The 60,948-nt window shown below is 35.2% G+C and overlaps 1 protein-coding gene across 1 annotated transcript; it reads right to left on the bottom strand.

The window, feature by feature from the left end:
* Nucleotides 1-1,246: 1,246 nt before the first annotated feature.
* Nucleotides 1,247-13,211, bottom strand: LOC149770755 (uncharacterized). The gene is made up of 2 exons (XM_089949165.1): nt 12,992-13,211; nt 1,247-5,208 (listed from the first exon to the last, which is right to left on the bottom strand). The coding sequence occupies exons 1-2, from the start codon at nt 13,174-13,176 to the stop codon at nt 5,070-5,072; spliced, it is 324 nt and encodes a 107-aa protein (XP_089805291.1). The 5' UTR covers nt 13,177-13,211; the 3' UTR covers nt 1,247-5,069.
* Nucleotides 13,212-60,948: the final 47,737 nt, after the last annotated feature.

The raw sequence follows: 60,948 nt of genomic DNA, 5'->3' as shown, positions 1-60,948 counted from the left end.
CGGTAATGTCTCCTCCGGTTCTTCTATTTTTTTTTTTACAAATTTGAACTTGCGTGTCTTACAAACTTCACATTCTCCTGCAATTGCGTTCCTGTTATTGCGTGTGACGATTTCGGTTGGATTTATCGTAGCTGTTCGCGTGCGACACTTAACACAATATAGATCCATAATATTCTAGTAACATGAATGTAATTGATTTTTCAGCCACGAAGCGACGCGAGCAGGTGAAACACAACGCGGTATTACCGAATTCGATAAGGATGATAATTATTGGCCTGTCTGGTTCTGGAAAGACGCAGTTGTTGCTAAATTTGATAATGCGATGGCTAAAATGGGATAAGTTGTATTTGGTTGCGCCGTCCGTTGATGATCAGCGTTGTTATCAAGTGCTAAAGGAATTTAGCGACAATACTGACGAAGGCACAATCGAATTCATCACAGACATCAATGAAGCTCCATCAGTGGAAAATTTAGATGGCGATGTTAATAATCTTGTTGTTTTCGATGATGTTATGCTGGATAAGCAAACTAATCCGGCTAGGATATTCTCGCGTGGCCGACACAAGAACACCGATGTTATTTACGTGACGCAGCGATATACGCAAATTCCAAAGGTAATTAGGGACAATTGCAATATCTTATCTGTTTTCAATGGCGTCGATACTCACACGTTGAGAAATATTCATCAGACTTGGTGCAATGGCGACATGGACATAAACAAATTCAAAAATTTCTTCAGCCGCGCCCAGGCAACACCGCATGGTTTCATCACGATTAATCTTCATGATCCGCGTAGTAGATATCGAATCGGTCTCGATCAAATTTATTCATGAGATTTGCAGCCAAATCCTTTGTACAAAAAAGACACCAGAATAAATTTTCCACCCCCCCCCCCCTTAAATCTTTCGTTTTTTCTATGCCCGAATACACATGAAAATTGCAATCGGTAACGAATTTACGCAAATTAATTTTCGTAGGAAGGCTTATTTTTGAAATCTGAGGCTTCTACGGAGAAAGTTCTCGTAGGAGGCTTTATTTGGTCTGAAACGTCTGGTCTGTAGAACTTCCCTGCTGCTCCTCATTCATATGCAGGGATCTTAGCTCATAATCAAAGTAAATTATAAATTTTGATGATACAAGCTGTTACAACCCACTGGTCTTAAATTAAGTAACAAAAATAAGCGAAACTTACAAGCTTAATACAATTCAACAAATAATTTATTTCTGTAGAATACAACGTGAAAATTCAAAAGACACGGTATTTTAAATTAAAAAAATCCTAAATAATCATAATATGTTCTATCACAAATCCAAAAGTCTACAATGTTTTGAATAAATCTGAATAGTCTTGAATGTTCTAATATCACCAATTAAATTGGTGTTGGAATAAATATTTGTATTAATTTATATTTAATGTTGTTTAATTATATATTTCCAACATGTTATCATTTAATCATACTCTGAATAAAATATCAGCAGATTAGTCCCCTGTGTACAAAAGGGTTGTCAACTTGCTTTCTTATCTTGATTCTTTCTTTTTACAAAAGCTTGTCAACATTGTTACATTTAAGTTGTTTCATCTTCTGTTCAAATTCAATTGGTCTGATTACAATTTATGAAGAAAACATCAGTGTAAATTTTAGTCTAAATTTATAGATTTTATTATGATTTTACAAATCTTGACAGAAGCCTCTTCTCATAAAAAGTACTTTTGCCACCCACCTGCACTAGGAAATTTCTGATCAAAACACTGGCAATCCATGGGTGACATTGCAGTATGTATCCTAATACAGGCTTATAATAATGTGTGGACATGTTTGATTGGACCTAATTCCAATTTAAAAAATGAAATGCCAATATCAGTGGGAGTGTTATTCTTTATCATACAAACATAGAATACTTACAGTCCTTAAAGGTCACCAGCCATACTCCAACATTTTCCTATTTATACCAGATTTGCGTTACATGATTAAAAATAGTTATACTCGCACAAAAAGAACAAAAAAATTATCAAGTGTAAAGAAGAAATAATAATTTAATTACTCGAAATAGAAGTATACAATGCTGTTACTTCCCCTTAATTACGATTTTCCACCTATAGAGGACGCAACCGGAAATGACGTACATTTATCCCTACAAGACAAAGTACATGCTTCTTGTTGTTAAAAAATTAAACACTATAAACTATGGATAGGGAATATTTAGATGAAACTAATGCAAACTAATTTACTTTCAGCCTTATATCGGTACACGTGCACGAAGCACTATATTTTGTCGCTTTCAAAACTGTTCCATTGTTTCAATTTATTTTCAAAATTCCCGTTAATACAGGTTTAAAAGAAATCAATGCTGGTTTCCCCGCGGGCAGACTTTATATAAAAAAAAGATGAAAGAAATCGGCACAATTAAAGAATCCAAAGGAACCAAACTCGACTTCCTTTTGTCTGCTGACTTCAAAAGAAAAAATTGGCACACTAAAAAGATACTCAAGTCAAGATTAGGGGGTTGATTTGCATTGTAATAAAATAACCTATGTATTTAATATCTTGTCAGTAAGTTTAAACAATAAGTTTATTGCTCCCTGCTAGTTATGGTTATCACCCGGGCTTCTATTTGTTTGCCACATGTAATCATAATTGATGTTTGCAGGGCAAATAGTAAACACAATAATAACTTCCTTTAATAATAATTTTGTAACACATGCTAGCAAAAAGATTATCATTTGCACTCACACTGAATGTATTTTAAAATAATGATTTTTTTTTATTTGCGAGATACCGACTTATATTTAACCTGGATAAAATACAATCTGGGTCAGTTTGCAATAAGTAACTTATAATGCGTAAACGGCAGGTGCCTTCAAGCAATACTTTCATGTCATTTGCGATTTTATTGTTTGACATAAGCGACACACTAAGGATGCATATGCAAGTCAGCATCCACTACATATACGAAGTTCCTAGATATATATATATTTTTAAAAATAATTTTCGCTTGATAAAAAAGAAGGAATATATGATAACAGTGCAAGTATAATTTCTTTCATTTTATTTTCAAACAAGTGTATGTTTATCAATTTATTTTGTACCGTGAGTGTGGGGGTGGGGGAGGGGCACATATTAAACACAAACTTATTTCCTTTCTAATTTGTACTGAATAATGGAGCAAATGTGATTGACGATATTGACCAGTAATGACAAGCTTTCAATTACCGAGCGCAAACACTAAGACAACTTGAAAAAAAAAAAACAAACAATAAAATTAACTGGTAAGAGCTTCATATTGCAGCAACTAAATACTGACATACTGCTCAACATTATTCTTTCTCTCTCTCTCTCTCTCTCTCTCTCTCTCTCTCTCATGTGTAACCTAGTATGTATTGTATGCAGCTGTGTTACAACGTGATGCCTAAAATTAAGTATATTTGTTATAATATCTCATGTACACTACCCTTAGCAAAATTTATATGCTTTATGTAAAATATTATCTGTTACGTATATTTGTTTTATTAATTATTATTGATAATTTGACCGGAAGACTTAAACTGAGAATGTCGTTGTGCAGATGCATATATTTTTTAGCAATTAAAATGTATGTAAATATTTTAATTAGAACAGGCAAGATATGTCAGTTTGTGTTTCATCTCATAAATATGTACGTTACGAAGTATGTTTAGTTTCTTTCAAAGAAAATCAAAATAGCTTGTTTAAATTTATTTTGTTCCCCCTAAAACCTATCTTACATAGCATCTAATTTTTTGTTAGAGAAAAAGAACGTACAAACTATTGTTAAGTTTGGCCGAATTGTATTTCGAGTTGGGCCGAATTGTCTTTGGGCCAAATTCACTATAATCCGGCATAAATGATACAACTTTCCCATCTCTCCCTTATTCGTTCCCACAGATTAAATACACTTTTTTTCTGGTAAACATGGTTTTTCGGAAAAAGAAAGAACGCTTTTTTCCATCATCACTCTTTTGGTTACATCCGAATGCAACACAGTGCACCATATTTTCTGTAAAAAAGCAAGATCGTACGCTATATCACATAGATGTTTACGTGGGGAAATCAAGCACATGAATGGCAAGGTTGAATAGAAGGGGTAAATGTACGTCATATCTGGTTTTGGCACGTGGAAACTAACGATTGTTTATGGAGATTGCCGAATATTTTTTTCATTTTATAAAGCGGAGTTTTAAGTCTTATTAAACATTTTTATGGTGTGCATACATAACCAGTGCGTTTTGTTTATAACTATAATAATATCGCACGTTTGTACAATATAGGTGGCAGGTGACCTTTAAGCAAATGGTCCATTATTAGAATTGTCTGCCAATTTAGTCTTGGCAAAGCAATACAAGATCAGAAGTAACATTTTTTCTCAGAAAAGTAAACAAATTATTGGTTATGCACAAACTGAACAGGACTCCTGTATAATTTCACATAACAAATTAAAACATACTGGTATTGGGCAACCTCAAATAAATATAGCATCTTCCAAATCTTTATTACATTTCCATCATTATGGCAAACTGAGTATCTCTAATAATCCAAGCATTTAATGAATGTTTATCTGCCAAGGCTCTCTTTGCTGATCCTCCAACAACAAAGCTGACAGATCATCTCAATCAGATCCAGGACTTGCAGGTGCTTTTTCCAGATCTTTCAGACTCTTTATAAAACACAGAAAGCATATGATCCAGACTCTATTCTAGAACTGGTATTTGACAAAATAGTTTGAATGTTGCTCTGTATTTCATATCCATGTGGTGAGGATGCAGTGATCTGTGTCCTTCACATATTAATTTGTTTTCATTTCATCCCCTTCTGAAGTCTTCTAGTCTTGAGTTTTTGACCGGCCTCAGTGCCATTCCTTGTTTTAGGCCATCTGGGTCAAAATCATTTATCCCTCAACATTGTAAAACACAGAGTCAATTCAATGTTATTTGATGGTGAATATAGCACCATAGTTGTTCAATTCTAAGAATGTAAACAGATCTTCACTTGAATATGGCTCCTCATTTCTCTTATAAGATTTAAGATTTTTTTCTATACTCTCCAACACTGAAATCATCCAGGATGACACAACATAGGATGCACCCCCTTACACAGATTCAGGACTGTACAGTCTGTGTTAGCTGTCCCACACCTTAGATAAGTAATCAAGTCACTGGAGCCATCAATACAGCCATGAGTGATGAACCCCCATCTGTAAAAATAACAAAATAACAAAGTTTTATTATACATCTTAAACAGGAAACTGATGTAGTCGTCTCAGATAATCTGTGTTGTCTGCAGCTGAATTATGTTTAACTGTATTCCTTATACATTATTGAGCTATTGTAATTATGGTGTGGATTAAGGGTGATAGGACTGTTGTTACGAATTATGTTATGGTTTTGGTGTCAGAGTGCTGTTGTGATTATGGCATGGTTTGGCTTAGAGAGGGCTATTGTAATATGGTGTGGATTAGGTGTGAGGGGGCTATTGTAATTATGGTGTGGATTAGGTGTGAGGGAGCTATTGTAATTATGGTGTGGATTAGGTGTGAGGGAGCTATTGTAATTATGGCGTGGATAAGGTTTGACAATGCCACTGCAATTACGGTGTGGATTATGTGTAATAGGGCTACCGCAATTATTATGTGGATTAGGTGTGAGAGGGCTATTGTAATTATGGTGTGGATTAGGTGTGAGAGGGCTATTGTAATTATGGTGTGGATTAGGTGTTAGAGGGCTATTGTAATTATGGTGTGAATTAGGTGTTAGAGGGATACACAATTTCTAAATTCCACAGCATTTTACCTCATGAACAATTACTAATGCAAAATCTGCACATTAAGCAATGAACTTACTGAATCACATGTTTGATGCATGTAAATCAAGATATTGCTTTTTCGTTACACAATGGCAGATCTGGGTTTATTGGATCTACAATTGTTGGACAATGACTGCATGTCCTCATTTATAACTCAAGCCTAAATCTGCTGTCGCATTAAACAATGGCAGATCTGGATCTATTGGATCTACGATTGCATATGGACTCAACTTACATGTGAGTATATAATTATGCATGCATGTAATCCTCCTAGCTCAGAGTGTTTTCCTCCCACGATAAGGGGTATATCCAGTCCCTCCCAAGATAAAGGGTGTATCCCGTCCCTCCCAAGATAAGGGGTGTATCCAGTCCCTCACTGATTTAGGGGTGTATCCAGTCCCTCACTGATAAGGGGTGTATCCAGTCCCTCACTGATAAGGGGTGTATCCAGTCCCTCCCAAGATAAAGGGTGTATCCCATCCCTCCCAAGATAAGGGGTGTATCCAGTCCCTCACTGATTTAGGGGTGTATCCAGTCCCTCACTGATAAAGGGTGAATCCAGTCCCTCCCAAGATAAGGGGTGTATCCAGTCTCTCACTGATAAGGGGTGTATCCAGTCCCTCACTGATAAGGGGTGTATCCCGTCCCTCCCAAGATAAGGGGTGTATCCAGTCCCTCACTGATTTAGGGGGGTATCCAGTCCCTCACTGATAAGGGGTGTATCCAGTCCCTCACTGATAAGGGGTGTATCCAGTCCCTCCCAAGATAAAGGGTGTATCCTGTCCCTCCCAAGATAAGGGGTGTATCCAGTCCCTCACTGATTTAGGGGTGTATCCAGTCCCTCACTGATAAGGGGTGTATCCAGTCCTTAACTGATAAGGGGTTTATCCAGTCCCTCACTGAAAAGGGGTGTATCCAGTCCCTCACTGATAAGGGGTGTATCCAGTCCTTAACTGATAAGGGGTTTATCCAGTCCCTCACCGGTAAGGGGTGTATCCAGTCCCTCACTGGTAAGGGGTGTATCCAGTCCCTCCCAAGATAAGAGGTGTATCCAGTCTCTCTCTGATAAGGGGTGTATCCAGTCCCTCCCAAGATAAGGGGTGTATCCAGTCCCTCACTGATAAGGGGTGTAACCAGTCCCTCACTGATAAGGGGTGTATCCAGTCCCTCACTGATAAGGGGTGTATCCAGTTCCCAACTGATAAGGGGTTTATCCAGTCCCTCACTGATAAGGGGTTTATCCCAGCTTGATCCCAGTGTCATATATTTATGTTAATACTGCCTGTGATCACATGACTGTGATCTGGTTTAAACAAGATCCTGACTTAATAATTTGACAAGATATGGTGTATTCTTCAAGAACAAAAAATAAAATTGTTTTCTTTAGTTTTGAAACATGTTAGGTCATTACAGAGCTGACAGTTGTTAATTTAATTACTACTGAACAACAAAACCATAAAGTCTTCCTTGAGTTTTGTTTTTATTGTACCCTGTTAAGACACATGTAGCTTAATGCTGGGTATACTGGTGTCTCAAGGTCTATAACTACCATTAATGTACTAAATTCATTTGTATTTTCAATTGAGTCCACATTATATCCCACCTTTATTCCTTATGCCAAACTTTCAAGGTAATTCATGTTGTTTACTAATTTATGTATTTATTTTGATTTAGTTTTCCTTATTTTTTTAACATGTTCTACTTGGAATATGTTTTCAATCTTTATTTCATTTAATGATGCTAATTCATGTGACTATTTACAGTATAGCATAATGCCAGGTGTTTTACTCATATAGTTTTCTTACTCATATAAGTTTCCTAACCAGTGATGCCTTTTCACATGCTGACATGAGTGTCATATCTTTGAATTTAACATAATAACAATGATTATCTAGAGAAAAGATCAGAGCAAATGCCAACTTATTATAGAAGTGCACATGTACTTATTAATAAAGTGTAATCTCTGGAGATTACCTACAATGACAACAACGTAGCAAACTAAATAATAGTTTTTTAATTTGAAGCTAAACTGAGTTTATATGGATTTTATATTGTAAATATTTAAATACAGAATATACACTTCAGAAACTTAAAGAGTATGGTATCAAATTACTATTATGAATACAGCCAGATCAGATGGTGACTGGAGCTCATACTCAAACTATTAGATGCAAATTGACGATTTTAGTGTACATGTATAATATACAATGAATCGTTCCTCTGCCAAAAAATCAATATTAAATACTGAAAAAGTTTTAAGTAATTCTTGTTTAATATGGAACAAGTTGATAACTGCATCAACAGAGTCACTAGGACCATATACTTATATATCCCAAGGATTGGCAGGAAACAATTTAACATTTTTGGTGGAGTCTGCAGAATTGCATTAACATTGCAACATTCCCATGCTGACACCGAAAGTATATTTTCCATTCTGAGGAAAATTGCTTGCTGTACAAAATTAATATAATCCAGGTGATCTCCAAGAAATGCTAAAATTGCTTGTGACCCATACAAGGAGAGTATGAATGGCAGGAGCTTTTGTGAAAGGATTGATACTATATGCATATTTTAAAATAACAAAATGGAAATCTGTTTGGTAGTTGAACTTTTTACTCATTTTCATGATAAAAATCAGGTCGATAAAAATCATCCCTCTATTAAAGTGACTGTCAAAACTCAAGACCAAATTTTGCCAATCTCCTGTTCTGTTATAATCTGACCTCTCTTTTTGATCACATGTCTATGTAATATTTCATGAATGTTTAGCGCAAAGCTGTGAAGAAATAACTTGTATGTAACTGGCTTTAGTCACAGTGGGAAGAGATGACTTCTATGTAACTAAAATTTGTCACACAGTGTGAAGAGATGACTTTTATGTAACTAACATTTGTCACATCATGGTGTGAAGAGATAACTTATCTGCAACTAGCATTAGTCACATAGTGGGAAGAGATGACTTGCATGAAACTAGCATTAGTCACATGGTGGGAAGAAACCATTAATCACAGTGGCAAGAGATGATTTGTATTCAAGTAAAGTAAGGAAAAAATGAATGCCAACATTCCTGGAGTTTCATATATTGATCAATCTGCATGGTATACACTTCTGCACACAACAGCTGACCAGTGTCCAGAATATCTTTCTGGGTCCAACCTTTTCAGATTATCTCTAGCACAATGTCACTGAACATGAATTCATCTTGATGCATGGTGACCAGGCTTCATCTACATGAAGAAAGTGAAACAAGAAATCTAAAGTCATTTGATAACAACATTTAATCTGTCTTAAGCAATCACCTGTCTTAAACAACAAATGCTTCAAAGTCCAATGCGTGAATATATCAAAGTCAATGAAATGAAGATATGCAAGAAATGAACCTCTATTAAGAGTCCACCTATCCTGTGAGTCACTTTTCTCACTCTCCATAAGTCATTTCTCACAAACGGTCTGACTGTGGAATGCTTGCATAACACATCCCGGCCTTCAACTTTTTTCACTCCACCCATTCAAAATCTGTGCCACCAGTGTCATGTCACATGTCTAAAAACAGGTACATGGTCCAAACATAACTGTATATCTGAATTTTTCATTTCAGTCACAGTGAGTGATATGCATGAATGGATAAAGGATATGGATCTCAACAATTTATAATGTATGACCATGGGGCTAAGGCATGGGGGGAGGTATGCATATACCCTGGAAAAGACTGGCATTTTAGTATGATTCATGAATGTGCTCATTAAATGTATATATAGTACTGTTGAACAAATCTTAAAAACAAATGTATCAAATAGTGTGAAAGGAATTGTTTTAAAAATCCTGATATTCATGTTTCAATATTTAAAAATTAAATTAAAAATAAATTGATATCAAAGCATTACATCTTAATCCTGGCAGACATATTTGCTTTGGTTGCTGACTTTTATCTGCATTACTGCAGTACATCATAATCAACAAAAGCTCCTGTTTTGGGGGTTTGTTTTGCCACATGATCAAAACGCAAAACTGAATGATGTTGTTCTTTTAGGATTTAACACCATTTTTCAGCACAAGATAGGCAATGCATGGTGGCCAGTATAACTGGTGGAGGATGAACCCTGGTAAACCCCGGGAAGAACCACCAACCCACCAGAAGCCACTGGTAAGCTTTCTCATGTACCCATGTTAACCGAGCCTGCAAATCGAACCCATGCAGACAGAGGTGAATGGCAGTGATCAGTAACAGTGAGTACTTTAGACCACTCACGGCCCCCCACAACTGAATCAGAATGTCAGTTAGCAGATGAGACCAACCATCTAATACTTAAATTTGGGGTTTTAAGATCATTAATTTATTTTCACATAATACAATGAATGTAATGGGATTTTCAGAGGTCTCGCTATGATTTTAAAACTATGAGTTCAGGACTCCTATTTAGGTAAAATTAAGCATCCCACCAGCAAAAGTTGCAGTTCCATAAGCATACTGGGCCATACCAGAAGTGGCTAAATGTCCAGATGTGAAGAACCTGTGGTTGTCATTGAGTTAAATTTTCCAAATTCTTCACACCCGTGACATACAGCTCTTGTCTGTCCTTTAGAGTAAGACTGAATTTGGTCAATACAAGGAAAGGTCTTATTCCAAACACTAAGCCAGTCATCACCCACTTACTCATACTTGGTTACTCTTCCATCCGAACTATCAGTTCTAGAAACCTCAGCACTCTTCTGTATCTCATTAAAATATTTGTCAACTTGCTGTTTAACACCAAATACTTATCCAAATTTGCAAATGGCATTTTGTCTAAAAATTGACGTGTCTTGATTTTGAGGTCACACGCACTACTTATTCTGCTACATTTGTAAATGAACACAATGAAACCTAAATTTGTTTATTTGATGTACTCTTATAAAAATGACCACATGTACATCTCTGGACCTTTCTGCCTGATCAGCTTATTTTCCCACCATTCAGCCACTAGTCAAATTCCTAGGTGTCTGCTTATTATTCTGACATTTACCAGCAATGTCAGAAGAAGAAAAAAAGCAGAGACCTACTTGTTGGTCTAGATGCCCAGCTATTGCATCATATTATTTTGATGTACTCTTATAAGCCGCCCAGCTATTGTATGCATATGGAGGACTCCTGCGTAAGTGATTTTCTGTGTCCCAGATAAAAAAATGCATCCAAATATGCATTGTTATGCGTTTCCAAGACCTCTGGATTTTGTTTGGTATAAACCTGTGCAATAGTCTTATAGTCAAGCTATTTGAGAGCACAAATCTTTTTTCAAAAAATTCCATGGACCTTTCCTGACACCCCGCTGCTGGAAAATTACATTGTTTGTTCATTGGAAGGTTGCTGATCTTTACCATTATGGAATACAGCAAGTCATCATAGACATTGAACAATACAATGTTTTTGTTTAGGACCAAGATAAATGAGTGGTAGTAATGAAATATTACACATCATCACTAATGAAGCTAACTTTCAGAGTGGTATATATTTCCAATTAACAAGATGTGTATTATATTCAGTTATCTTGAGTATCTTGTGTGGTTATTAGGAAGTTTGGTTTTTTTTGCAAAGGATTTTATTTATAAATCCATCAAGCAGCTCATGTGAGCTATGAAAGAAGACTCAGATGTGATGTCAGAACAAGGCTGATCTGGTTAATGATGGTCAGAAGTTAATGAAAAGATGATGGAAGCCAGATTGGATATGGAAACTTCCCTGGCTTAGACCAAGAAGTAGGTTTCTGCTTTTTTTTTTTTTTCTGACAGCAGAAGATAAAGAAAAAGTGGAGACCTACTTATTGGTCTAACCCTGGCTAAGAAACAAAAATGATGTCACATATATGTGCTGCTTGTTCCTAGTCTGCAAAGTGCACTCAGACCAACTATTTGTTAATGAAGTACTAATTTGCAGTTTTCTGAGGTTACCAGACTCGAGACAGCCATGGATTCTGCAACTAATGTGGAAGGAAGGAATGTTTTGGAGCAAAAAGCAAATGATATAAAAACTGTTTGAAACAAATGTCAAGAGGTAGACAAATACCAATAACTAAAATTAGCACCAACAAGCCAGTCATTCACTTTGTGGACATCATTGGTTTTGTAACTGGGACAGTAGACACCAATGTGAAGGAAATAAAATCTGTGAACAAAAGGAGAGGCTTATTCAGATTCACAATGTTGTTCATCGAGTCATCTCTTCAATGCAATACATTATTAACATACAGTAACTTGTCACGATGCTATTGTTTATTTTATATTAAAATAGTTTTCAAAAATACTGTATTAAGCACAGGGGCTAGTTACAAAGAAAATTAAGGGATGGGGGTTCTAACCTGTAATAATATAACACAAGGGAAGACACCGGTCCACACCCCTCGGCAGTTCCAACACTGCTAGTTTATCCTAATTGCGTCTGCTAATTTCCAACTTAGGCCAGTCGTAATCAAGAATAGTTCAATTTTTGAATCAGCTCGACACACTTCGTTCAATTTGTGATATAATGGAGAAAATTCAATAATTGTTCGCCGATGTTGACGTCTGGACAACTACCCTACTCACAGTGCAATTTTGCATTCAGACAATCTTGGATTTCACCACTGACCGAAAGGTAAGATCCGAACAAACTCGAGTGTGCAATTTCACGGTAAATACAAGCAGACGAAATCGAACACAGAAATGGACACTTTTATTGTGTCATGGTAAAATTCGATTATAAGCGTATATACTGCTAATTATCTAAATGTAAAGTTGTGTTCAATATTTTATACACACTCGAGTTTGTTCGGATCTTACCTTTCTGTCAATGATGAAATCCAAGACTGTCCGAATGCAAAATAATATCACAAATTGAACGCAGTGTGTCGAGGTGTTTTGAAAATTGAACTATTCTTGATTACGACTGGCCTAAGTTGGAAATTAGCAGACGCAATTAGGATAAACTAACAGTGCTGGAACTGCCGAGGGGTGCGGACCGGTGTCTTCCCTTGTGTTATATTATTACAGGTAAGAACCCCCATCCCTTGATTTTCTTTGTAACGAGCCCCTGTGGTATTAAGTGTTGTATAGCTACGATGTCGTAACCTCAACTTGATTTGTTGTGGTTGACGAGGTACGAGTAAGGGTACTAATATTAGTACTAAGTGTTGTAATGCATACAGTTCTTATTTAATACTTACACTGGAGCTATAGGACTCCCAGGACTATTCCGATATCCCATTTTTGAGTCACGAATCTTTAATTCTTCGTTTTCAAAAACCAGGCGAATCTGAGCTATCACCATTTCTGAGTCAATTATCCAGGACTCTATTTCTTTGAAGGATCTAACTGTATATGCTGTTACATCCAAAAATACAGTTTGCATGTACTAGTCATTGTTTACGGAATTGCTGTCTTCGGAATGCTTAGCGCATTATTTTAACTTGTAAGCTTTCTAATGACAGCGACTCAGTATGGGAGCATTCATTGTTAAATTACAGCGGTCACTCAGATTTTCAACATTTTCTAACATTGAAATAATAATCGATAAAGTTTCTTAATTGAATATTACAAAATACAGGGTAATGCATAATATTAGAAAATCATTTTCTATCACTTGAAAATGCAGAGTCTGTCCCAAAACGGCTTGCAGTTTGTTGTTGTTGCTATGTTGTTGCTATAGAGCTTCAACTTGGAATATGCCATTTTCCAGATATTGCGCGAGACAACTTGGAATTCTATATTGTGCACTTTCTTGAGAAAATGACTGGTCGTGAACGTCCGATTTTATCCGATGTAGTTCTGGAAAGACTGATTTAATTGTTGGATATGTCTTTAAGGAAGTTATTGCATAACATTAATATCTGAATGATATTACAAATTTAAATGGATTGCTAAAGTCGCCCTTTGAAATATATTTCACTGCTATGGTGGTTATTGCCTGAATTGATTGCAAGCCATTTAAATGTAGGAAAGGTCTTGAACTTTCGGATATGATTATTCTTTTTTACATGTGCAAAATAGTATAACATTTTTAATATGACCCTTTGGGTGGGGCTAGTTGTTGGGATAGTTTAGTTTTTTGGGGGGTGGGGGTGGGGGAGGGTAATATCAATATTTCAAGTAGAAGAAATTAAAGTTGGATCGTTAGAAATCATCAAGGTCAGGGCTATGACATATGTAATGTAATCCTGGGTTGCAATTTATGGTCCTGCTCAAAGGGAGGGCCCTGTGGGGATACTGCTGAGATCGATACAACAACCATATTATAGGTCTGAAGGACACATGTATATCCAATGCAAACCAGGCCCCATGCCCCTAAGGAACTAGATTTGTCCTTAGATCCTAACTTGTGAAGAGCAGAGATCCCAAGTTTTAACTATATACAATTGGTTGAGGGACACACAACAATATCAGTCATACTTCGGTTACAAATCCTGGGGAAGGGTACTTGCTCATGGATTCATCACTTGGAAATTGTCGAAATCCCCAGCCTATAACCATGAGTAGTGGCCTACCAGGGTGCAAAAGATGTAATCACACAGGGCCCGCAAGCTCGGGGTCATGAAAACCTTGGAGTTTATTTAATTTGGCTTCCTGTTATTAATACACATTAAGTCTGGTCTATATCTAATAGCATACACTATGGATTCCTGCTATTAATACATGTTCAGTCTGGTCCATATCTATAGCAATTACACTATGGCTTCCTGCTATTAATACATGTGCAGTCTGGTCCATGTCTATAGCATACACTATGGATTCCTGCTATTAATACATGTGAAGTCTGGTCCAAAATCATTTTAAAATTGTCAGTTCAATTGATTAATCCATATGACATATTTAGTACTTCAAGTGGACCCCAAGTTTGTTAAAGCTGAAAATTAATTTAAAAGTGTCAGTTTTTAGTTTTATCAGTTCTTACAGCTGCTTAATTGAATTAAAGTTTTCTTAAAAGTTATCTTCAGACAGAGCTTTGTAATAACTAAAAATGGGATACATTTTGAAGAAGCATGGATTGCTTTGTCATTAAGCATAGACATATTATGGGATAAATATAGTATTTCATGGGTTGATTCAAGAGTACGATAGGAGATAGGAGGTCAGATAAAGTAAAATGACTGCATCACAGTATTTATCTAATGACAATCCAAGATTAATAATGGATTCCAAATCTCTCCTTTAAAAAAAAATCCTGGCACACATTTACTGAGGATATTGTTTTTAATAAAAATTCCACCCCAACCATTTCAGAGATATTCAGCTGGCTGCCATGACTTCACCAACATATTCAAAGTTATTCTGCTGTCTGCTTTTCCCAACCCATTCACAGAGTTATTCAGTTGCCTGTCGTGACCACCCAAATCTATTCACAGAGTTATGCTGGCTGTCTTGACCACCCTAATCTATTCACAGAGTTATTCAGCTGGCTGCCTTGTCCACACAAACCTATTCAGAGAGTTATTCAGCTGGTCACCTTGGCCACCCCAACCCATTCTCAGAGTTATTCAGCTAGCTGCTTTGACCATCCCAAACCATTCAAAGAGTTATTTGTCTGACTGCCATGACTCCCCAAACATGTTCAGAGTTCTATTCAGTTGGCTATGTAGACCATCCCAACCTATTCACAGAGTTATTCAGCTGGCTGCCTTTTCTTCACCAAACTATTCAGAGTTTTATTCATCTAACTGTCTTGATCACCCCAGCCTATTCACAGAGTTATTCAGCTGGCTGCCTTGTCCCCACCAACCCATTCACAGAGCTATTCAGCTGGTTGTGTTGACCACCCTAATCTATTCACAGAGTTATTCAGCTGGATGCCTTGTCCACACAAACCTATTCAGAGAGTTATTCAGCTGGTCACCTTGGCCACCCCAACCCATTCTCAGAGTTATTCAGCTGGCTGCCTTGTCCACACCAACCCATTCACAGAGTTATTCAGCTGGCTGTCTTGACCACCCCAACCCATTCACATAGTTATTCAGCTGGCTGCCGGGTCCACACCAACCCATTCACAGAGTTATTCAGCTAGCTGCTTTGAACATCCCAAACCATTCAAATAGTTATTCGTCTGACTGTTATATGACTCCCCAAACATGTTCAGATTTCTATTCAGTTGGCTGTGTAGACCATCCCAACCTATTCACATAGTTATTCAGCTGGCTGCCATGACCTCTCCAACCTATTCAGGGGTATTCAGCTGATTGTCTTGACCATCCAAACCTATTCACATATTTATTTGGCTGGCTGCCTTTTCTTCACCAAACTATTCAGAGTTTTATTCATCTGGCTGTTTCGATCTCCCCAATCCTTTTACAGAGTTGTTCAGCTGACTACCATATGACTGCCAAATATATTCAGAGTTATTCAGCTGGCTGCCATGACTTCTCCAACCATTCAAGGGTATTCAGCTGATTGTCTTGACCATCCCAACCTATTCACAGAGTTATCCAGCTGGCTGCCTTGTATACACCAAACTATTCAGATTTTTATTCACCTAGTGGTTAGAGTGTCCACCTCGGAAGCGGGAGGTCGTGGGTTTGATCCCCAGCCGAGTCATGCCAAAGACTTACAAAAATGGTACTAATAGCTGCCTTGCTAGGCGCTCAGCATTAAGAGATTAGTGTTAGGAATGGTCGGCCTGGTTTCAGGATAATGTGGCTGGGTGGGACATCATGTTACATGTCTGCGGCATGATGCCCCAGTGCTAGACATCACTATAAACTGCCACACTGCAGACATCATAGCAATATGACTGAAAAATTGTTAAAGCTACATCAAAAATCATAATCACACACACACATACCTATTACTACCTAAATGACTACCCACTATCTACCTACCCTGATACATACATACATACATACATACATACATACATACAATTACCTACCTAGATAACTACCTACCTACCTACCTAACAAGCAATATACATGCATACATACATACATACATACATACATACATACATACATACATTTACCTACCTAGATAACTACCTACCTAAATGCCTACCTACCTACCTAACTAGCAACATACATACATACATACGTACGTACATACATACATACATTCATGCATACATACATTCATACATACATACATGCATACATACATACATACATACATCAGTAACATACATACATACATACATACATACATACATACATACATACATACATTTACCTACCTAGATAACTACCTACCTAAATGCCTACCTACCTAATGTTAAGCCCATAACACTATAGACATATTAACTTTTCGAAATATTATCATCATCAAGCAGCTGTTAAAAGATCAGTGCCTTGCTCCGCCAAATGACTGCAGATTTGCATAATTGCCGGTATTGAGATATTTCGTTTTGTCAATACGGTAGCTGACACAGTATTACTATTGTATTTTTGTCAATTTTCTGTTCTATTTTATGATCTTGTATTATCATGAATTTGTTTAATCTGATGTAATCTCTTATTAAGAGGAAATAAAGTCAGTCAGTCAGTCAGTCAGTCATACATACATTATACATCGTACATACGTAACATACATACATTCATACATACATACATTCATACATACATACATACATACTTTCATGCATACATGCATCCATACATACATATACACATGCATACATACATACATACATACATACATACATGCATCTACATGTTATCCACCATAGTGAATGTTATACAGCTATATATGGAGTGTGTGTGATTTGGATTTGTAACACAGCTTTAAAAAAAAAATTCAGTCATATGATTATGATGTCTGCAGTGTGGCAATTTATAGTGATGTCTATCACTGAGGCCATCGTGCCATATACATGTAGCATCATGTCTCACACAGTCATATTATCCTGACATTTTAAGGCTAACCTCTTAATAATGAGCACCAGGTGAGGCAGCTGCTAATACCATTTTTATTATTCTTAGTAATGACTCATCTGGGGTTCATACAACTGACCTTTCTCATCCATGTCAGATGCTCTAGCCACTTAGACCATCAGAGTAGTCAGAAACAAATGGGACAAAATTTGTGATCAAGTTTGTGGACAATGAACTGTTTCAGATTTTTAACATACAATCTGTAATAGCAATCTATCCATAGTTTACCATCTCAGTCTGACAGCTGGTCTGATATCAACAGTTTTGCAGAAAACAAAAATAACATTCATAAGGCTTTTCTGAAAGTCACTGATCAATTAATTAGTTTTGCTGCCACCTCCTCCTTTTTAATAGCAATGCCATTATAGACAATAGTCTGCATTAATTGACTCATGCAAGGTTACTTGTCATCAGTGATTCCTTTTTTTAAACACATACTTTCCCCACACTGTTATGCACACACTTTCCTCACACTTGTATGCACACACGTTCCCCACACTTTTATGCACACACTTTCCCCACACTCTTATACACATACTTTCCCCACACTCTTATACACATACTTTCCCCACACTCATATACACATATGTTCCCCACACTCATATACACATACTTCCCCCCCACTCTTATGCACACACTTCCCCCCACTCTTATATATACACACACTTCCCCCCCACTCTTATGCACACACTTCCTCCCCACTCTTATGCACACACTTCCCCCACTCTTATGCACACACTTTCCCCACACTCTTATACACATACTTTCCCCACACTCTTATACACATACTTTCCCCCCACTCTTATGCACACACTTCCCCCCCACTCTTATACACAAACTTTCCCACACTCTTAAATACATACTTCCCCCCACTCTTATACATATGTTCCCCCCACTCTTATACACATACTTCCCCCACACTGTTATACACATACTTCCCCCACACTCTTATACACACACTTTCCCCACACTCTTATACACACGCTTTCCTGCACTCTTATACACATATGTTCTCCACACTCAAATACACTCTTATACACATACATTCCCCCCACTCTTATGCACATACTTCCCCCACACTGTTATACACATACTTCCCCCACACTCTTATACACATACTTTCCCCACATTCTTATACAACCCCCACACTGAGTTTTATACACACACTTTCCCCACACTATTATACACATACTTCCCCACACTCATATACACATACTTTTCCCACACTCTTATACAGACACTTCCACCACACTCTTATACACATACTTCCCCCACACTCTTATACACATACTTCCCCCACACTCTTATACACACACTTTCCCCACACTCTATACACATACTCCCCCCCAATCTTATGCACACACTTTCCCCACACTCTTATACACACACTTTCCCCACACTCTTATACACATATGTTCCCAGCACTCTTATACACATACTTCACCACACTCATAATACATACTTCCCTCCCCACTCTTATCACACAAACTATCCCGACACTCTTATACACATATTTCTCCCACACTGTTATACTTACTTACCTGGATGGGACCCCAAGTGGCCAAGTAGTCTAAAGCACTCACCGTTACTGATCACTGCCATCTCACCTCTGCCTGCATAGGTTCGAGTCTCGGGTTTGACCAAACAGTGGGTATGTGAGAAAGCTTGCCAGTAGCTTCTCATGGGTCAGTGGTTCTTTCCGGGGTTTTCCCAGGTTTATCCTCCAACATTTATGCAAACAGCCATGTATAGTTTATACTGTGCTGAAAAAAGGCATTAAACCCTGCAACAACAACAACTTACCTGGACAGAACACTGGGATCACCTATATATAAAGGCCATTGCTTGCTTAGCTGGACAGAACACTGGAATCTCCTGTGTATACCAATTAAATCCTTTAATCAAATCTACCCATGGCTACCCCTTTGGAAAAGTGTCTGCATATATTTATCCATGTTTAAGGTTTACTTGCATGTCAACACAATACTGGTTGCATTGTTTCTATTAAAAGTTAAGTGCTAAAATATAAAGATAGATTATTGCAAGCCAAACTTCAGGAAGATAAAGTCTTTAAATGAAATGAAAGCATATAGTATATAAAAAGCATCATATAAAGATACAGTATTGAAACTGTAGAGAGGACTGACAACATATTGGAGTTGCTTCATTGTCTGTGTAACTGCTGTTGTCAATTATCTTTTCTATAAATCATGTATAGGGCCACTTTCTCTGCTGACAAATGGCAAATCATTTAATGAGTAAGCATTGTCTCATGATCTTTAACTGCCTCTGGAGTTTGGCCTTGATTTATACATCATAAACTATTAATAGCCCCACCCTTATATTATATACAATTGCTTGGCATTACAAGGGAAGTTAATCTGTCCAGTCAGCAGGGACTGTCCTTCTTCACTAATGCAGTCATGAATTGGAAACCACTAAGATGACCACCCCACCCACAGTTACTATGGTAACTCAGTTGTTGAATTGTAGCATCATGACCAGAAGGTTGCCAGTTCAATTCCAAGAGTCAGATCAGCCTGGATTCTCATGAATATGTATATATACTACCTATAACCAAACTCATCTGAGATCTGGATTGTACAAGCACAGATACCATTTTTGATCAGTATATTTTAAGAAATAAGATATAAAGAGTTTTTACAAGCTCAGTCTGTCACATGCAGGATTACAAGATCAGTCTGTCAGATGCATGATTACAAGATAAGTCTGTCACATGCAAGATAACAAAATAAGTCTGTCACATGCAAGATTACGAGATAAGTCTGTCAGATGCAAGATTACAAGCTCAGTCTTGCATATGCATGATTACAAGATAAGTCTGTCAGATGCAAGATTACAAGATAAGTCTGTCACATGCATGATGACAAGCTCAGTCTCTCAGATGCAGGATTACAAGATCAGTCTGTCAGATGCATGATTACAAGCTCAGTCTGTCAGATGCAAGATTACAAGATAAGTGTATCAGATGCATGATTACAAGATCAGTCTGTCAGATCCATGATTACAAGATAAGTCTGTCACATGCAGGATTACAAGATACTATAGTCTGTCACATGCAAGATTATAAGATAAGTCTGTCACATGCAAGATTACAAGATAAGTCTGTCACATGCAAGATTACAAGATAAGTCTGTCACATGCAAGATTACAAGCTCAGTCTGTCATATGCATGATTAAAAGATAAGTCTGTCAGATGCAAGTTTACAAGATCAGTCTGTCACATGCAAGATTACAAGATAAGTATGTCATATGCAAGATTACAAGCTGTCTGTCAGATGCAAGATTGCAAGCTCAGTCTGTCAGATGCATGATTACAAGATCAGTCTGTCAGATGCATGATTACAAGATAAGTCTGTCACATGCAGGATTACAAGATACTATAGTCTGTCACATGCAAGATTATAAGATAAGTCTGTCACATGCAAGATTACAAGATAAGTCTGTCACATGCAAGATTACAAGATAAGTCTGTCACATGCAAGATTACAAGCTCAGTCTGTCATATGCATGATTAAAAGATAAGTCTGTCAGATGCAAGATTACAAGATAAGTCTGTCACATGCAAGATTACAAGATAAGTATGTCACATGCAAGATTACAAGCTGTCTGTCAGATGCAAGATTGCAAGCTCAGTCTGTCAGATGCATGATTACAAGCTCAGTCTGTCAGATGCATGATTACAAGATTAGTCTGTCAGATCCATGATTACAAGATAAGTCTGTCACATGCAGGATTACAAGATACTATAGTCTGTCACATGCAAGATTATAAGATAAGTCTGTCACATGCAAGATTACAAGATAAGTCTGTCACATGCAAGATTACAAGCTCAGTCTGTCATATGCATGATTAAAAGATAAGTCTGTCACATGCAAGATTACAAGATAAGTCTGTCACATGCAAGATTACAAGATAAGTCTGTCACATGCAAGATTACAAGCTCAGTCTGTCATATGCATGATTAAAAGATAAGTCTGTCAGATGCAAGATTACAAGATCAGTCTGTCACATGCAAGATTACAAGATAAGTATGTCACATGCAAGATTACAAGCTGTCTGTCAGATGCAAGATTGCAAGCTCAGTCTGTCAGATGAAAGATTACAAGCTCAGTATGTCACATGCAGGATTACAAGCTGTATGTCACATGCAAGACTGCAAGCTCAGTCTGTCACACACATGATTTCAAGCTCAGTCTGTCACACATATGATTGCAAGCTCAGTCTGTCACATGCAGGATTTCAAGCTCAGTCTGTAAACAAAATCATCTGAGATCTGGAGTGTACAAGCTTAGATATAATTTTGGTAAATATCTGTAAAGAAGTAAGGTATACAGAGTGTTCACAAACTCTGCCAATACAATGCAAAACCATCACATTAGCATGCTTTGATCTCTAAGGTGTTCACCAATAAAATGCAAGACCAGTAAATCAATATGCACTAAGATCTCACTTATAATCAAACTCAAATGAGATATTGATGATTCAAACAATCTTGATGACACAAACATAGATTATAACCTGTTAATAAATGTGTCTTTGGAGTATTGCACATTCTCAAACATGATGTAATCTTGATGATAACATGTACATACAAGCATGTCTGAGTAAAACTGGTTAAGAGATATGGTCAACTGATTGTTCACAAGCACCCAAATAAGATTTAATACCACATTAGGTTTTTGTTTTTGGACTACTAATCAAACTCATCTGAGATCTTGATTATGCAAGTGCTTAAATTCCAGGTATGAGTAAACTCTGATCTGAAGGGATATGTACCTCACTGATCTCGATGCAAGATCTCCTCATTAACATGCGTGGATAAAACAAAATTCATAAACAAACTGGTCTAAATCCTTTATCACATTCAAGTGAATTAAAACTACAAAATCCTTGAAACAACTAGTCAAAATGTGCTTTCTAAACTGCATTTGCTCAAGAAACCTTTATGTAAATATTTAATCATGAGTATCCTTTTGTTAAAGTTATTGTTAATTGTCTTGCTTTTGTACTTTGAAACTGACCCAGATGCAAAACCCAACCAAGGGTCAAGACATGGATGAATGGACAAGGGTCAACAAGCCCATATTTCTGTCATCATTGGGCATAAAATCCTAAGGCGCCATATAGGCAGATCAATAAGGGTGACACTAATTACCCTAATATTCTATGGACTGGGCATAGAAACCTAACCAAATAGTGACAGATGGAAGGATGTCCAAGGATGCGACACTACATGCCCATATTATTGGTTTGTTTGGGCATGACAGACCCCACCTAGTGGATCATCATGTAATGATACATCTATTAACATTGTACTTCATATTCTGATACACACCACCAATGCCAATGATGCCTGTTTAGTTGCCAAATATTGAGGCAGTCACATTTTGAAATACTCATCAAAGTGTTCAGCTAATCAAATTTAATATCACCTGATTAATAGGTGTTAATCCAGCTCACAACTGTACCCAACTAAAATGATTTCAATTAGTTTACTGAGTTTTTATTAGGATCTACTATATTTGTTGTTTTTTTTATCTTCTTTAAACAGCATAGACTCTGGTCCAACAGGATAATGTATGTTATTTGTTCAAATTGTGGAAACATGTACCGGTAGTAATAATTCAGATCTTGATATCATAAGCATCTTTCTCATGGAGGCACCAAGGCAGCCAAGCTGGGCTGTCCTAAGCAGCAATCAAACACACCACCTTTGAATTACAAGTCTAACACTGTACCAAATAAGCCACCATGACTAGGTCTGCAGGAACAGAGTGGGAAATAATGTGTTGGATAGTGGGATAAATGCAGAGTGGGGAAAAGGTGTGTTAGATGGACAAATACAGAAAAACGTATATCAAACAGATGAATAAGTACAGAGTGGGGTCAAAGTGTTAGATGGACAAGTACAGAGCAGATAAAAATGTTTCAGTGAGACAGGCGAGTCCTAAGAGGGGAAAATCTGTTATATAAACAAGTCCAGACTTGGGAAAATGTGTGTTGAATTGACAAGTACAGAGTGGAGAAAGTTGTGTTAGACAGATGGACAAGTACAGAGTGGGGAGAATGTGTGTTAGACAGATGGACAAATAAATGGATGGACACTGAATGAATAAATGGAGAGACTGGTGAATGGAAGTATGAATAGCAATTGTTCCCTGTTTGTTTTGTTTTTAATAGACTACCTGAATAACAATTAGATTGAAACTGAAGGGATATCGATTAAGTCAAAATACTAAAACAGAATATTATGCACATGAAATTTTATGATAATGAAGCGTAATAGTTTCTACAAACCTTCACCTGATAAATACTAAGGCAACAATGAAATGGAAAAATAAATATAATAGTAAAAAAACAAACAACCAAACATGAATACTCTAACAAGACTATAAACTTGGACATGATATGAATTGCTTTACACACCATAACATTAACACAAAAGGTGAAACTACACACTCCCATGAATACTGTAGTTATTCTAATATAAACCGCCTCTAAGAAATGCCTCATCTCTTCTCCAGACAAAAATAATTTCCTGTCTTATTGAGGCTTATACATCCTATACATCCATTATGGTATGTCCAAATAACTAATACATTACATGTGTAATTCAATGACTGATAGAAAAGTCAAAGCTTAATTTACAAATATCTTCAGTCAAACAGTGATATACTGAGTATTTGAAACCCCATTTGGAAATTGCATCATCCCCAGGACATTATTAGTATATTTAATTATCGTATATGCAGTACTCTACCAAATGATATATAGGTAATGTCAGTTGCGACTAATGAGTTTTTTTTTCCTTCACCACACTGAGAACAGGTTTTTAATAAAAGATGTGTGGTTCATGTAAACATGTGCATGACAGTTGTCTAAAGTGCTCACCTGAGTATACCGATCGCTGTCATATCAACTCTTGGATTGTGATATATGAGAAATATTGCCAGTAGCTCCAAGTGGTTCTGTGGTTTTTTCCAGGATTTTTCTAGATTCTTCCTAAACCGCTTGTAGTGGTTGGCATGTATAGTCTATCATGTACAGTGGCATTAAGCCCCTAGGTGGTCCAGTGGTCTAAATTGCTCACCTATACTGATCACTTCCATCTAACCTCTTGACCAATATGGTATATGAGAAAGATCTCCAGTAATTTCCAGTGGGTTTTTAGCTTTTCCCAGGATTTTACCAGATTCTTCAAAGACCATTTATACAGCCTGAGTATCAATTACTTAAACAAATGGCATTAAGCCCAAAACAAAAATGGCCATAGGGCCCAGGGTAGTCCAGTGGTCTAAACTGCTCACTTTTACAGATAACTGACATCTCACTGCCATCTTAATCAATCTTTACCATCACATTTACTGACAGAAATTAAGCTCATGCTTTTATTATTATTATTATTATTATTATTATTATTATTATTATTGTTTTACAGGATATAGATGGGGGGTATAACATGAACCTTCACTCTGTAATACTTTGAGATGACCACCATGGTTCCATCACTGAACAACTGGCTTGTAGCAAAGGGGCTCATTATTAGTGAAATCTGGAGTCTAAATCAATTGATAGATTGCTATGGAGTCAGAACTTGTAACAACCATTATGCCTCCCCCTTTCTACACATTGACCAATACCATTAATTTCATTTGTAATTAGACCCTGTGGCTCACCATTATCAATTGCTCTAGAACTGCATACAGAAACTGATATGTTGCTATGTCAACACATAGAAAGGTGTACATACGTTTGTATCCATGGGTGACTACAGTAGATAGTCACATAAATTATTGTAAAATCTTCAACATGCTCTAATGTGGTAAACCTGCCATTTGCACCTTATATTACTTTTTTGATTTTTTATGTCATGCATAGAGAAGTGATAGTCTGATTTTTTATGTCATGCATAGAGAAGTGATAGTCTGATTTTTCATGTCATGCATAGAGAAGTGATAGTCTGATTTTTCATGTCATGCATAGAGAAGTGATAGTCTGATTTTTTATGTCATGCATAGAGAAGTGATAGTCTGATTTTTTATGTCATGCATAGAGAAGTGATAGTCTGATTTTTTATGTCATGCATAGAGAAGTGATAGTCTGATTTTTTATGTCATGCATAGAGAAGTGATAGTCTGATTTTTTATGTCATGCATAGGGAAGTGATAGTCTGATTTTTTATGTCATGCATAGAGAAGTGATAGTCTGATTTTTTATGTCATGCATAGAGAAGTGATAGTCTGATTTTTTATGTCATGCATAGAGAAGTGATAGTCTGATTTTTCATGTCATGCATAGAGAAGTGATAGTCTGATTTTTTATGTCATGCATAGAGAAGTGATAGTCTGATTTTTTATGTCATGCATAGAGAAGTGATAGTCTGATTTTTCATGTCATGCATAGAGAAGTGATAGTCTGATTTTTTATGTCATGCATAGAGAAGTGATAGTCTGATTTTTTATGTCATGCATAGAGAAGTGATAGTCTGATTTTTTATGTCATGCATAGAGAAGTGATAGTCTGATTTTTTATGTCATGCATAGAGAAGTGATAGTCTGATTTTTCATGTCATGCATAGAGAAGTGATAGTCTGATTTTATGTCATGCATAGAGAAGTGATAGTCTGATTTTTTATGTCATGCATAGAGAAGTGATAGTCTGATTTTATGTCATGCATAGAGAAGTGATAGTCTGATTTTTTATGTCAAGCATAGAGAAGTGATAGTCTGATTTTATGTCATGCATAGAGAAGTGATAGTCTGATTTTTTATGTCAAGCATAGAGAAGTGATAGTCTGATTTTTCATGTCATGCATAGAGAAGTGATAGTCTGATTTTTTATGTCATGCATAGAGAAGTGATAGTCTGATTTTTCATGTCATGCATAGAGAAGTGATAGTCTGATTTTTTATGTCATGCATAGAGAAGTGATAGTCTGATTTTTCATGTCATGCATAGAGAAGTGATAGTCTGATTTTTTATGTCATGCATAGAGAAGTGATAGTCTGATTTTTCATGTCATGCATAGAGAAGTGATAGTCTGATGTTTTATGTCATGCATAGAGAAGTGATAGTCTGATTTTATATGTCATGCATAGAGAAGTGATAGTCTGATTTTTTATGTCATGCATAGAGAAGTGATAGTCTGATTTTTTATGTCATGCATAGAGAAGTGATAGTCTGATTTTTCATGTCATGCATAGAGAAGTGATAGTCTGATTTTTTATGTCATGCATAGAGAAGTGATAGTCTGATTTTTCATGTCATGCATAGGGAAGTGATAGTCTGATTTTTTATGTCATGCATAGAGAAGTGATAGTCTGACTTTTTTTTGTCATGCATAGAGAAGTGATAGTCTGATGTTTTATGTCATGCATAGAGAAGTGATAGTCTGATTTTATATGTCAAGCATAGAGAAGTGATAGTCTGATTTTTTATGTCATGCATAGAGAAGCGATAGTCTGATTTTTTATGTCATGCATAGAGAAGTGATAGTCTGATTTTTTATGTCATGCATAGAGAAGTGATAGTCTGATTTTTTATGTCATGCATAGAGAAGTGATAGTCTGATTTTTTATGTCATGCATAGAGAAGTGATAGTCTGATTTTTTATGTCATGCATAGAGAAGTGATAGTCTGATGTTTTATGTCATGCATAGAGAAGTGATAGTCTGATTTTATATGTCATGCATAGAGAAGTGATAGTCTGATTTTTTATGTCATGCATTAGAGAAGTGATAGTCTGATTTTTTATGTCATGCATAGAGAAGTGATAGTCTGATTTTTTATGTCATGCATAGAGAAGTGATAGTCTGATTTTTCATGTCATGCATAGAGAAGTGATAGTCTGATTTTTTATGTCATGCATAGAGAAGTGATAGTCTGATTTTTTATGTCATGCATAGAGAAGTGATAGTCTGATTTTTTATGTCATGCATAGAGAAGTGATAGTCTGATTTTTCATGTCATGCATAGAGAAGTGATAGTCTGATTTTTTATGTCATGCATAGAGAAGTGATAGTCTGATTTTTCATGTCATGCATAGAGAAGTGATAGTCTGATTTTTTATGTCATGCATAGAGAAGTGATAGTCTGATTTTTCATGTCATGCATAGAGAAGTGATAGTCTGATTTTTTATGTCATGCATAGAAAAGTGCTATTTTGATTTTTCATGTCATGCATAGAGAAGCGCTATTTTCGTTTTTCATGTCATGCATAGAGAAGTGCTATTTTGATTTTTCATGTCATTCATAGAGAAGTGCTATTTTCATTTTTCATGTCATGCATAGAGAAGCGCTATTTTGATTTTTCATGTCATGGATAGAGAAGTGCTATTTTGATTTTTCATGTCATGCATAGAGAAGTGCTATTTTGATTTTTCATGTCATTCATAGAGAAGCGCTATTTTGATTTTTCATGTCATGCATAGAGAAGTGATAGTCTGATTTTGTATGTCATGCATAGAGATGTGCTATTTTCATTTTTCATGTCATCATAGAGAAGCACTATTTTCATTTTTCATGTCATGAATAGAGAAGTGCTATTTTGATTTTTCATGTCAAGCATAGAAAAGCACTATTTTGATTTTTCATGTCATGCATAGAGAAGTGATGAAGTGATAGTCTGATTTTGTATGTCATGCATAGAGAAGTGCTATTTTGATTTTTCATGTCATTCATAGAGAAACGCTATTTTGATTTTTCATGTCATGCATAGAGAAGTGATAGTCTGACTTTTTATGTCATGCATAGAGATGTGCTATTTTCATTTTTCATGTCATCATAGAGAACCACTATTTTCATTTTTCATGTCATGCATAGAGAAGTGCTATTTTGATTTTTCATGTCAAGCATAGAAAAGCACTATTTTGATTTTGTATGTCATGCATAGAGAAGTGCTATTTTGATTTTTCATGTCATGCATAGAGAAGTGCTATTTTGATTTTTCATGTCATTCATAGAGAAGCGCTATTTTGATTTTTCATGTAATGGATAGAGAAGTGCTATTTTGATTTTTCATGTCATGGATAGAGAAGTGCTATTTTGATTTATCATGTCATTCATAGAGAAGTGCTATTTTGATTTATCATGTCATTCATAGAGAAGTGCTATTTTGATTTTTCATGTCATGCATAGAGAAGTGATAGTCTGATTTTTCATGTCATGCATAGAGAAGTGCTATTTTCATTTTTTGTGTCATGCATAGAGAAGCGCTATTTTGATTTTTCATGGCATGCATAGAGAAGTGCTATTTTGATTTTGTATGTCATGCATAGAGAAGCGCTATTTTGATTTTTCATGCCATGCATAGAAAAGTGCTATTTTGATTTTTCATGTCATGCATAGAGAAGCGCTATTTTGATTTTTCATGTCATGCATAGAAAAGTGCTATTTTGATTTTTCATGTCATGCATAGAAAAGCACTATTTTGATTTTTTATGTCATGCATAGAGAAGCGCTATTTTGATTTTTCATGTCATGGATAGAGAAGTGCTATTTTGATTTTTCATGTCATGGATAGAGAAGTGCTATTTTCATTTTTCATGTCATTCATAGAGAAGCGCTATTTTGATTTTTCATGTCATGCATAGAGAAGTGCTATTTTGATTTTTCATGTCAATCATAGAGAAGCGCTATTTTGATTTTTCATGTCATGCATAGAGAAGTGATAGTCTGATTTTTTATGTCATGCATAGAGAAGTGCTATTTTCATTTTTTGTGTCATGCATAGAGAAGCGCTATTTTGATATTTCATGTCATGCATAGAGAAGTGCTATTTTGATTTTTCATGTCATGCATAGAGAAGCGCTATTTTGATTTTTCATGTCATGCATAGAAAAGTGCTATTTTGATTTTTCATGTCATGCATAGAGAATCACTATTTTGATTTTTCATGTCATGCATAGAGAAGTGCTATTTTCATGTTTTATGTCATGCATAGAGAAGCGCTATTTTGATTTTTCATGTCATGGATAGAGAAGTGCTATTTTTCAATGAAGAAACTCATTTATGTCAATGTTTGACCTTTAAATGTGATTTCCAGACATTTTACAATCAAAAGTAGTTTGACTTCAAAATCTCTTGACATTTCGAACAGAAAAAACAAAAACAAATGCGAGGTAAAATTTGTGAAAATGAATTGAGTAGTGTTTCTTTAGCATAACATAAAAGACTCAGGAACAAATTTACACAAACTGGCTTCCTCATTGTCTTCAGCATAATTATCACATTCTCATACAAGAACATATTCATGCTGAGGCTCAAATTCTCCACAACAAAATATTGCAATGATTAGCACTACAATTCTATAGTTTTATGCTAAGTAAGAGAAGAAAGCAAAACCCAAAAATGTTTTGTAAAAATGTTAAAAAGTGCTTAAGTTTTTGTGAAATATGACCCAACAGTTCTGAAAGTTTATCACAAGTCCAAATGTATGATGTTCCAGTTTAATTCCAGTGGTGTTGAAAATAAATCCCAATACTGGATGTGTTGATGTGCCTGTAGTCTCAAATGTGCCAATGTCCTGGAATGTGGCAATGTACAGTATTAAGATTCTTTTGTCTTATGTCATGTGTTCAGGCTCAAATAAACAGTAACAAAAGAAAGTGTGAAAACAAAAAGCTTTGAAAAAATACAATAATTTGTTTCCCTTTAAATAATTCTGTAAAAATGAAAAAATATGAGTTTTAAGAATCAAACCCAAAAATAATCGAAGAATAATCCAATAATACAATTTTAGTAGTCCTAATTAAAAAAATGTTCCACTGATTTCAAGTTCAAATCTCGATGAAGAATCCAAGATGGAAGTCGACGGCGTATGATGCAATCTGAAGTGTTGAAGTCTACAGTTCCTTGTAGAAACAAGAATTATCACTGGTTTTGGAAATCAAAATAAATTTCTTATAAGAACTGCCTTTGATTAAGAATTTAACATGAGCACATATTTTCCAGAAAAATAACAGAATTAATCCCTTTGAATCCAAGTAATTTGAAATAACTCCAAAATTAGCAACATACAACTTCCAGTTTAACAGCCCAGCATTATGAGAATAACTCTCCAAAACAGAGGTTATATCATATCTTAAAACGTAAACAAGGGTCACGTGATCATCTTTTCAAAGCTTATAGAAACTAAGTACTTGTTAAAGATCACATACACCCAGTGTGACCCTGACGAAAACCAATAATTTTACTCTAACAAATAAACTATTAAAATATTTGTTTACATCTTGAACATGAAGTCCCATCATGACCTCAACAACAACCAATCATTTTAAAACAAAGATATAACTTGTTTACGTGGTTACAACAAATTTTTAAACAAGGTAAGGATTTGAATCAACGCCTGGTGTTTATAAACTAACAGTCAAGGTCAAATTATTTTCTGAAAAAAGTATCATCTCTAGTGAATAAATTTACAATATCATGTAATAAAAAATAAAAAAAATTAAAACTGATAAAAAATTAAATTGAAATAAATATATATTAAATCAGATATAATTGAATCAAATATACATACATCCCCCGATAAATAAAAAGAAAGATTTATACATAAAGCTTTATTGTTACCACATTAGTAATTATACATGAGTTTAAAAAGAACCCATATAAATTACACACAGTGTACATGAAATAATACATTGTTACACACTGGAAAGTGCGTCTGCTATTAAATTATTTTTTCCCTTGATGTGCCTGATGTCAAGATTATATTCCTGCAATAACAAACTTTACCTAAGTAGTCTTTGACTTTTTTTTTGATCTTGCTGATGAAAGTAAGGGAGTTGTGGTCACTGAATACAATAATCGAAGAAGGAGCTGAACTTAGGTAAACTTCAAAATGTTGCAATGTCAATATCAAAGCCAAACATACCTTCTTGATTTTCGAATAATTTCTTTGGTGCTTATTTAATTTCTTTAAAAAAATAGCACACTGGATGATCAATACCATTTTCATCTTCTTGAATCAAAACTGCTACAACCCCAGCATCACTTGCATCAACAAACAGTTTAATTGAGTGGCTGAAATTTGGAGCTGTAAGAACTGGCACACTTTTAAGTATGGCTTTCAACTTGTCAAAAGCCTCCTGACATTTTTCAGTCCAAAGGAACTTGTTTTTCTTACTCAAAAAATTTGTCAGGGATTCAACAATTATAGAAAAATCAGAACAAAATTTTATATAGTATCTGGCCATACCCAAAAAATGCATCAGTTGTTTTTTTATTAACAGGCATGAGAAATTCAGAATAGGCTTGACCTTAGCATCTACAGGTTTAACTTGTCTATGTCCCACAATGTGTCCCAGAAATGTTACACTAGAACCGCAGAACTCACTTTTAGATAAATTAATTGTCAAACATGCATCTGCGAGTCTGCAAAAATATTTCCGAATTGTTGCTAAATGTTCTTTCCAGGTGTCGTTGTAGATGATGACATCATCGATGTAAGCATCACAATTGTCTAGACCAGAGGTAATCATATTCACGAGACGTTGAAATGTACTTGGTGACCCTTTCATCCCAATCGGTATTACTTTATATTGGTAAAGTCCATCTGGAGTCATGAATGCTGAAATTTCCTTTGGTCTTTCCGTTAGTGGAATCTGCCAAAATTCTTTCAGAAGGTCAAATTTGGTGACATGCTTGGCATTCCTGATCTTATCAATACAGTCATCAATTCTTGGTAATAGGAATAAATCTGTTTTTGTCCCATTATTCACCTTCCTATAATCAGTACACATGTGGAAAGTTTTATCTGGTTTTAGAAAAGTATGCATGGTGAACTCCATTCACTTTTACTGGGCTCTATAAAATCATTCTCCAGCAAACATTGAATTTCTTTTTTCAAGTGTTCCTGTTTGAGAGGGTTCATCCTGTATGGGTGTTGTTTGACAGGTTTGGAATTTACAATTTCATTGTCATGGAACATTTTATTTGTCCTTCTAGTAGCATCTGGAAATAAGTGCTCATATTCAAATAATAACTGCTTAAGTTCATTTATTTCTTTTTAATGAAATAACGGACAGGAACTTCAGTAGCTTCAGTTTCACTAATGGCCTTTTGAAACAAACAGGAGATCTCAGGATCTTTTTCCTGTTCAAAGACAAGTGATTGTCCTTTATCACCCTGTTTAGAATAAAGATAATGAGTCATTAAAGGAGGATCACTGTGATCAATAGCTTCTGACTGATCCAAACAATGAGTGAATGTGACCTCATCAAAAGCCTGACCAATGCATGTGTCAGCTAAAGGAATACTTTCCTTATGTACATCAGTTTCAAGAGATTTCTTTGCCATAGCTCCGGTAAATGCACAAGCTGGAAATACATCAGGGAATTCTTTTTCGATTGGATCTACTTTCTGATACAAGCAAGGCTTGTCAGTTACAAGTGGATTAACTACAACCTTGTCTCCAGCTAGGTTATTCCCTTGTAATAAATGAATGCCCTCAACGGGTAAAACAGAGACCTTCGGACTGTGACGGGTCCTGAGACTAAGTCTGATGACAAACTTACACAATGGAGAGGAACATTAACAAAGTCACACTCTACTCACTCAATAAGAAGCTTCTCATTAGAAGAAGACTTCTCAGAAAAAGGCAAACTGACAATATAAGACACCAAGAAGCTCCTGTGTCCCTTAAAATTTTAATGGTGATAGGATTGGCCAAATCACCTAAGAGTGATATAGAACCCTTTGATATGAATGGTTCATAATTTTCCATAATCAAATCAGACTGGGGTTTATTAGACCCAACAAATGCATTGCTTTCAATACATAACTGTGACCTTGACCTCTTAGAAATTAGAGCATTTGGAATAGGTCTGTCTTGATTCTGATGCCTATTTTTCAATTTGTAGCAATCAGAAATAACGTGTCTTTTTTTGCAATAGGTAAACATAGGAAGAGACAAGGATCTTGACACAAGCTTCTCTGAAGTTTGATTTTTAGATGTTGTGCCAGTTTGAGTTTTAGAAGGGCTTGTTTTAGGCTGAAATACTTTTCTGCCAGAAGGCTGTTGAGTAGAAGTCTTATTTACAAAAGTAACTTAATGAGTTAAAGAATAATCATCAGCAGTTCGAGCAGCATTATCCAAGGTTTCAATCTGATGCTTGTCAAGATAAGACTTAATATCACCATGGACACAGTTTTTGAAATCTTCAAGTAATATAAGTTGTTTGAGACTTTCATAATCTTGTTCAACTTTTTTGGCTAAGCACCATCTATCAAATAACTGCTATTTTTCTCTAGCAAATTCAACATGAGTTTGTCCAGTTTCTTTTCTATAGTTTCTGAATTTTTACTGATACGCTTCAGGGAGGAACTCATAAGCCCTTAAGATGCATTATTTGACCGTATCATAGTCACCACATTGTTGAATTGACAGGGAACGGTAAATATCACTAGCGTTATCAGCGAGTACACATTGTAATAATTTAGTCCAATGCTCCCTTGGCCACTTCTAAAATTCAGCAACCTTTTCAAAATAAGGAAAATATTTGTCTACTTCTTTTTCTCTGAAAGGTGGCACTGATCTAATATTCTTTGCAAGATCAAAACTTAACTTTGTAAGTGCTGACCTCACCAGACTGGACATTGACATATAAAGGACACTAAATATAGGCTGAACACTTTATACACATCATGGATCAACAATCATCTATCAGTGAAGATTCAACTGATCGACTTACTCAAGTGGAACTACATATATTTCTTGCTGATCCTCCGAATCTAACAGAAAGTTAGAAAGCAATTAACCTCCTGTCAGATGGAAAATGACTTGGAGCAGAATTAAACAAAATCGCAGTCTTGCACATGGACCATTACAAAGATCATCAACTGACTAAACTATGCCAGTCAATATGGACTCAAGGGACTGTATCAAAGGTGTACAAGGTTGCATCCAACGTCCACTTGTACAAGCACAAAGAAAATAGACTGCCACTAGATTGCCTGCTATTATTAACCAGCTAAATCCTTGTTATAATTCTGCTGAATCGCCTTGTGCATCACAGCAATCAAGAGCTCATTTTCGAGAGTCAATATAGCTTCATGGTAGGAAAGAGGACCACAAACGTGATGCTTGAATGATAAAGGAGAATATGAGGGAGAAGTAATGAAAATGAGAGAATCGGTTGTTAATTTAAATACACTAAACAAATACCTTTTTGGTAATCTTGAATTCATAAAAAATAAGTATAGATCTTTTGTTAGATAACAGCAGAAACTACGACAGCCTGCACAAAAGTCACAAGAACAACCAACAGGTATAACAGGTAGAATGAAATCATGGCCCACAGGACTATGGGAAGAGGACGAACCAGAAACAGAAGGTAATGGAGTTGGTGCTGATATCGCTAACAACATCCGCCTCTACAAATCTCGATCCGAGACCGTCTTGCGTTTAAAATTGTTGATCGCTTCCAAACAAGCGGGAAATGTCGGTGTGGATATCCTCAATCATCTTTTGTAGAGAAAACTGGTGACATCGGATCAGTATCAGATTATGTACTAGGACCTGTTCTAAAGTGGTTCACTTCTGTTGCGTGTGTTTACATAGAAAACCTTGTTTCAGAAAACATTATTTTCCAAAAATGTGTCTCAACGATGCGACGTTGTTTCGTGACTCACATTCGGTCACTTCCACGGTGAGGTAAAATCTTCCGCTGCAATTAAACAAATAGTTTTCGTTCGAGATCGCTCTGATCTCTGCCGAAATATGAAAAGCGTCTTTAACTACACCGCGAGTATCAATCACTTTTCGTATTGAGCCTCAGCTTAGCGACAAACGTTCACGATCTCGCCAGACTGAAACAACATCAGCGACATCGCCACAGAAATCTTCAGACTGATCACCGACAACGGACACACTCGAGCGGACATCAAAATCGAGCCCAATTATTCCACACTGCGAAGCGGAATCACTCTTTATACCCATTGTCGCGTGAGCTTTATCATTCCTAATTCAATCGGATCCACTATGTGTCTTAACATAGGTACAGTCTTAAGCGGACATGAAAGGCACGAGGGAGATTTTTCCGTTAATATTATCGACGTAAACAGCCTCCTTATCAAATACTGGATCGCTCAGGGATCGTTGTCGTCGGTCGGTAGGGCATCAAACGTGATTTACTCCACAGCGAATAAGTTGATTCCAGGATCTTTCATGTAGATTCGTTCTAATCCCTGCATTTATTATCTAATCCTGAACAATTCCGCAATATCGGAAATTGTCATGTGGCTCACATATCAGTCTGGAAATGCTGTCGAAAATAACAACAAAATAATCATCTATTACATGAAATTTCGTCGAGCCGTGTCTTGAAGCTGTCGCAACAGAGCGCAATTTTAAATTGATGGCAGAAAATACCCACAGATAACATAGTAGCAACGAGCTGATCACTGGTACAACGACTTTAAATTGTGGATGGATTTTTATCCATCTTGTTTTCCCCAGCGCGCGCAGCTCTTCCCGGTAAAGCAGCGAACACAGCTCCGATTTCCCTCAGAGACAGACGTTGGAGCCAACGATAGCGACTGCGCAGGAAATTCAGCTATCCGATCTTTCCAATTACACCAGACAGGCTCTTAAGAAAACAGCGGAGTTCACAGGGCAATGTCTTTTAATAACAGCGTTATTTGGTAACATAATTGTAACATTTCAAAGTCATGTATTCAAAATTTACTCCCGATTACCTTTGGCTGAACGATGACACCCCTGTAGATGATTCCACTACGGAGTACGACTACGTCGTATACCAGGAAACGAACATCACCAGTCTCAACGCAAATACAAATCTCAAAATAGAGACAAGTTACGAAAATGTGTACCTGCTTCCTCATAAAACCTTTTATGAAATCCGTGGGGAAATGCAATCTGCGGCAGGCAGAAAGTATGAAGCAGACGAACAAGTCACACTGAAAAAAAAACGGGTGATCGTTAGTCAAGTCGCCGTAGTACCAGCTAAACAATCAAGCCGTACAAGACATCATAGGCTACTTACCCCAAGCCAGCACGATCCTAAACCTGATCATGTTCAGCTATGACTACATGAGATCGTATGCCACCATCTTGTTGTGGTTTAGAGACACCACCACGGGAGCTGCTTTGAGTAAATAATTTCGGAAGAGTACGCCACCAGTCAATGCCGCTGTGTTGACAGAGGCAGAAGACGCTAACGTTATCGTGTACAGACCAGTTGTAGCTGGAGAAGATGTGTATCTTTTGACTGATATGACAGAAAACGCTGTTGAATTGCCGTGGTGAGAAACGCTATCTCATCCACGCTGGCACAGGCACATACCTATGCCTGCAACGTGGGATTCGCAGCACGACGTGCTCTCAGATGTCGGGCATGAGATCTGCATGATGCTTCTCCACAGCTGCATTTTCGGAATGTGCAGGGATATCCGAACGGTTTTCAAACGGTTAGTGATTCCAAAGATTTTGCAAATGTTTTGTGATTCACACTTCTTGAATATGATATCATCAAGTTCAACAATTTTCCCCATAATCTACATTCTTATGACAATACACACATTATGCCTTATACGTATTCCCATATTCAGTCCGACAACCACTTCACGTTGAGTACAGTTTTCACTTGTACCTATCACCCTATGTAGAGAAACAAACACTTTTCCTTGAGCACAGTATACAGACACGATGTTCAGGGAGAATTATTATCTTCGTTGACATAAGCCAATTATGTTGTAATCAGGAAATTGCTCAGCCCTTTCCAACACATTTTTTCTTCCACCAATCAAAACATTTATATCGTTAATTGAAACTTTTATTTAACTAAATGGAATGTCACTGACTGCTGCTTAGAAAAAGAAATTATGTATAATATTAGCTCCAATTTAATTTAACGAATATCACTATTTTATTGCACTATATTTTAGTGGAATTGCTTCAAAGACTTTTTTATAAAACACCATATAAGATTGGAACATATTACCTAGTTTTATCAAGACCATTAAGATATAGGTCTTTCTAAATTGACTGTCAAGACTTACCTTTAGTGTCAATACAACACAGAGTGCAATGATGTACTACTTGTTGGAATTTGTTTTTAGTGATTTGCTCAATTCTGAAATAGGATTTTAAATGTTTGAATTAGTTTCAATGTTATGTTCATTATTGTAATTATTAACATATTTTAATATAGCATTTACAATTTTAGTCCAATTTAGAATTTATAATTTAGCCTAATATAAATGTTTCAATTTTTGACTAATCTACATATTTTAATTTAGACAAATAAAGAATGTATAATTTAGTCTACAACATAATTATTTTTTTTTAGTTAAATATATAACTTTTAATTTATTTTAATACAGAATTTGTTTACTTTAATCAAATATATAATTTTTCAATTTAGTCTAATATATAATTTTTAATTAAGTGAAACACATAATTTTCAATTTTAGTCTAAAATAAAGTTTTAAATATTAGTTTATTAAATAGATCATTTTTATTTTAGTCCAGTATAGAATTTTTTAAAAGTGTTCTAATTCACAATTTGTAATTTTAATCTAAAATAAAAAGTTTAATATTAGTCTAATGTAGGATATTCAATTTAACTCTAACAGAGAACTTCTAATTTGGTCTAGTGTAGAATTTTTAATTTAGTCTTAAAAAAAAAACATTTTTAATTTTGTAAAATATAGATATTTAATTTTAATCTGATATTTACCTTTTAATTTAATCTAATAGACATTTAAATTTTAATACTAATCTAATATATAATTTGAAATTTAATTCAAACATTTTAATATTAGTCTAACATAATCTCAATTTTTTCTTGTATAGAATTTTGAATTTTAGTCTACTTTAGAATATGTTAATTTATCCTAATATAGACATTTTTTTGTTTACTGTAGAATTTTGAATTTAGTCTTATATACAATTTTGATCAATATTAATATATTATGGAAGTTGGAATTTTATTCTGATAGAGGTTTAATTTTAGTCTAATATATATATATATATATATATATATATATATATATATATATATATATATATATATATATATATATATATATATATATATATATATATATATATATATATATATATAGAGAGAGAGAGAGAGAGAGAGAGAGAGAGAGAGAGAGAGATAGATATTAATTTTAGTTGATCTTAGATTGTTTTACTTTTAATCTCTATATATATATATTTTGTAATTTTAGCAGATTGATATTTATAGTTTTATTCCATTATAGATTTTTTTTAGTCTAAGATACAATGTTTAATTACATAAAGTTTCAAATATTAGTCAGTTGAAGAAATTTTATATTGTAGTCCAATACACGATTTTTAATTTTAGTCTCACATATAATTGTTAATTTTAGTGTAATATGCATATTTTTATTTCATTCATTAAAAAATGTTTTTAACTTCTTAGTAAATAGACATTGATAAATTTACATGTTTGATATTATGTTGTATTGCTTGTATTTGTGATGCTGTTTTTGTTGCATTGCTGGTGTAGTTGTTGTAGTTTCTATGTTATTAACTACTTTATTAATGCCTGCATATTATGTATGTATTAAATTTGTATTCCATGCGTGTGCTCTGTCACATGTATTATGTATCCTTTTCTTATAGATGTTTTGTCCTGTGTCACCTTTCATGTGACTTATTTAGATGTTTTACAAATATTAATATTTAGTCTATATGTTAATAATGTCCTAATACAACTATTATTATTATTATTATTATTATTATTATTATTATTATTATTGGTAGTAGTATAGTGGTAGAAATATGGCACACTTTACATTATCTAGATGTTGCTGAGTTGGTAACATCTGGCAAGTAATTAGTATCTATAGAGGCTGTTGACATATGTTTAGAGCCACTTGTGTTGTGCTTTCATTTCTGTAACCTGGAAATGTGTCAAACCTGTATTAGCAGTTGCCACTGTGTAAATGTCACCTGTTTATATTGCTGGTGTATGATGTGTTGTAGTTTTTAAGTAATGCCCTGCTTTAGTATTGCATGCATTTTGTTAGTTTGTTTTATAGTTGTCTTTTGTGTGAGTGTGTGTGTCACATGTTGTCTTTTAGGTCTTCTGTGTGTGTCACTTGTTATGTTTTATATCTGTATTATAATTGTCTTGTGTGTATCTGTCACATGTTGTGTTGTACATTTGTATTATAGTTGTCTTATTCATGTTGTGTCAGATGTGTTTTGTCTGTCTGTGTTATATCTGTATCATGTGTGTGTGTTGTGTCACATGTATTGTGTGTGTGTTGTGTCACATGCTACATTTTATGTGTATTTCTTTTTGTCTAATGTGTGCATATGTGTGTGTGTATGTGTGTGAATAGTCAAATATTGTGTTGTATGTGTAGTATAGTTGTCACATGCATTCTATGTCACATGTTGTGTTTTAGGTCTGTATTATAGTTGTCATTTGTGTGTTAGTGTGTGGGTGTGTGTGTCACATGTTGTATTTTAGGTCTCTATGTATTATAGTTATATTTTATATCTGTATTATAATTGTCTTGAATGTGGCTGTCACATGTTGTGTTTCACATTTGTTTCATAGCTGTCTCATTCATGCTGTGTCACATGTGTTTTGTCTGTCTGTATTATATTTGTATTGTTTGTGTGTGCTCTATCACATGCTATGTTTTATATGTATTATTTTTGTCTGTGTGTGTGTGTGTGTGTGTGTGTATGTGTGAATTGTCAAATGTTGTGTTGTATGTGTATTATAGTTATGACATGTAATTTCTTTCACACGTTGTGTTTCAAGTCTGTATTATATTTGTCTTATGCATACTGTGTCACATTTCATGTGACCTATTTAGAATTTTTATAAGTACATGTCTCTTTATTTTGTATTATATGTTGATCCTAAATACAGATATTATTATTATTATTATTATTAAAGTATTGAGTCCAATGACATGACTTAAATGGTCTGTGTTTTACTGTGGTGGTATAATTTGGCCACTAAGTTTATCTGCTTAGGCTGCAAATATTCTGATACATGATGCACATGGTTCCCATTATATGCTTATACCTGAACAATATCAAACCTGTATTAGCAGTCACCTCTGTATAAATATAACCTGTTCATAACAGACACATGAAATAAATCATATTTCTTTTTGCTATATAGATGTTCTGTCCACCCTTATCCAGTTGTGTTTGTGATCACCATAAATCATCCCAAACACTCACCCTAGATGGCTCTATATAAACAAAAAAGATTTTTTCTCTTGTTGACCCTGTAATAAATGTCACTTATCTATGCATGTGCTTTGGCCATTACCACGGTGATTACTTTGCACAAAATTAATTGTACAATATACCTCACTATAAGACAACTCATTATAAAATATACATGTTTATAGGCAAGACTGGTTTATCATATAATAAAGACAAATATGATAATAGAAAGATCTCAAAATTGCACAACATTAAAAAAGGCCTCAAAGATGTTACTACAAATTATAAACAATCACCAAGTATTTGACATCTTGCAACCAGTGAAGACTTGGAACAAATATAAATCATGTAAACTGCTAATGTTCCACAAAAGAAATGAAGAACATGTTACACAGTCTTGATATATTTTGGTGCAAACTCTTGTCATTGATTTGTGAAGACTAATATGATAAATATACTAGTTTCACCTGACAGAAGACACAATAATTTCCTGAGAAAAAATCAAAGTCTTGAACTAAACCTTTAGTAAACATCCAGTATACTTGCTAGAAACCTGACATAAATCAGGTAGTCACATTCCTCAATCACAAAAGTTAAACACAAAATATAAATTAAATATTCCTACCAATAGACTGATTGTAGTGTAACATTATTACCTCACTTTGACAGCGCATACCAGTAACAAATCTAAACTGAAGATTTTATCACTATACGTGAGAATTCCTAATGCTCGTATTTATACATGTCATTGAAGCTATCTGCAAGTCTGCACTAAATTGGATCAGCAATCTTTGGTATTTTACAAGACTTTTGAAAATAACATATAATAAGATAGGTATCATTGTAAAAACTATCATGCTTGGCTGCATATTTGCTATCCAGAGAGAATGCCTAGTCAGATAAAAAGATGCAGATATAACAAAAAGGACGAAATCAGCTTTCTTGGCTATTGCTATGCAAAATAAATCATTGTATATACTTTGTATTAATGATAAAAACACAACAGGAACACAGCTAAAACAATGATTTAAAAAAAAAAGGAGTTTTAAAGCTTTCAGTCCTTTTACAATAACCTGTATAAAATCCCCCTTACTTTTAAAAAATGTCATTAGTAGCAACCACAATGAGCAGAACATGGAATTAACACCACATTGAACATATCGTGGACATTACACCCATTGAGTAGATCATGGACATTACAACACATTGAATACATCATCAAAATGACATCACACTGAGCAGGTCATGAACATTAAACCACACTGAGGATATCATGAAGATTACATCACATTGAGATGACCAGGACATTACACAACATTGAGCATATCATGAAGATTGCATCACACTGAGAAGACCAGGACATTACACCACATTGAGCATATCATGAAGATTGCATCACACTGAGAAGACCAGGACATTACACCACATTGAGCATATCATGAAGATTACATCACACTGAGAAGACCAGGACATTACACCACATTGAGCATATCATGAAGATTGCATCACACTGAGAAGACCAGGACATTACACAACATTGAGCATATCATGAAGATTACATCACATTGAGAAGACCAGGACATTACACCACATTGAGCATATCATGAAGATTACATCACACTGAGAAGACCAGGACATTAAACAACATTGAGCATATCATGAAGATTACATCACATTGAGAAGACCAGGACATTACACCACATTGAGCATATCATGAAGATTACATCACACTGAGAAGACCAGGACATTAAACAACATTGAGCATATCATGAAGATTACATCACATTGAGAAGACCAGGACATTACACCACATTGAGCATATCATGAAGATTACATCACACTGAGAAGACCAGGACATTACACAACATTGAGCATATCATGAAGATTACATCACATTGAGAAGACCAGGACATTACACCACATTGAGCATATCATGAAGATTACATCACACTGAGAAGACCAGGACATTACACAACATTGAGCATATCATGAAGATTACATCACATTGAGAAGACCAGGACATTACACCACACTGAGCATATCATGAAGATTACATCACATTGAGAAGACCATGGACATTACACCACATTGAGCATATCATGAAGATTACATCACATTGAGAAGACCACGACATTGCACGACATTGAGCATATCATGAAGATTACATCACATTGAGAAGACCAGGACATTACACGACATTGAGCATATCATGAAGATTACATCACATTGAGAAGACCATGGACATTACACCACATTAAATACATCATCAAAATGACATCACACTGAGCAGGTCATGAACATTAAACCACACTGAGCATATCATGAAGATTACATCACATTGAGAAGACCAGGACATTACACGACATTGAGCATATCATGAAGATTACATCACATTGAGAAGACCAGGACATTACACGACATTGAGCATATCATGAAGATTACATCACACTGAGCAGGTCATGAACATTAAACCACACTGAGCATATCATGAAGATTACATCACATTGAGAAGACCAGGACATTACACCACATTGAGCATATCATGAAGATTACATCACATTGAGAAGACCATGGACATTACACCACATTGAGCATATAATGAAGATTACATCACATTGAGAAGACCAGGACATTGCACCACATTGAGCATATCATGAAGATTACATCACATTGAGAAGACCAGGACATTGCACCACATTGAGCATATCATGAAGATTACATCAGATTGAGAAGACCAGGACATTACACCACATTGAGCATATCATGAAGATTACATCACATTGAGAAGACCATGGACATTACACCACATTGAGCATATCATGAAGATTACATCACATTGAGAAGACCAGGACATTACACGACATTGAGCATATCATGAAGATTACATCACATTGAGAAGACCATGGACATTACACCACATTGATCAGACTATGGACATTACACTATAATGAGCATATCATGAACATTACAACAAAAATTGAACAGATCATAGATCATAAACCACATGGAGCAGTTGATGGACATTACACCACATGGAGCAGATCATGAACATGACTTCTCATTGAGCAGATTGTGGACATTACACCACATTGAATATATCATGAACATTAAATCGCATAGAGCAGATCATGGAGATTGCAACACATTGATCAGATCATGAAACTGAATATCACATTGAGCACATCATAGACATTACACCACAATGAGATGATCATGTACATTACACCACATTGAGTATATAACGAAAATTACATCACTTTGAGAAGAACATATACATTACATCACACTGAGCAGATCATGGACATTACATCACACTGAACAGATCAATGACATTATACCACATTGAGTATATAATGAAAATTACATCACTTTGAGCAGATCATTGACATTACACCACATTGAGCAGATCATGGACATTATATCACACTGAGCAGATCATGGACATTACACCACATTGAGCAGATGATGGAAATTACACCACATTGAGAAGATCATGGACATAGCACCACATTGAGCAGTTAATGGACATTATTACCACATTGAGCAAATCATGAACATCACATGACAATGAGCAGATCATGGACATTACACAAAAATTAACCAAATCATGGATATTACACCACATTGAATATATCATGGACATTACACCACATTGACCAAATCATGGACATTACACCACATTGATCATATCATGGACATTACACCACATTGAATATATCATGGACATTACACCACATTGAATATATCATGGACATTACACCACATTGAATATATCATGGACATTACACCACATTGAATATATCATGGACATTATACCACATTGAGTAGATTATTGACATTACTCCACATTGAGTAGATTATTGACATTATGCCACATAGAGCAGATCATGGACATTGCACCACATTGACCATATCATGGACATTACACCACATTGAATATATCATGGACATTACACCACACTGAGTAGATTATTGATATTACACCACATATAGTATATCAAGGACATTACACCACACTGAATATATCATGGACATTACACCACATTTAGTAGATTATTGATATTGCACCACATATAGCATATCAAGGACATTACACCACACTGAATATATCATGGACATTACACCACGTTCAGCAGATCATGAATATCAGTTTCTATTACTTTGCTTCTTTAACAACTCAAAAATTGCAACATAAATTCTTTCAAACCCTGATACAAATTAAAGATATTGTATCAAACATCATTATCGCAATTAAAGTATATTCTCTTTTAACATGGTTCCTGGATAAGAGATACAAAAAACAAATTAGTGAGTAACTGTTTTATTTATTAAATCTTTTTTTGACAAATTTAAAATACTTGCATTGTATTATGACAGCAGTTTTCAAACATTGACAACAGGAATTTGACAATTCATGAATAAATGAATGGATAATAATTCACCTTTCTTAATCATTCAATGCAAGGAGTCACACGTTAATGAATAATGTGCTTGACGGTAAAGATTTCTGGATAACAGGTACAACATTCAAGTGGTCAGCAAACATAAAATACATTTTTTTCAGATCAAATTTGATTAATATATAATTTATTGTATGTGCTAGTATCTAATTTTTTAACACTAATATGGTTTGTTTTATATCTATAAAATTCCAGCTTCATGAATATTAAATATGAAACATTTTCCTATAAATCTAAATTATGAAATAGCTGGTTACAAGACACTCTTGGGGTCATATTGGTGCCAAAGTGACTCTATCATGGAGCCATACACTTTAGAAGCTAACATTGTCATGGAGCCTCACTGATTAAAAGCTTACACTGTCATGGGGTCATACTGGCTACAAGCTGACACTGGCATGGAGCCATACAGGTTGCAAACTGACACCGTCGTGAAGCCATATTTTTTACAAGCTGAAGCTGTCACGGAGCCAGAGTGGTCACAAGCGGGCACTGCTATGTAGCCATACTGCTTAGAAGCTAACACTATCATGGAGCCATACTGGTCACAGTTTGACACTGTCAGTGAACATCATTTTGGATAGAGGCTGTCATGGAGCCATACTGGTCACAGGCTGGAACTTTCATGGGGCCATACAGGTTACAAGCTGACACTGTCAAGGAGCCGGACTGGTCACAAGCAGACACTGTCATAAAGCCATAACTGGTTACAATCTGACACTGTCATAGAAACGGACTGGTCACAAGCTGGCACTGTCATGGAGCCATAATGGTCACAAGTTGACACTGTCATTGAGCCATATTATTTATAAGTTGTCATGAGGAAATATTAGCCACAGGCTGGCACTGTCCTGGGACCATACTGATTACAATCTGACACTTGTCACCTCATGGAACCATATTGGTAACAAGCTAAACCAGGACTCCTTCCTTAAAATTAGGTAACCAAATCATTTAGCTTGTCATTGTACTAAATTAACAAGGAAACTATTTAGATAGCATGCCTAAGAATAAATAATATTCATTTAACAGTTTCAAGTGCATGAAAAGATGTATACTAGGTTATAATATTAGTCACCCATGTTTCTACCCTCTTCTGATATCTAATGTGCTCTGACCACTCACCACAATATATATGACCAAAATAACGAAAGTGGCTAGTGACAATTCAAAAAACACAATGACCAATACCTTCTACAATGTATTCATTATTTATCTCCTAGATTTAAGTTAGAGCCATTTATAACAACAGAGCGTATACAACTTTCTTCTCCAACTTGCCACGCAAGCCAATTAACTCTGCCTACAATCACTTCTCTTCAACTGATATTGGTGACATCCACATTTCTACCTGTGACATATTTAGTTGCCCATATGCCTTTACTCATGTGTATGCTGTACAGAGTCGTTAGTTACCCTGGTTTGCTGGTCACTGTATATTTCAGCCAATAAGGGTATAAGGATTAACACGTAAATGACATTACTGCAATGTGAATATAAGATTGGATACTCTGCATTGTTTTGGCTGCCTTGCACTTGCTACCATGTCGGTCTCTTACTTTTGATATTATGATGTAATGTACAAAATTTAAACCCCCCATTTGACCCAGGCACACTGGGAACTATAACATAAGGTCGTATATCTATTTTAATGATGTAAAAGATTACACTAGGTGACCTGGATACAGTGAAATATAATACTCAGCACTGTCATTCGAATACAATGATCTTCCTTACACAATATAAATGTATTTATGTCTTCCCCAAACACATATGATTCTATTCTTTTTCGTCCCATGTTTTCTTTTGAAGTCCAGCCTCTCTCTCTATCTCTCTCTCTCTGCTAACCTATTCATTTATCTAAAACACCATTCTATGTGATGAAAATAACGATGGAGAGAAAAGAGAAATTCACTCACTATCAGGTTTTAAACCTTTTCCGCTTAGTCTTCATTTCCTTGTTTGTATTTAAACATAGTTTCAGAACGCTATAAATCAATCATAGCTATTTATGGAAAATATGTTTGTTATCTGGGTCATGAGATCAAATATAATTACGCTGCTCTTAGAGGGAAGTATGGGTTCTTTTCTTCGAGTCCATTCAATATCGACATTTCCAATGTTACCTATACAATCATTTAAAGCTACAATATGAGTTTGCACGTTTGTAATTCAAACATACTATGGTCTAAAATATTAACTTAAACTGTTACACGAGTGCTTTTTAGTCAGATTTAATCTATTCGTTCTTTTCAAGTGAAGTGAATGCCGTGTTGTCCGTGATGGGTCTCAAATATCCTTGTATTGTATGTATGACGAAATTATCTGCTAAAGTTATTCGGCTCAGAGGGGTGCGTTAAAGACATTAGTTGCTCGTTTATTCAATATTGCTTTGTATATATTTCAATTCTTTTTGTTTACACTCGGTAAAGCTTGGGTGAATAGAAAGATAAACGTACTACTGTATAGGTGGGTGCATGTGCAGATCGATGAATTCGTTTGCTGAGTAAAATATTTTAATTTAGAGGGTATCAAAGTTGTCTTCGCACCAAAACTTGGATGACTAACGTCAGATTATATATGATTGTTCTCATTAGTTTTATTTGATTGGTCTAGCTGGAACAAAGGTATAAAGTAAACCAAAATTAGTGGATAAGAGACTGACAGCTTTGGCTATATATCAAAGATAAAGCAAACAAAAAGAGCATTCTAAATGTAGGAGATTATTTCTAGGTCAAACAGGATCAAATATAGTAAGAGAAATAAAATGGGCAAAAGCTTAATTAAATCAATACATGTCTCGCTCAATTCAAAGCAAGGTGTTGTTCATACTTTCCCTTTACGAAATGTCTGCAAAAACAACAAATGAAACTTAAGTTGCATCTATTTAACTCATCTACATGCCGGAACAGTTTAAGTGCTTGGGGTGGGTTCCAAAATTTCAAAAGAGCCCTAACTTTCATCTTAAGGGCGCCAAAGGAGAAGTCTATGTGTTTATGTATTCATAGTGTTGATAATACCAGCAAGTGTACTGTTTTTACCACGTGAGGGTCCGCAAACCCCCTACCGCTCCCATTTTACTCTGTATTCGTTTTTCATTGCCTGGGCGACTCCCACTTCTTCGATCGATTGTTTCGCGGTTCGCTGACACGTAAAACCAATGTCAGACACTCTAAAGTATCCCGCATGATTGTGACTTAGAATGAGAATGTGGAGTGTTTCTTGGTATTGCAGATCTATTGGTCAAATTTGTATTTTAAATAAGAAGTGTGCTCATGACTCTTTAACAAATTTGTATTTTAAATAAGAAGTGTGCTCATGACTCTTTAACCTTTGTTATACCCAACGAGCCAAGTATACGACAATCCAACCAATTATTTCTACTTTACCATAGCTTTCGCATTAATAAATGAGATACCAACACGAAATCTTCAAATGAAAAGAAAGAAGAAAAATTAAACATGCAAACAAAACCAAAATCTATCTTGTCTCCTGCTGAGTTGATTACATTCAACCGATAGCTACGCTGAGCGAACATTATAACGATATTTGAAACCTAATTATACCCACTTCAATCGCTGATCATTATCAAAAGGTAGGTGCGCAAGGTATTTGAAAAGAACGAATACATTAAAGAAAAACTGAATGAAAAGAACTAGACGACCCATTTTTGGTACACAGAACAGACCTTGTTATGTTACTTTGGAGGAAGGTATGAAATGACATTGTAAAACAAATTGGATACTGTACACACATTTGAGACTCCTTACACTGAAAGCCCATGACATGTTATATCCTGACACAGCACTATATTCCAAGTAAACCATCAACATATATATACCAATCGACATGTTTTGAGGAGAAATACTTCAACTTTCACAACATCATTGTACAACTCCTATGTTCAAAAATACTGCCTAAAGTCGACGAAGCAGAGCAAATGAGAAAGAAACAAAAGACTAAAATTAAGACATGATCTAAAAAACACCATTTCTTGTTTAATGTACCTTTGTAAAATTGCTCGATAAAATAAATTCTAGATGATGAACATAAAGAAAGAGAGAGAGTAGAAATGAAAACATCTTTGGAAAATTACAGAAGGAAATATGTTTAGAAATGGTTCAAATTAATATTGTTTCGTGGGTGGAGCGCCTATTTATCAATTATATAACAAGGTAACATCTGCTATTAGGATGACCTGGATAACACAGTGGTTGAACACATTCTTCACACTTCTGCAGTCCCCGGCTTCTGTATCGGTTCGAACATAAAAGAGGGTAAAGTGGTATCTCATCCGAGATCGGTGGTATTTAATGGTTTCCTCCACGAACAAGGACAACATTAGACCAACAGATGAGCCATCAAAAGTGTTTAACATTACTTATATTGAACTATTTGTTTATAACGGAACTTTCAGTACCTCATCTAGACATATCAAGCAGATAGATTTGCAAAAAATGTACTTTTACAAACGATATGTACAAGCAGCTAATCCCGGGTCGGTATCGAACCTGCTACTCTTGGATTTAGAGCTGATACAATGGAAGCTAACTACGTTTTCCAAGGTCACTCAGAGGCAACCAAAATTTATAAAGAATTCATCTAAAAGTATAGTAGTCTGTATATTATGCGATGTATATACATGCTGAAATTAACATACGGGTCAAATTTCCACCTGTGACAATTACTTATGTACTTCCTCGGGAGTTAGCGCCAATTTATTCGCCATGCAAAGGTAGGTGTGTGAGTCCATTACAGGGATTAAAATTTACACCCCATGCAAATTTAGACAGGTGTGTAATTCCTCTGAAAATAATAAATGTACACGAACACAACTTTAGGTTAGTGTTTACATTTGTTGGCACACGCCATGCATCCGTTGGCATGCCTAAATGTACACACCATGGAAATTTAGATTGATGTGCAAATCCGCTCATATGACTAAATTTACATCAGTATGCAAGCTTATTCATGCGAATGGGTTATTAAATAGCATTTGTCTTTAAACCGTAATATTACACGAAACTACTGCTGTTATCAACATGGTCGTAAGCGTACATTTCCTCGGTTAACACAGTACAATATAAAAATATTTTTTTTGTTTAAAACATACATATATATTGAAATGCCATTTTCAAAAAGTGCACCCGCGTATTCTTCATTGATAATGTGTGGAAACAATCGATATATATGTATGTCTGTCTCAAACACACACACATACGAGAAAAATGGTGTTGGCTATTTAGTAAATATCATTAATAAATTTACACTTGGACACACCGCCGTTTACCTATTAGCGAGCCGATAATATATATGCCATTACTATCGTAATAGATACAAACGGTTTTGCACAGTTGTGAGGAAAAGTGTTAACATGTTTCTTCCAAAAAAACCTCAACAAACTACTATATGAAAAAAGGAGCATACTCCGCGAGAATGTTGTTCTTGTAGGGTTTTAACGCCATTTTCCAGCACCAGACTATACGGGAAGAACCATCGAAGCACGATAAGCTAATGTCAGGCTTTCTCACACACAAACGCGTTATCCGACAGTGAGACTTGAACCCACGCTGACAGAGGTGATATGGCAGTGATCCTGAACGGTGACCGCTTTAGACCACTCGGCAACTCGAGGCCTCGTCCATTTTGAGTGCACACTTATCCTCGTTATTGAAACGGGAACCAGATAAATATAACAATGAGATAAAGCCATATGATAATATAATAGCATCAATATTCAGACATCTGTACAATGATAACATATTGATAATTTGCAATACTATTTTTCACCATTTCTACCTGAAAGAAATATTGTTCCTATAATATTAAAAAAATCAACATTGTCGTTCTGATAATAACATAATTGAATCTTTCTTTAGATTCATATATCTGCTTTGTTTTGGACATAAATGACTTCATTCCATAATTATAGCAAAATATGTGTTGGGCTTTGTTTTCTAGAGGCTATAATACTATTAGTAATAGTATCAACCTATAAAACAAGAGCACATATGAAATCTAGCTTTGGACAAATCGATATATTGTTACCACCCTTCAGTACAAAGGTACGCTGAAGACATCCTGTTTCACCAATCTCTGTTTGCATACGTTTCATGATTTAACTTATACGCTTAGATCAAATACTGTTTTAACATTTACTATGAATATTACATTTGTGTTGAAAATATAAAATGACCAAGAGTACAATGAATATTGTTATATGCCTGTCCCGTGTTACACTGCCCCTATATAGATAACGTAAACATGATGTGCATGAATTATTTTATTTTTGAGTCTGTGATCTTGACCTTTCATCCTAAAATCTAAAAGCTTGTTCCTTATCACAAGTGAAAGCAATCGACAGAGTCTGATGCATTGCTGATGTTTGCTTTGAAGAAACCATTCAGTCCTTTCAGTCGCTAAGTCTTTTGAACTGTACGTGATTGATAAATCAAGTTGATATGCATAAACCAGTCTCTTCTCATAGTCATGGTGACCTTCACCTTTAACATTTTGACCTCAATTTGAAGACATCCACACACGCTTGTAACAATACATAATGGAGAACTAAACTAAACTAAACTGTGCTGACATTTTTTTTCTCTGTTAAGTAACAGTGACCTTAACCAAAATCTTTCGGCAATAAAACTGATATAGTTCTCCCTTAATACAAGTACAAGTTAGAGTTTGGTAACAGATGATGGACACCAACAATCTATTGTGCAAAATCCAATTTGGTAACAGACACATTAATATACAGGCATAATAACATAATATATTTGTCTCTTGTCATGCATGCAAATAATGATGCCATAAAAAATTACTTACATATATCTCCTTGTGTCTTGCTCATGAAACATCCTTGCTTATCATCTTCATGGTGTATCCTTGTGTCTCGGTGATAAAACATTATTGTTTACAATCTTCATGATTGTCTTCTTGTCTCATTGACGAAACATTCCTGCGTATTAACTTCATGGGATCTCATTGTGTCTGGTTGATTAAATATCCCTGCTTATAATCATTATGGTGTCTCATTGTCTCTTGTTGATGAAACGTACTTGTAAATAATCTTCAAAGCCTAAACATGGTGTTTCATTGTATCTGGAAGATGACACATTCGTGCTTATAATCTTCATGGTGTTTCCTTGTGTCCCTTTGATGAAACATTCTTGCTTATAGTTTGTACGGTGTCTCCTTGTGTCTCACTGTTCTCACATTCTTGCTTACACTCTTTATTGTGTCTCTCTTATGGAACATTCTTGCTTGCAATCTTCATGGTATCTACTTGTATCTAATATATCAATCATTATTGCTTATATTCTTCATGTGTAATGAATCATTGAATGTCCACATAAATTGATAGCGAGATGAAGGGTACATGCATTACTTTGCTGTCAGATGGCTCTACGTCTGGGCACATATGTTACTATGTAAAGGATATTAGATTTATGGTTTAATTGTATGATTTCTTCATCCACATTGATAAGTAATCCACTTCCAATTAGCACTTATAAAAGATTTCCAACTTTGACAACCACTCTGCCTTCTACGGCATCACCAGAATTTATCCATAGTACATTAATTGTCCAACCTAATTCATACACATATCAAGAATAGTGAGAAGACTGTAGTGTACTTTGCATCGGTCATCAAATAAGGAAATGTTATTTTCATCACGATTTCACAGCAATCTTGATCTCCTTACCAATTCAACCGAGACGAAATCACATATACATTAAATATAGGTCACAGTGATATTCTTTCAATGTGATATCTACTACTCAACGTAATTGCTAGATATGCAAAACCACATGACAATACAATCAAAGCTGTGTTATATTGAACATGTGGCCAAAGTAACAGCACAAAAATTAGGCGGTGGTGCCTTACCTTTGGTATGACCGTATATGTCTTTCAAAGCTGGATCTATGCTCCATATACCAAGATCCTTTAGGTTTTAAACCTAGGCAAAAGTAGTGCAAAACTGAAATGAATCATGATCGTGAGATGGAGAAAATAATGGAGAACCAGCAGGCAGACGCAGAGACCACCAAATACCCCCTTTCACTTTTATTATCAAACCTTTCAAAAGGATTTATGTCTTTTTAAACGCAAATCAAACGTTGTCTTTCTAAAAGTTAGAACTGCTAAACTGTAAAAAAAGAGTCACACTTTGGTGCAAAGTCAACGAAATTGTCCTGGTCAGTAGGATACTTTTCAAAACGTCTTTGTATGTTGTTGATTATATTTGTGAGAAAACCAACCATTTCAATATCTTTTTTATTGTTTGGATTATGCATTTCTTATTTGATTGCACATAATGTGCCATCTATTGCAAGGTCCAATGATTAAATTCTGTCAAAGCTGGTTGATGTCCTATATAATGAGCATATGTTATCATGACCAGCTACTTTTTGTGATAGTATTTTCCTTAATGGTATCAATTATATTATCCTGTTCTTCCACGTGCTGCATATGAGGTGGAAATGTGTAGGTGGTATTTTTTTTTCATGTATGGTGTCTATCAGAGATGAAAAGGATACATTTATATTTTATCAATCATATTCTATTTTATTAAAGCTCCTTGGTTTCTTATCATGCTATGTTTTAACAAAACACACTTTGATTTGTATCATTTCTTTTATTTTTTCCCAACGAAAATATAATTCCAGACTCAGGTAACACTTTTTAAATTAATACAAATGAATGAAAATTGTTCATCCAATCAATACATAAAAAATGCATTGAGATCCTTCGGTGGCTGAGTGGTCTAAAACACTTGTATTTACTGATCGCTGCCATCTCATCTCTGTCCACGTAGCTTCTAGTCTCGGACTCAGCGAATGTGGATGAATGAGAAACCTTGCATGTAACTTCCTTTAGGTCAATGGTTCTAGTTGGAGTTTTCCTGTGCTCTTCCCCTACCAATTTTTCCCTGCTGTCACGAATGATGGTGAAAACAAAGTTTTGTTTGCGTTTGTGTGATTTAATGACATTTATCAGCACAAGGCAGACTATACATGGTGGCAGAATATTTGGTAGAAGAAGTACCCAGGAGGACCTCTGTGAGAAATATGATGGAACTATAGTCAAGCCAAGGCTTAAACTGATGTGTAGTGATCTGTAAAAGCATATTTACCTGGATACCATAGTCAAAGCAATATATATATATATATATATATATATATATATATATATATATATATATATATATATATATATATATATATATATATATATATATATAAAGAGAGAGAGAGACAGAGACAGAGTGAGAGACACAGAGAGAGAGAGGAGGAGGAGGAAACAAATTATTTGAAAGATTTATGTTATGATGTCAAACTGAAATTTAAATTAATGTGATATCTAATTTAAATTTAAATTTAAAGGCATCTGATATCTCAATTACATTCCATCAGATTAATGATGTCTCTATTATAACATGAATATGGTTCATTTGATACCTCTCTATAAAGCCCATCTATATAGTGTTTTCTTTATGATCTCAAACTGAAATTTATGGATGTTCAGGATCTCATCACCTATTTTGTAAGCCTAATAATCATATCCTTTTCCATTGTGATCTGCATATTTTTGCTTACCAAAACAATAAATAAAATGTCGTTCTCTTTCCACCTGAAAATTAATCAGCAATGTTTTTTTTCGTTAGATGTATAAGAGGTATGGCTGACAATTGTTGTTCATACGTTTGTTTTCAACCAATTCAGCAATACATTGCATGTTGGCGAAGAGATACAAGGGCTGTTTGGTGGAATGGGAAGGGTTAAATGTACACAGAATCACCGAAACATGCAGATGTATTATTTGTTTTCATTTTGTACTAAGCTATATTCAAGGTTTACATTTCTCCTGGAACTGAATTGGAATTTCTTCATAATAAACTAATTTCAGAAGGTTAGTGATTCCATCGATTTCGCAAGTGCTTTACCCTTCTTGAATATGATTTTAGCTGATTGACCTTTAACTATATCACCATCCTGACCATCAACTCCGTGCCCCAGACTGACCATTATCTATCTCTCCTGACTGACATATGACTCTATATCCGCAAGCTCTTTCCTCAAGTTATCAGGTTGCCATTACATGATGAAAACTTTGAATTTTTAAATAAAACTTAACGGTTCAATATTAAAATAGGTTAAAAGAACATTCAAACTATAGCTATAAGAGACTCTTGCTATTTTTACTGTAGTAAAAGTATTATTTGTTGTTATAGTTGGGAGATTGTTGCTGTCGTTATTTTCTGGAATATGACAATGAATCGTGTGCATGAAAATTAGACGTTGGTCAGGAGTTGCTCTTATTTTGCATAGTACAATCCCAGCAAGAGAAAAAAAATACTTAGATCAAAAGACAAAACTAAAATGCGAGCTGCACTATGCATTTTTCTTTTGTACATCCAAGTACGAAAAGCTGCAATTTGGATCTTCCAGTTCACCTGCTTTGAAAACGCAAATAAAAAGTGAGGGATTTTTCCTTAATTTATATTGAAATATTTTTCCAGTGATAAACTAGTTGCAATTTGAACTTTTTACATGATAATTAAGTGTTGATAGTTTTGTAATCAGTATATTGCATTAATTGGCATCATCCTTTCATTTGTTAGAATCACAAATGTGAGCATGAAAACCTCAAGCAGTGAGCTGCTATTACAATTTTAATTTTATAATTGCCTTAGCTGAACTTAAAACTACATTATGTCTGACATTTGGGATAAAAATAACTTGGATAGATTCAACATTTAAATTAAAAAACTAATGAGTTTCGACATTTATTGAAATTCAAAGATTAATAAGTTTTGACATGTCACAAGTGATTCATATAAAAAATGGTAGCTAGTTGAAATGTTGGAAACAAGAAGTAAATGATGTAACAATCCTATTTGCATCAAACTGGCTGACTGTAAAAAAAATGCATTATTAATTATTTTACAAATTCCATGGGGCCCGAAGTGGCAGAGTGGTCTAAAGCGCTCACTGTTATGGATCACTGCCATCTCAGCTCTGTCTGTGTGGGTTTGAGTCTCAGGCTCGGCCAGTGTGGGTATGTGAGCAAGCTTGCTGGTAGCTTCTTGTGGGTTGATTGTTCTTTCTGGGCTTTTCCCAGGTTCTTCCTCCACCAATTATAGTGGCCGCCATGTCTAGCCTATCTTGTGTTGAAAAATGGCATTAAACCCTATAACAACAACAACAAATTCCATATGTCGTTTCTTCTAATAGTTTGTATACAACAACCATGTAATAATATTATATGTGCAACTTTTTCCAGATGTCAGTCTGCTTGTTCTTTATTTTTGTAGGAATAAGTTAGGTTCCCTTCTATATGTTGTTACCAATCTATTTGATCAGCATGCCGTTGTGAAGAATCTGATTAATTTTAGGTATCAAAATTCAGGGTGACCAGGACTGAAAAACTGAAGATGGTTATCTACATGCATATTCACTGCCTTGACCAAGCCATGTAAATGGCCAACATAGGAGATGATAAAGACACTAATTGATTGAGAGAGAATTCCCCACTGGTTACATGGCGCTTTTTGTTGGTTCTTGTTATCTAGCAGATGATTCACTGTGGTGCTATTGCCCAGACTGAGTAAATAACAATGTCAAATATGAAATTTATGGATTGAATAACAGAGATCTGAGCACAGATATAGAATTGAACAACACAAGGCCTCCCATTTAAAAATAACACTTTAATCAATTACATAAACAATATGATATTTAACATGGCATGTGATTAATACACTTTCTCATAGAAATAGAATTTCAAAATTTATAAGAAATGCAGTTATCTATTCTGTTATACCGATAAAACAAATTTGGTCAACGAGTCGAGTGAACAATAAAATTCATTACTCAGCATGCCGGCATAATCTGTATGTGTCTCCTTTCAAATGCGATGTTTGTGAGAGGTCAGAGTCGCTGCATTTCGATTCCTCTTTTCTCTCTCTCCAGCCTCATTTGGGTCTTCTGCCATAACTTGGTTGTCTGTTCTCTTTCCCAACTGGTTTACATATAGAGCTCTTTTCCCCTTATGCTTTTCAAGACACGATCTCTTTTCTATGACTGAATGTCTTCGTGTCCCTCACTTCCAGACACCCATCCCATGGACAATGTTTTAATGAGAAAATATACTTGTTCTTTTTCTTGGAGTGGGGCATCCACTTCCTCAGAAAAACTTGGACTGCCCAAACGTTTGGTGAAGAATTCTTAAAACCTTGAATTTTGTCTTTTAAGCACACCTCTCATTTAACTTAGAACAATTCTCTCTGGTCCGCTTTTATTAATATCTATTCAGGAAAAACTAATTTTTGACAGTTGTTTCCAAATGGCAGTGTACTGCTCCAGTGGCCTAGCGGTTAAAGCAGTGCTGATTTTTAGTGGCCAGCCAGAGCTCGAGCAGCTATATAGTCATTGCTTTTCAGTTTTCTGCTGCGGCCTTCGGCTTCAAGAAAAACAGTTTTCAGTGGCCCATGATGTCAATAAGGTTGGACAGCACTTGGTTAGAGCGTCCGCCTCAGATGCCGGAGTTTGAGGGATGGAACCTCAGCAGCGTCATACCAAAGACTTATAAAAAAATTTCTTACAGCTATATTGCTAGGGGCTTGGCATTAAGAGGTTAGTGTTAGGACTGGTCAGCCTATTATAATGTGACTGGGTAGGGCATCATGCTACATGTCTGAGGCATTTGAGTAGAGAAAGATGATGTATTTGATAATATATTATGTAACGACGTTTGGGGTGGCACCCACCATAATGGAGCTGCTATTGGTTCTTGGGGAATGCACTGAATGATGCTCATAATTGTGGAAATGGATGTTTGATATACCATTTATGGTACTCATGTGGTGATAGCAAAACGAAACTTAAACCATGTATCTCAGAACATGATCAAGTGGATTATTCCTACCCACCATGCTTTATTGTTTGTTAGAAGCAAGATATTGCCTTTTAAGGAGTTATGCATTTCTAATGAAAAAAAGTAGTGTTCTATAAGGTCAGCCAGATTTAGATACGTTTCCATGAAAACTTTTACAATATAAGGTATGGGACATATGTCACATTGCCATATAAAACATACTTTGCATAATATCAGGATCATATGGAATTGAAACCAAGGCATGAAAAATATCTTGCCTACTCAGGATGTTGGAGCAAATGCCTAGCGTGATGTCTTGCGAAGGAAAATGAGGCTTCTTGCTGCAAATAAAATGGCTTGGCAGACTTTGGGTGAATCATTAACTACTACTGACAGTTTTCAAATTTGGCCACAAAAGTTTGTTATGTTTTTGCTATTTTAAACAGCATATTACATTACTAAGTCTTGTTTGTGATTTTAGTTTATATATTAAAATAATTATCACATGGAGATAAACATGTTTACAGCTGTTGAGTTAAGGGCCTATTTCCTTTTTAAATGAAGAATGTTCTGGAAGCAACCTTTATTTATTAATTTAATGGGAAAATGAACTTTTGACCCTCATCCAGGTTCTGCTATTGTGTCTTGGCTTTTGTTCTATTTATATATTGTTTACTTCAGAATGATTCATTCCATATCTTGACATCAGTCTGGTAGAGTTATTTGTGTTCAATTATATTTTGTGAAGATTTAATTTATTTATTTCCATTCTTGATTGTAATTACAAAGTGCTATTTGATTTTAGGACTAAATTACTGTCTTGGAATTACTGTGAATTTATTTAAGAATATTTTGGATTATATTGTTGTATTACATAGAAACTGTCAGCACATCCACACTATTCCAGACTTCTGGCACATCAGTGAATTTAATATCAAATATCATTTGGAATTCTACTGGAATTCATTTGAAATGCATGATACTCATTAGACTTAAGTTATTATTAATTGTTCGGACTATTTGTGATGTAATTCACACTAGTGTAAGTACCTGTTAAACTTTCACTTTATGTTCTAGGGAAATAAATTATCTGTTGAATTTTATGAAAAACTTGTTGGTTTTCACTATATTTTGATACTGAGTTGAAGACCATAGAGTCATAACACCAGCTAGTGCTGTGTTTGGGTAGTTGGGGTGTAAAAGAGATGTACAATACTGGTATAATGTAATGCCATTTTTCTTTGCATATAACCAAGTACTTGTATACTTTTTTGAATTATGAATTTATATTTAAAAAATGCAGTTAGATTGCACTAGTTGCAAATTGCCATATTGGTTCTTTAAATAAATTGGAAATAAAATAAAGGATACTGAGTTTCTCTTAAACTTGTCTAACATGTTGTTGCCAGGAGGAGGAAGGTCAGATCTCTTGCAAAGTTGTGATCATAACAGTTTATGGCCATGAAATTAAGTCTAAGTTGTTTTTGCATGATTTTATAACTGGCAATATTCTGTGCCCAAAGTTTAAGCATGTCAGTGCACATTAACAGTACATGCATACAAGTTTTGTTTTAATCTGTTTCTAACAGCTTGGACTCACTAGACAACACTGTGGCATACAGTTATAGAAATATTTCTTACAGTGTGAACAGTATTTGTAGCCATTAGTCGAAGACCTTCAGGTACCATGATGGAACACTGCATTGAAAGTTTCTCAGATTTTACTTTTCACACAAGATTTATTTAGGATTCATGTAGAGCTTAAAGGAAAAAAGAAACCTGATAGCACAATGACTAGGCTCCCTCTAAATCAAGATTATGCCCCTCTTGTAAGCTACCCGTTGATCTGTTTACGAAAGGTGCTGTATAATTTGCTTGAAAGAAACCTTGATATATTTGACGAAATTATGCATTTGCACAAAAGCTTAAAAATACAGGTATAGTAGTCAAATTTTCCCCCCTCTGAAAGTTTTGTCAGGCTAACAAATTCTTTCACCCTCCAGCTGAAAGTTCCCCCCCCCCCCAAGGAGTCGGCTAGGTGATCCCCCCGCCAATTACATCATTAAAACAATTAAATAGCAAAAATTAAATTTATAAAAAGAGATACTAACTTAGTTTTAAAATGTTATAAGAATAAATCTCTCCCCCCACATGAATATATTTGTTTTAAAACCAACCATATTAAAATAAATATTTATGCGATAACCTTCTATATTAACAAAAATAGATTAATGTCCATTATTCATTGAGGGGGTTATATGTTTTTCTTATTTTGTTGGGATTTTATATATATTTAGAATATAAGATGAGGAAATATAACTTGTGTAATGTCTCACCTGAAAGAAATATGATTGTCCCAATCTGTCAGGTTTTATTAGCATGTATAAAATAATTTTATATTTTATTGAAATTGCTAATTAAAAAGAAAACAATAGGAAGTTTGCAACCAGTGTTGTCAGTATTCTAGGTGTTCCTTGCTGTATATATCTATATTTAACGCAAGTGACACTGGTGTGGTGAAAACAGGTGAACGTTATTGTTCTAACTGATTGTTTGGGGGTTCAGGGGATCAGGGAATGGTGGTCAAATTTTGAAAACAAATAAAGCCACAAAACTTGTATATTGCAAAACCCACGAGAAATGTCATATGTTGTATACATGGTAATTCCAGGTGTTCCCTACAGGAAATTAGCATATAATCCCATTTATAAG

The sequence above is a fragment of the Sinohyriopsis cumingii genome, unplaced genomic scaffold (assembly GCF_028554795.1).
Source record: "Sinohyriopsis cumingii isolate HCF-2022 unplaced genomic scaffold, ASM2855479v2 utg002414l, whole genome shotgun sequence".
Taxonomy (NCBI): Eukaryota; Metazoa; Mollusca; class Bivalvia; order Unionida; family Unionidae; genus Sinohyriopsis; species Sinohyriopsis cumingii.
This window is presented reverse-complemented; position numbering and strand designations above follow the sequence as displayed.

Bases quoted from the DNA above. Each gene is read 5' to 3' on its own strand.
- LOC149770755 (XM_089949165.1), bottom strand. From the start codon at position 13,176: ATGCAAACTGTATTTTTGGATGTAACAGCATATACAGTTAGATCCTTC. The intron at 5,209-12,991 runs GTAAGTATTAAA...TTATTTTTACAG, and splicing joins GGGAGTCCTATAGCTCCAGT to ATGGGGGTTCATCACTCATG.